Below are 69719 nucleotides of genomic sequence, written 5' to 3'. Positions count from 1 at the left end.
CTCGGAGTCTACACTTGTCTACACTTGTCTACACTTGCCGGCCGCTCATTGGCCAGGAGTCTACACTCTCCTCCGAAGTGTAGACAATGGAGGCCTCCCATTGGCGCGGAGTCTACAGTTCCCTAGAGCCCTCCCCCTCCCCGACGTTCGCACCTCGGGGAGGGGGAGGGCGATGGAAAAAGGTAAAAAGTCACCACCGTTTCATCGCCGATGGAAAAAGTTAAAAAGTCACCACCGTTTCACCCGGTAAGAGTCGCATTCCTACTAATATTACTAACTAATATGTTCGGCTTGTGCTTCTCGTTCCCACCGAGTGCTTTTCATTCATCATATCTGTCGTACCTAGCTTATTAATGTATTTTTAATAAGCTAAATAATTAATTTGGTTTATTAAATGACTTTTTCCGTGAATGAACTTGTTTATCTTTGGGTTTATTCATATGTTAATGTGCTGCCGACGGCCATTCGGCCTCATTTACATAGCCAAACTCCGAGTCCGCCAGCGAGCGGAGTTTGGCCTACTCTCGAGACATTTTGCTTAGTTACTGTTACAAAGTATATCTATAAATGTAGGTTGAAAGTGTCCCCGTTAATGTACTACTATCGTATATTGATTCAACGTTACGGTCGATTCGCAAATCAGTGCCCCGACGCCGGCCAACCGTGTCTGTTCCAATTTGACCCATATTTGTCATTCATTTCTCTTATAAAGCTATCATACCTACCTTGACTTAAACTTGCCAATATTACATCAATATGTAGCCCACTCGTATATTTATGAATCAGAAGTCGACATAGCCATAGCAGCCCTCAAAAAAAGGCCAAGAAAAAACACTACAGTCCCCCTAGTGTTGTTGTTGTTGTTGCGCCAATGAATGTAAAGAAAAACATGGGCTACATTTTGACGTTGATATTTTGTTTCTATGAACTTTAATAGGCAACACATTATTATTTGAGGATGGATTCCGAATCAGCGACCCATTCAGCAGGTTAGTTTATAACATGCATGTTTTGTCGGTATGGTTATAACATGCATACTTCCATTGTCTATACGTTATCTATAGCCAGCAGAATAAACTGCCCAGTGCGTGACAACACTTGTTATGTTATTATGTCATCATTTACAAATATAGTATGAAATGAATGCCTGGGGAAAAAGTCCCAAAACACTTTAAACACTTTGGTGAATATTTGTTCAGGTACAGCCAGCAGCAGCAGACCGTCTGCGGACCCATTGCTGCCCGTGCTGCCCATTCTGGACCCCACTGTGCCCCTGGACAGGCAGCAATGGGTCCTGAAGGCAACCAAAGAGGCCAGGGCCTGTCACAGGCCCAAAGGCTTCCAAGCCAGCGCCGGTCCCAAGGACCTTCAGACGGCTTGTGATGAAGGTAATAACTCTGAATTATTATCCCAGTAGCACGATGGGCATATGAACCATACATATCACTTTACACCTGACCTGACCTGTGTGCTAGAGCTTATAAACTGAATTAGTTAAGAATAACCATTCCAATGTCTTACTCTTCAGCAAAAAGGAGATGCCGGCTTGTCACTACTACCAGGCCCTCAAAGAAGCTCTACCTTGGCCAGCTGGTTATTCCCTTTGGGAAATATGCTGGCCAAAGCTTCATGTGGCTGGTAGCCAATGATGTGGGCTACTTAAAATAGTGAGTATATTTCACTACAGAGAATCCCATTAAGTCGTTATTTCTTACTTTAACGTCATGTTCTGTGTGTTTCAGTCTGCTTGACCGCCATATTGCGGAGAGCCAGGACCCGGGCAGGACAGGAGGAACCAGGGAGAATGACTGGGTGAAGGACTGTCTCCTCCGTTATGTGGAGTTTTTCCCCTCAGTCTCCTGCCACCTGGAGAAAAATGTGGACAGGGCCATTTATGGACAGGGTCGCTTCAAGTCCTTCACCTTTCAGGAGATGTGGCATTTGTACAGCCTGCACAAGTGCCTTAATGCCGACCCTCAAGCTGGCAGTGCCCAAGAGAGGAAGATGGCAGAGGAGGCTTTCTCTTCTGTTCGCCAGTGGCTTGGAATGAAGGAGGAGGACATCAGCTCCAAGTCACTGAAGCGCTTCAGGAGATTTATTCTCGACAAAGAGAAACAGGTAGGTTGAGGTGTTACTCAAAAGCAGAATGCAGTTCATAAGACAAAACTACTTCACTGTACTTTAACTGTAATTTGTGAAACTCTCCTCAGAAAGCCCCTACTGCAGCTGTACCATCTTCGTCCTTGTCTGGTCCGGTCCCATCTGAAACAGTGGTTCCTCCATCAGCGTCAGCGTCTGCTTCAGTGGCCCCTCCGACAGCAACATCCCTGTCACCTTGGCAGGATGATACATTGCTTTCAGAGGCTCTCGCCACTTTTGAAGCCACTTTTGAAGGACAAGGTAAATCGTTTTTTTATTTTATCGATGGCATTCACAGATCAACATTAAGCTCATATAACTGTACATATATTGAATATAAAACTTTAAATCAGTTTAAAATAAAACAGGTTAAAAGGCACACTTTTCAGGATTATTCTTTATTTCTGTTTCAACCCAATATGATCCTTGTGGCTTCCTAAGCTTTTGTCCTCATCTTCTTCCAGCTGACACTGCCATGGCCCCTCCACCAGACCCTCCACAGCAGCCACAGACAGACCCCGTTCCACCATCGCAGGTACAGACATAGTTAGGTCACACTAACAAACAGGTTTATAGTTATACACTTACTCACTTCCATATATGTTTATACTAATACACTTACTTTTTTGAAGGAACCTCCATCTGGTCCTCGTAAGAGGACGTCAAAGTCTGCGGCACTGCCACAGCCACAGCCAATAGAAGCCACTGTCACGCAGCCTGAGGTAATACATGTACAATACAGCTAAATACTGTTTAATATGTTAATGCAGCAGGAACAGCGTTACAGTCAGAGCACTCAGTGACTGGTACATGACGGTTTTGTCTTTGTTCTTCCACCAGGTGTCATTTGAGGGCTGGCACAAACAGTGGGAGTCCGGCCCTCAAGGTCTCCCCAGTGCTGACGTGAAGTGGCTGAAGGAGGACGCTGACAGGGGGCTCTTTAAGAACCTCCCCATCGCTCGCAGGAAAATTCTGAAGGATGATCGCATGTGGTTCCATCCACCAGAAATTCCTGGAGTGGTGGTATCATGCACTCACTTCCTCTTTCCATCTCCATGGTGTCCTCCTGCTGAGTTACACACTGACACATGTCCATCACCTGTCCTCACATTTCATTAGTACAGCTCATATCCACAGTTTGTCTACAGGAACAATGCAGTATCTTAATCACAGCCTATCAAAACACACGATCACATAGAGAGAGGTGACTATACCAGAATCTAACGATATGTGTCAGTGGAACAATTTGTTTATGATTTGACATTGAGAGGGGGGTGCACCGGTCCTGGAGGTACTGCAATACCAGGTCTATGCGTGGAGTGGACGGAGCAAGCCCCTGTTCCATCTCCCAGTTCCAAAAATCAATTTAATATATGGTCCCCGGGTAGGAGACGTATCAGATATTAAACTGATAAGAACAGATACTACACTTGATCTTAGCCAAAAGGCCGAGAAGCGATACCAGAATTGAACAGGAGGTCACATACTGGTTCTCCTCACAGTCCCTCTCTGTGAGAGGTCTGAAGTCTGGACTCCACCCCCCCTCAGGACCACTTCCTGTTCCTGTGTTTACTGCTGGAGGGTGATTGACATCCTGACTGCTGCCACCTACTGTCCTGGAGTGTGAACAACACGTTTCGCAAACATACCATTACTGACAGTAACTTCTCAGTTCATAAGACACTGCTGCTCCTTCACCTCTATCAGACATGTTCTGATGTATTAATACTTTAAACACACTTTCCCGTCCTGTTACAAAGTGTTTCTTCTGATCTCTGGTGTAAATACTGTTATTTAGTGGATGTGTTCAGCGTCTGTTGCTCTTGTGTCAGTCCTGGGAGACGATCCTCTCACACGTGACTCTGGGCTTTCTACCTTATTTCCCTGTTCATGGAGTTCTGCTGGTTTTTCCTGTCTCTGGTCGAGGGTGAAGAACAGAAGTGAGTGAGTGTGAGTTGTGCTCAGACGAGAGGAGACAGGGAGTGAAGCAGCAGAAACGAATCTCAGTGGATGTGAAGTGTCTCCTAGTTCCTGAGCTGGTGCAGTGAGGAGTCTCTTCTCAGCTCCTCTCATGTGGAAGCTCTTCCTTGTTCTCTTTGACACTTTATCAGGGGAGAGCGCGAACGCAGTCCCCCACTACCACAAATTATGCAGTCGAGATTCCCACATTTGAGGAATTCGCAAGGGTCAGACAGCCGAAGTGCAATGGCTGAGCCTCGCCCTGGGTGAACCACCTTCTTGATCATGGTGTCTCCCCTGCCAGGTAAGTATGAGTTGTACACGTCACAGACAGGGAACTGACTCACACACAGACCATCATGACTGACGGTGCTGACTATCACTACGTCCACTGAAGCACCGGCTGCAGGGGAGTGGGACTCAGCAGCAGCGCCACACACACGATCCTGTTTAGTACAACACCGGACAGACATTATTTACTCTATCTGATGAACCGTGCTTACGTCTCCCATCATGCAGTGCGGTATTTACATATGAAAGGCTGAACTAAAACCGTCTGTTTTATCTCATTTAACTTCTAAAAACAGCTCAACTGTCAGTTCAAGTGAATCAAAGATGAATGAAACTGAAACAAATGAAGTTTGATCTACCTCTGAAATTCAGAAAAAAACTAAAAAACCTTAATCGCGCACTTTTCTCCTCTGAATGGAACCACTTCCGCTTTCTTTGTTTACTTGTAGTGAGTGACCGACATCCTGAGTGCTGCCGCCTACTGACCTGGAGTATGAACTACACTCTGTTCAACATGTGTACATCAATCGTCTGAAATAGAAAAGTCACTTCTCATCACATGTGTCCGTCACAGTCCTGGTGTGAGTCTGTGTTGTGTGTTGTCAGTGTGTCTGTCCGTCCTGGTGTGAGTCTGTGTACATCCGTTCAGTCACCATCAAACCGAAAATCACTGGACGATACTGTCACCTAGTGGTGATGATCGAGTGATGCCATATTTGATTTCAGAATATGAAGTACACGATCTATAGAAATAAAAGCACATATATTTCATTACATTTTAAAGGAATGTATCAGTAACTCAGACAAGTGAAAAAACTCTATGTTTAGTTTGAACTACGTTTATTTTGAATTTGTGTGTGTGTGTGTGTGTCCCTTGTGAAGCCACAGAGGTAGAGAGTGTGTGTGCACGGCTCCCCAACAGTACGAGTCCACATAAGCAGCCGCCCTCCAGGAGAAGTTGCTGGGAGCAAAACCCCTGATCTGAGTACCTGACAGAAACAGAGACACAACACAGACACACAAACATAGGACTGTAACTGAGTGAAAGGTTGTAACAGAGCTAAACTGATATTTGATGTGACCTCCACTTGGGAGGTGATGATGTCATCAGTGTGTGTTGGTCTGTTCTGACTCGTGTGTGGTCTGAACTCAGAGGAGAAGCAGTTACACAGACGTTAACAGCAGCCGAACTCAAACTGATCCAGTGTCATCAGCAGGTTGTGATTTACTGTGAGACACCAGGTGGAGGAGCTGGAACTCACCCGGCTCAGGTGAAGTGTCATGGCGGCTCTGAGCTCGAGCTGTGTCTGGTTTTCAGGAGACGAAACAGTTTGGATCCAGATTGAAGTTTCCAAACCGGTTTCAAAACAAACTACTTCCTGTCTAAAGCGAACTTCCTGTCTCTTCACGGGCCAATCCACAGCTCGGATTTTCCAGCTCTAGCAATGCATTCAAATGCAGCTCGTAACTTTGAACCCACTGACACGGAGTGCCTCAAAGTAGAGTATTTGTTATGTTTCTGTACATTTTAATGAACATTAACAAAACAAAACCCCAAAACTATATATAAAATAAAACAAGCAGACAAACCGAAAAACACAAGAAAAAGAACACCAAAAAACAGATCTTAACTCAACACTTACAACAAATAAACTCTATAACTTAATATCTGATATACTTAGACCAAAGTTCAATGGGTTGTATTATTATTGCTTTTTATACAATTATACAATTATTTCTGTTTGTAACATTGGAGCAAAATCTGAATATATATATATAAATACAATAAGAGAAGAAAAGTCCTGTTGGAGATGAAATACAGAGGAATCGGGCTCATCTGATCCGGGATCGTTAGAAACACGTGTGTTCCTGTGGAGGAGAAACTAAACGACGCTGCTCAGTTTATTGTGGAAAAATCAAACCTCGTTTGAAACTGTTGCTGGGATGTGCTGCTGTGCCGCGATGCATTCTGGGAGCCTCCCTGGTCCTCCCAACCATAACCTCACGGCCCCATCAAGCTCCGGTTTATTACGCTCCCTGACACCGGAACAGGAAATACGTGTCATCACAACAAAAGACTAAATTTTGCATCATAGGGGAAAATGAAACATTATGTTTAAAAAGAAACAACACACAAATACAAGTCTTCATAGAAATATTAGGTATCTGTAAACTTTTATCCAGCTTTACTTTACTTTACTACAGAACTTTACTTGATGTGTAAGAAGATACTGATTGACGTATACATTCGATATCCCTGTTTTTTTATTTGATTGTCTTAATGTTATTTTTTATTGCATTGCTGAGTATGTTATGATTGCTTGTAACAGTGAAACGTTTATTATTATTATGTAGGGTATAGACAGGTATGGTGTACAATATGTGTACATTGACTTTATTTCTGTTCACTCTGAATGATATAAGTGATATATTATGGAACTATTCTTTTTGAAAGCATACACACTCAACTATTTATGCCTTAAATGTATCACAGAACTTTATATCCTGAATTTTTTAGATTTCATGTCTCCAGGAACCGAGCGCTGTTGGTTTTAGTGTGAAGGTCTTCCTCGGAAGTCACTCCGGTGCTCGCCCCGGTGCGCTTCCCGAAGGTGGCAGCCTCTCTCATTCATTTCTCTCACACACACACAGTCGCATCCAGCAGCGAGCCCCCCCCTCCCGTTTCTCTCCGCCTGGAAAGATGGCTGCTCCGGCGGTGGTGAGGAGCTCCGGCCCGGCGCTGTGCCCGAGCTTCGCGGAGGTCTGCTCGTTCCTGGAGCGGTACGGAGCGACGCTGGATCTGCCCGAGATGACTTTCTCGCAGATGGAGCGGTATCTGCGGGACACGACGGCAGGTGAGGGGCCGGCGGTGGAGGCGGTGAAGAAGTGGTGGAAAAGCTGCGACACTTGAAGCAGAAGGGGGCCACCACCACCATCATGAGGAGGAGGAGGAGGAGGAGGAGGATGTGTGTGTGTGGCCCAGCAGCATCACACCGGGGCTGGAGTCACCGGGCTTCTTACACTTTCTCCCCGGCTGTGGGGGATTTTAACCCGGGTCACAGTCGTGTTTCTCCGTCGTGTTTAGCCCAAGTTCGCCCGGAAACAATCCAGGCAGAGGGGGCACGTAGTTGCTAACATGGAGCTAACCCCCTCTCCCCCGAACCCCGCTCACTTCGGCCCGTGTTTCCCTGCTGAAGCGGGGTTAAGCGGACCGAGACCGGGGCTCGGCGGTTAGCGGGGTACCCCGGGGTCGTAGCCGGAGTCGAGTGACGGTTCGTCTGTAACGTTGTCACGGCTGTTCTCGGAGCGGGAGCCGTGATGCCGCAGCAGCAGCACCGGGGCGACCACACACACACAGCCGGGCAGCGAGCTCCAGCCCCGGACTGTTGTCAGGTGTAATTTGTCACCGGCCTTGCCTCACTGGCCGCCGGGCTGAGAGGACGCCAGTGTCCGCTGTGTCTGGGGCTCGACTGTTCCACGGAAACGTCTTCTGCTCTGCGTTCGTGACGGAATTTAGAGATTTCATTTAGAAACTGTGACTGTTCATTTATTATTTATTTATATTTGTGGTAGAGTGGCTGTCATGTTTGCGCAGGCGCAGTAGGAAACTCCGGCTGCTAGCTACTTAGCATTAATCTTATCTGTCAACTTTTAATTAAAGAACAAAAACAAAGAACTTTGGTTGATTTAGAACTTTAATATTTATGGAAAAAAACATGTTTCTCACAGGAGCTGTTGTGTGTTGTTGGTATCTTGCTTATTAGTTTGTTAGATTCCATCACCGTCAGTTCTAATTGTAATTCTAATAACTGTTTCCTAAATACAATGAAGGAGAATCAGGTTAGTATTTAGAGTTTAATATTTAATCTACCTTATATTTGAGAAAAGATTAAATTCTGTTTAACGGCGCGTTCTCTGATGATGTGAAAACAATTACTGTGAAACTGGAATTTCCTTCACATTGAAGTGGTCCTTAAACGTCTCAAATTAGTCTGTTTTCTGTGGTTGTGTTTAAAGTCCGTCGGATTTTTGTGACTTGTTGAAAACAGAAAAGATTCACAACAGACAGAGGTTTATCAGTGACACATGGTTAACACTGCTTCAACCAAGCCCTGTAGTAAATCCTCCTTCATTTAGGTTATAGGTTACCTTATATATTATTATATTATATTAATAACGATAATATTATGTACACATCATGATGCAATCTTACACATGCAGATTGTGTTCAGGTTAATCAGAGACTCACTCTGACTTTGAGTGTGATTGTGAGAGGGAAGGTAGTTTGTCTCTGTGTGTTGGACTGTGATGCGCTGGCGATGCTTCCAGGCTGAACTCTGCCTCTCGCCCAAGTCCAACGTCAGCTGGTGTTGGCTCCAGCGCCCCCTGCGACTCTCACAGGATAAGCAGTATAGATAATGGAAGGATGAATAATGTTTTTAACAAAGCTCAAAGAAATTTTTCAGGGCTACATCTAAAATCAAATAAATATAAAATACACATCATAATCCCACATGGATATGTAGGGTAAATGCTGCTCTGAAAAGGGTTTTGAATAGTGGACAGTTCAGACAGTCTCTGGTTTGTTTGGGGAGAGTTCCAGATGGATGGGCAGCTGGTTTTTTTGTTCAATCTGTTAAACAGGTGTTGTTTCAACTGTGTGATCATGTTGGAGACTAGTTTGTGCTTCTGTTCATCTGTATTACATTACACGAAGAGGTGTGTCTGTTGAATAGCTCATTAATTTGAATGGTTTGGACAAAACAAAGGGACACCTGTCAACATGAACACGACACAACTCAATCGCACGACAGGCTGCATCCTGCAAAATGATCATGAAGTGAATCATCACCATTTGAACACAGTCTCAACAAAACCACAATATGAAAGCTGTGGAGAATTATGTTTTTTGCAGGGACAGTTTTATTAGACTGCATTAGTTTTAGCTTGTTGTTCCTAATAAACTGACTGCTGAGTGTAAATGGAGACCCCTCCTGATGTAAAGCATATGAAAATAAATGTGACAGCAGTAAGTACACAGGGTAGCGATATAAAACACCCTGTGTAGTGCACATCTGGTTGGTGCTCGTCAGGATGCATTTAAAATCTGGTAAATTCGCCCATAAGCCCCAGGAACAACCGGTTCAAGTCTGAATGAGTACTTGAAGTTGCATTTGAAAGTGATTACAGTATTATAAAATTTAAAAGTATTATGTTTCTAATCACCGTGTGTGTTCATGTTTGTGTTTTAGTCCCTAAACCGCTCGTGGAGCTTCACGTGAAGCTGCTCAGAAAACTTGGGAGGTCTGTAACGACAGACCGCTGGGAGAGGTACCTGGCTAAGGTGAGGCCTGTTTGTACTATGTGTGTCTCAATAACTTTACAGCCTCACCTTCTGATATGAGAAAATATTTAATTAGACAGAGAACTTGTTGAAACAGGCTTGTATATGGTGACAATATCTAATCATTGTTTCCTGTAGGTTTGCCAGGAGCTGAACAGTACTTGGGCGTGGGAGCTGGAACAGAAGGGCTACCAGGACCTGTCCATGGAGTGCAAGTCGAGCATCCTAAAAGTACGACATGACCAGTTTTTACTTAATAGCTTTTTACTCACGGTGTTGACACCTTTCAGAGGACGCGCTCTACACAGCCCATGAAGTAGTTTGTCTTTGTGGGGCCCTTAGACTCACAAGGCTGAACCGAAATGAAACCTGCTGGTCTACAGAGGATTTTCATAGAGGATTAGAGCCGTCATCTCTCTGGGGTGGAAGGATGCATTTGTTGGCTGCATGTGAAGAAGCCTTCGAAAGGGGAAACCCTCGTCACGCTGCTGCAACACAATTGGTCTTCTAATGCAGGCTCAGATTTAAGACCCAGTTAATGTATCTAGTGAGGGGGACACTTCTGCAACCACAGTCACCTTCTCTTTACTAACTCTTTCCTTCTTCTCTTCCCTCAGTTTCTGTGCGAGTGTCAGTTTGATGACAACCTGAAGTTCAAGATGGCGATTAATGAGGAGGAACCAGAGAAGATGCGTCTGCAGCCGATAGGTCGGGACCAACAGGGCCTGATGTACTGGCTTCAGTTTGACCACGAGCAGAACATCCGGCTGTACACGGAGGAGCAGGACGACCTGGACGGATCCACCTGGCAATGCATAGTCAGGTACAGTGCTGCTGTGGTCTCGACTGGTGGCACCAGTCTGAAGCTGTTATCTTTTCCCTGTTTGCAAAAAATATGCAAATGTGGGCACTCACATTGGCTTAGGGCGACATGAAAGTAGTCTCCTCTACACTTCTGAAAGGGAATTATCTGTCTGTGCAGGATGATACACTGCAGTGCCTTATCCGCTCACCTCATTCTGCTGTACATCTATTCCAATTCTTCTTCTTTGTTGTTCTCTATCTGGTTTGAGCCTCGTTCAATCTGTGTTGTCAGGAATCGTAACGATCTGGCTGAAGCTCTGGACCTGTTGAAGTCTCAGATCAGTCCAGGCCTGAATCCTGAACCAGACCAGAGCCAGGCTGGATCCAGGAGCAACAGCCCCACAGAGAAAGGTGCAGGTATGTTCAGCAGATCCAGGGCCTGTGAGAGTGTGTTATTGATCATTTCATACTGTATAATGCAGAGAAAATATGTCAAGAGGCTGTTCTGTTTTCAGCATCGTCTCCTTCATATCAGTCAAAATGTTTTTATGACCAAAGATAAAGCTAAGAGCCAAGAAATCTCAAAGTAAAAAGAATTAAAACATCTACAAATTTATAAAACTGACATTAAACAGTTATTGAAAAAGGCTTTTATTGTCCAATCTGATCTTAATTAAATTTAGCCAAGTCCCATAACTGTGCTGAACATAACTTTCAAAGAACTGCAGCTCAAAAAGCAGATTAAAAAAAAAAAAACTGGGACATTCTTTAAAGACCAGAAAGAAAAAATACAAACTGAAAAGTCCATTATCACACTTCACTTCCTACACTTCCTCTGTAGCCACAGTATCATCAGTAACCTTTGAAAAAATGTTCACCACATCACTGTTTCACTTGTGTGTGTTTGTCCTGATGGTCTAGGGGATGAGGTAATAGGAAGCACTGACCCCAAACCCTCCAAGACCACAGAGGAACCCGCTGAGAGAGAGACGCTTGACCCCACAAAGGAAGAGAAACCCCTCAGACCAGGTACAGGCATGGAATAAATAAACTGATAGGAAATTGTGGGAAGGGAAGCACAGCTGCTGTTAACACCAGGCAGTTTAGTTTTTTTTTTATCTTTTAAAATGCAAGTTTCAAAGTTCAATATCTTATTGCCATATTAGTGAAGCTGATGGAATTTTTCTTGGAAGGGAAAAAAATACAGCCAGATTCCAAATACACTGGTTGAAGGAATCAAATGATTAGATATGAAACCAGCACATACGGTGATAATCAGTAGCAACGAGCCACTAGATGAAGGGCACAGTGAGAAATGACTTCTAACGTCTAAACATCTAAACCTACTGTGTGTCCTGCAGTGCTATAGATCAAGAGTGACAGCTTTGGGATATGTTCTAATCTAGAAATCTGCTTGTTCTTGTCTTTACCCGTTTAATGTTCTTCTGACTCGGACCTCAAGAATCTCTGGGCCTTTCTTTAGTTTTTCTTTTGTGGTCTGTTTCCTCTCGCGGTGGCCAAACACACCTGCTGATTGCCAATGCCGTGCGCACCACCTTGTTCCACTGTCAGTTTGACGTGAGCAAACCGGTGCCTGCCAGACACAAGGAAAAGAGTTGTTAATCAGGTCAAGTGGCTCGGAGCAAACAAACATTATGCATTTTAATTTGATTCTCATATAAAACAAGTTTCCTCTATGCCAGCGGATCTTCTATTCTTCTGTCCCTGTCATGATTAGATTCTCTAGATGTTTGTTTATTTAGTCATTTTCTGTTTTGTAGAGCTAAAGGAGGAGCAGATGCAGTCAACAGAGGGGGAGAACACAGACGCTGAGGTAAAAGAAAAGAGGACGGACCACAAACCCCCTGTGTTCGATAATCGGGTCAGCACCATCACCACCATTGTCAAATCTGAATCCAGGGAAACCGACGCCCCCAAAAACGCTGTGTCGGTTGTAATGGCACCAGGCACGACTGTGATAAAACAGGAAGTTAACAAGGAAGAGGAGGCAGGGCGGGCCGTGGTCAGGAGCAGCCAGCAGGCAAAGATACCACTGAAGAAGAGAGAGCTGAAGCTGGCAGAGAGCTACCAGAGCAGCCACCTTAACAACAGCAGCAGCAGTATTATAGTTTGTAACCCCTCAGTGATCCAGAGCAAGGACAGTCACAGAAGAGAGGGGAAGTTACTGAACTCAGTAGCACCCCCTTGTGCTCCCTCGATGTCACAACAGCAGCAGTTAGTGGTCAGTGCAGCCAAGCAAGAACTGACGAATGGGAGAGCGTCGGTGCTCCTGCCTCACAAAGACGGACAGAATGGAGTCATAGGGGTCATAGGTCAAGTCGGTGTAATAGGTCATATAGGGGTTATCCGCAGTCCGTCCGAGCGTCACAGAGCCCCGGGCGCCGAACAACAGGAACCAAACGGGCCGAGTGTCGACCACTGGAGCACCAGAGGTGTGGAGGAGGAGCGGGAGGTGAGCCGGCAGTCCGTGCTGGTGAGGAAAGGACCTGTTGAAGGTGACACGTCGGCCTCAGCTGCCGCCGCTCTCCCTCCTCGTGTGGCAAAGGAGGCTCAGACACCCGGGAAGCTACTAATGACATCTTCAAAGTCTGATCAAGCTCCTAAAGCTGTAGAGAGAGAAGTGGAAGCTGTTTGCATTTCTTCACTGACTCAGGCCACAGAGGAACCCAAGAGACAGCCGACAGAAGACCTGTGCAAAAAAGCAACAGAGGAACCATCGGAGAAGAGGACAGAGAGTGGGCCCAGCAGTCGTCACCAGAAAGAGGATGACGTGGAAGAGAGGGAGGGGAGGAGACGAGAAGTGTCTGGGACAGAGGAAGGAAGTAAGGATAACAATGACCAGAGTAAGAGCACCTTGGGGAAGATGGAGGCAGAATCAGGGGGCGCCGCTCCTCCTCTAAAAGTTGAACAGAGAGATGAAAACGACCACCTGGACCACAAGGGAGATGGGGTCAATGATGAGCTGGCTGCCCAGGTCAGGGTTAAGGACACTGGGCTGCGGTCAGAGGGGAAGCAGGGTCCCCTGGAGGAGGCATCCTCCGAACTCCAGAAAGAAGGAATCAGGCTGAAGATTAAGATTCCTCCTCACAGGAGAAACAAGTTAAGGAAAGGTGGAAAAGAGGGGGAGAAGGAGAGGGAGCAGGAGGCCCAAGAGGACGGGAGGCAGCTGAGGAGATCAACCAGGATTTGCAGGTACGTTTGGAAGTTACTGAAAATAATTCTTTGCCCACATTAATGTCGGATACAGCTGGTTTGATTCGGACACCTTTTTCCTTGAAGATCATCTGCTTTGCCAACCTGCAGGCCGAGCTCGAAGGTGGCAGAGAGCCAGAGGAAGAAACCACAAAAAAAACAGGAACTGCCCTCCAGAACAAAGGAAGGAGAGGAGGAGGAGGAGGAGGATGATGAAGAAGAGGATGAAGAGGAGCAGGGCTCAGCTCCAAAGAAAGACATACAAGCAGAAGTGGCCGGGCAAATTAGAAAACAAAGGGTAATCACCTCTAAATGTCTCCTGTGAGAGTGAATGTAACTACTTGTGTTTTTGTGGTTGACAATTTCTCTTCCTCTGTTGAATTTTCAGGGCAAACGAAGGCACCGACGCCCCCGATGGTCCAACATGCGCTCGAAGAGACGTAAGCTGAATGAGGGGAGGGAGGCGGAGGACGGAGGGAGGAAACCAGAAGACGAGGAGAGCGAGGGAGGGAGCGACTCAGAAGAATCGTGTAAATCAGAGGAGATTCCCATTGAGGATGCCTGTAGTCACTGTGGCCTGCCCAACCACCCTGAACTGGTAACAACCCAGACTCCTACACATCTGAGCTCTGGTGTCATTTTCATGATTAATGACTTAATAAATCACTTATCAAATCTGTCATTTCTTCATATCTGTTGTTTAATAGTAGCACTTAAACGGCACTTACTTAAAGCACTTATGCAGTTTTGTAGAAATTGTTCTTTCTTGATTCTTGTTGTTCTTGGTTTGTAACCTCGGGGTTGATGCACTTGTTGTGAGTCGCTTTGGATAAAAGCATCAGCTGAATGAAATGTTAATGATGATTGATAAACTCCTTTCACAAATTTATTATGAAGGCTCAAGTAAATACATAATGAAGCAATGTTATGGCTTTATTATTTATGAGTTGTTTAACGCATTGTCATGTGGGTTTAAATTTCACAGCTGCCGTGTGTGTGTGTGTGTTTTCAGATCTTGCTGTGTGACTCTTGTGACAGTGGATACCACACGGCCTGTCTGCGTCCACCGCTCATGTTGATTCCAGATGGACAGTGGTTCTGTCCGCCCTGTCAACATGTAAGCTGTGTGTGTGTGTGTGTGTGTGTGTGTTTGTCTGTGTGTGTGACCTTATCAAACTGTAAAACTAGGATGTTTTGTAGGTTGAACACAGTCGTTATTTACGATTCATCTGGTTATTGTTTTTTTACCTTTATCCACTAATTTAATTAAGAATTATGAAAGTTTTCAGATGTTTTTGGTTTAAAATTGGACATAAATCCTGAAAGTTTCCCTTAATAAACAACATAAATTAAATTTGTCCAATGAGAACTGAAAATTCAGGGTTTCCAGTACGGACCACCGATGCACAATTGATAGTGAATCGGGAATCGAGTCAACCCTTGTGATTCAGAATCGAATCAGTGGCGATGGCCGACCTAATGAATTGTGGTGTTTGGTTTTTACCTTTCAGAAACTGTTGTGTGAGAAACTGGAGGAGCATCTGCTGAATCTGGACAGTGCCCTGAAGAAAAAAGACAGAGCAGAGAGGAGGTACACACACACACACACACATACACATAATACACACTCTCTCTCTCACTCACACACTAATAATAATGATAACCATAATGTGGATATTGACCCTCTTCTCTCCGTCTGTCCAGGAGGGAGCGTCTGGTCTATGTGGGAATCAGTGTGGAGAACATCATTCCTGTGAGTAAACGGTTTTTACCACATCACATGTAAACACAGCTTTATCATCATCATATTTATGTCACTTTAAACAGAATTAGCGGTAAATACATTATCACATAATTTAGCTTGTGTGCAGTTTATTGTTCCATCAGATTTTAGATATTTTCAGCGTTAAAGAAAGAGACACTCTGGTATGTGAAGTTGTTCTAAAGGTCAAAATGAAATGTGGTTTCACTCACGTTTTGTTTTCACTGTTGTAACTGAGACAGGAAATTAGTGGTTTCAAGCCTCATAAGACGGCTTGAGAAACAAATTGATTAGACAGATCTTTTTATTACAATCTCAGGAGGGGAACGAGGAGCCGGAAGAGAAGTCCACAAAGAAGAAAGATCCCAAAAAGAGCAAAAATCTGGGCCGAAGATCGACCAGGACCAGGAAGAACATCAGCTACAGGTGAGGGGGGGGGTCTGAGCTTCTCTCTGTCTGCTTCTGACACCAGCTTCACTTCCTCCTTCAAACAGTCATTGATCTCTATTCTTTTATTTCTATATTAAACCTTGTGGATTAATACTCAGAATGACATCTATTGATTGTCTATAGTTTGAAGGAGTCTTTGAACCTTGGGTTACAGTCTGAACTCATTTTAACATGTGTCTGATTAAGTTTAGATTTACTTCATGTAAATCAATAAACATAATTTTCATACCAGGCCCCGGATATGTCATGATGGAAACGTGGATCTCAGTGAATCTACATCTGTGTCACGTGTGTTTCAGGTTTGACGACTTTGACGATGCGATCGATGAGGCCATAGAGGAAGACATCACTGACCTCTGTGCTGGTGAGAGAACTGGAGCGCTCACTGGTTTCTCCTCGTCTCCTTTGTCCTCGTCTCCTTTGTCCTCGTCTCCTTCCTCAGATACAAACAGTTTGTCTTCTGTCTCTGTGACTTGTGTTCTTCTTTTACTTTGATGTCTTTTTTTAAATGATTGCTGTTTGATCCTTTGTGTTGTGGTTGATCAGGAATCACCCGGTTAAACACAGAGGTGAGGTTGTGTTAACTTGGATTTTTCTAAAGTAGGAACCGAGCGCAGCAAAAACATCACGCCCATCCTGCCAGGGGACAGGAAGGAGAGCCAGCGGCCAATCAGGAGCCAAGCTCACGCTGTCAGGAGCAGGAAGAAGAGGAGGCTGAACGATCTGGAGAGCGACAGCACAGCAGCCGAGAGTGAAGATGAGTTCCAGCTCAGCAACAGGTCTCACACACACTCACACTCTCTAACACACACACACACTCACACACAGAGAGTTCCATCTTTTTTTAATTTCACTTTATTCATTATCTTCCTCTTCCACTTCCAGCTCCGACGATGAAGATTTCGGTGCAACGGGGGCGGATGAGGATGAGGAGGAGGAGGCCGGCAGCGAGGTGGGCAGCTGGGACAGTGCGACCCGCCCCAAGCGGCCGCTGAGAGCGGCGCCCAAACAACGACCCAGCAAGACCCAACGCAGGGGGAGGAAACGACAGAGGCGGCGGCGGAGACACTCCTCCGAGGAAGAGGAGGAGGAAACTGAAGAGGAAATGGGTGAGTGCACGAGGAGGGGAGACCGCCAGGCTCAGGTTTTAAAACTGCAGAGTTCTCTGATTGAAGTTAAGTTTATTAAAAACATTTCATATGTTCTCAATATTGAAAAAGAATTATGATTGTGACTTGTTTTCAGTTCATAATATAAAACAAAGAAAAGAGCAAATCCTCACATGTGAGAACCTGAATCCAGAGAATGTCTTTCCTCTGTCTCCTGATGGATGTCCTCCGTCTCTGTCTCCTCGTCCTCTCTAGACTCTGATCAGTACAGTGACATGTCTGACAGTGAAGCTGATAAAAAGAGGCGGGGCCTGAGGCGCGGCCAGCGGCAGCAGGTCAACTACCGCGAGACGTCCGAGTCGTCGGACAACTCCAAGGCCTCGGCCGGCGAGAAGGTGGCAGCCGGCGGGCGGCCGCGCAGGGAGCGACTCTCCAGCGACTTCAGTGACGGTCAGTCAACACACACACACACACACACACACACACACACACACACACACACACACACACACACACACACACACACACACACAGTTCCCTCAGCACTCTTTATTTGAGGACAAAATACAAACTTCACATTTCCTTAAATATTCATGTCTCCGATTTTCAACCAATCGTTCTGAGCATCAAGAAGAACTTCAGTCACTTTCAGTCGATTGTTTCCATTCAGGTGTGAATCATGTGAAGGACGATTGGATTGATCAATCAACCATTAGAAAAAAATCATCTGAACAAACCATGAATAAATATGTAAATCCTGGACTTGAGATCTGAACTTTAATGCTGTGCAGTAATGATTGATTCCTCCCAGTTAATCCTTCCTCTCCTCCTCCAGTGTCACGTTCTTCCAGAGACTCCGTGGACGAGGAGGATTATGAAGACGAAGATGACCAGAGACGAAGAGTGAGCCGGAGTAGAAAGGAGGAGAAAGACCAGCTGAGGAGCAGGATGAAGGAAAAGCGGAGGAGACACCAAGAAGACGACAGAGAGAGAGGGAGTCGGCTGAAAAGGAAACTGCTGGAGAAGGAGGAGGACAAGCGGAGGAGATTAAAGAGGACACACAGAGAAGAGGAGGACATGGAGAAGATGGGCAGAGGGAAGAGGAGAGAGATTCTGTCCCAGCAGCGGCGCCGGCGACTCGCTCAGATGCTGAAGAAACGACGGCCTTCGACAGACGATGACGATGAGGAGGAGTCTGACTCGTCCGACTCTTCATCGGAGGAGGATCGTCCCGTCCGCAAAAGACTCAACCGCATCGACTCGGATGATGATGATGAGGAAAAAGAAGAGGAAGAGGAAGAGGAGGGAAGACAGAAGGTGACGACCAAGAAGTCTTCATCAGTAGAGAGGAGGTCGGACAGCGAGGCTCAGGAAAAGGGGAGGGGCCACAGCTTGTCTCCGTCAAACAGACACCGGATCTCCAGAGACCCAGTGAAGCCCGGGGGGGGAAGTCACACAGAACCCAGGGACAGTGAAGCTTCAGCCAGGCAGGGCAAGCTCAACGGCCCCTCCCATCCAGACCAGGAGGAAGAGGAGGAGGAGGAGGAGGAAGAGGAGGAGCAAGAGCAGGAGGAGGAGGAGGAGCAGCAAGAAGAGGAGGAGGAGGAGGAGGGGGAGGAGGGGGGCAAGACAGACTCATTAAACTCTGTCCAGAACAGTCCGCAGTCATGATGGCTGTTTGTGTGAATAACGCTCGCTTATTTCTTTCAGTTTCTTTTTTTACTGTCAGGCCTTTCACCCACAGCCCTTCTCTGAAACACCACCTCCCTCCACCTCCCTCCCCTCTGCTCCTCCCCTCTGCTCCTCCTCTTTGCTCCCCCGTCTCCTCCTCACTGTTGTGGTCGAGCGCTGTCCACCATCACGTGCTCTACCTCGCAACAGACACTCATGAGTCCACTCTCCTGCTCATCCTCACGTCCGGAGCGTCGCAGCCGGAGCGTCGCAGCCGGAGCGTCGATCAGCAGCCGGAGCGTCGATCAGCAGCCGGAGCGTCGATCAGCAGCCGGAGCGTCGATCAGCAGCCGGAGCGTCGATCAGCAGCCGGAGCGTCGATCAGCAGCCGGAGCGTCGCAGCCGGAGCGTCAGCAGCCGGAGCGTCGATCAGCAGCCGGAGCATCAGCAGCCGGAGCGTCGATCAGCAGCCGGAGCGAGCGAGGCCGCAGGTCGCTGTGACGGGCGACTTTCTGTTGGGTCCATGTGACGATGGTGGTTTCACCCGTTGGGGGAGAACGTGGTTTCCCTCCTTCTCAGCACTTCATCATTCTCATAGCACTTAATAACCAGAAGAGGGCCAGTGTCAAACTGAACACTTTGGGTCGGGAGGCGACACAACAACACACAACAGGGTTTTCACTGTTTCCTGAAGGTTCATGGTTCTAACAAGTCTGACATCATCAGTCCATCGTTTCAATGTTAACAGAAACATTAGTTTCAACATTCTGAGGTTTTATGGTTTTAATCAGAAAATGTTCACAAGAGAAACTGTCATTTGATTATTCGATCAAACGATCTGCCGTCAAAAATCCAATGAATCCTCAGTTGTGGCCCCGATGAATTCATATAATATAATATCAGACCTTTTCAAATCAAGTCTGACTGTAGCATCCACGTGTCCAAGAATGAGTTGTTAAATCCAGACTTTGGAGGATCCGGACATTTAAACTGATATGAAACCAAGTTGAGCTGAAACACTGGATCCACTTCAGATCCACTTCAGATCCACTTCAGATCCACTTCAGATCCACTTCAGATCCACATCAGATCCACTTCAGATCCACTTCAGATCCACTTCAGATCCCTTGTGGTCCAGCACGTTTCCTCCACCTGTCCCAGTGTTGGGTTTCAGACTGGTGGCTCGTGTTGGGACATGTTTGCTGTACATACTTTGCCTGTTCCTTGTAAGATAATAGATGTTCTGTTCTTAGTCCTCTTGTAAAATATAGTGTTATATTTTCTATATGAAGGAGAGGAGTTGAGATGCTGCTGTGGTGGATGGACGCTCGTCTTCATCAGAGTGTTGAGACTTTGTGCCGTCAGCGGTTTGAACAGAACAGAACCAGAATGTTTCCCGAGAGCCGAGCGCTGCTCTTCTTCAGCCTGTGTTGTACATGTTCAGAGGTTTTTAAACATTTCCTAACCCCGAGTTTTTAAAGAAGGAACAAAGCTTTATTTTTTTGATGGAGGCTCAGGGGAGGAAGATGAACGTCAGTCACCAAACAAACTGAAGCTTTTCATTGGTCGGCCGCTCCGACAGGGCGTCGCCGTCGAGGCTCTGAAAGAGTTTGATTCTGATGATTCCAGAAGTTTCTCTCTTCTCTCTGTCTAGACTCTGCTCCTTTATCAGACCTCCAAGATTTATTAATATGTGAGAAATAAAACATTTATTAACCAACGTGCTGCAACTTTACAGCAGAAACCGTCACATGATGACATCATCACTTCTCTTTAAACAATCCTCATTTTACCCACATTTGACTTTTTCTGCCAAAACTACAACCGTGTTAATCCAGTTATCGACAGTTTAAAGCTTTAATAAAACACGTTAATATGAGTGAAGGTGATTGGACAGAAGTGGTTTAACTTCCTGTTAAATACAAACAGACAAAACAAACTGACCTTCGAGGACGAATCTGTTTTTAAATTGAACTCTTCTTTGATATTTAAGAGAATTTAGATCTGAGATTTTTTTAATTAAAGGAAAATTTTCAGCTGAATCCAAACTTTCATTTATATTTTTATCAGAGTCCGGATTTGATCCCAGTGAAAACAGCCTTTAAACCAGTTTCAATCTGGTCCAACAGAAATCCTCCAAGAATAATGATTTCAATATCAACCTGATGGTTTTATTTGGTCACAGATTTTAAAGCTTTCAGGAGATGTTCACTGATTTTAAGAAAACAAACAAAAGTTCATTCCAGCTTCGATTCTTCAAACATCAACGTCAGAGGAATATTTTATTTTTATTTTGTACGTCACAAATCAGGAGACCGTAATGAATCTTTTATAAAAAAACAAGAAAATCATTTTGGTGTCAGATAGAAAAGTATTTTATTTCTATAACCTCATTTAACCTAAAACATCTGTCACTTGTCAGAGAAAATAAAACAAAATTCTCCTTTAGATTCACTTTAAAGTTCATTGTGTCGTGAATCTGTTTTTTGTTTCAGTCAAATTCTGTCATTTAGTTCCTAAAAAGATTAAAAACACAGAACGGATGAAAACCTGCTGCTTCCGTTTGGTTTTGGGAGTTTTTGTGTTTAAAAAAGTCCCAAAATGAGATTGAATTATTCATTTGATGATGAAGTTCTCGGGTTTAGTTCTTAACTCTGATGTGTCAGAGATTATGATGAAACCGATCCCAGAGTCACCGGCACTTGAATTTTTAAAAGTGGTTTCAGGTACTTTCCTCTCATAGTTCAGTTGAGACCAAAACAAAAGACCAACCGACTGTTGAACTTCCTCAAGTTACCGTTAGGATCTCACTACAGATACAAACAGAGCGAATCCTCTTGAAGTCGACCTCTCGATCGTCGCAGCAGTGATTTCACGTCCTTCATGAATAACTGTCTAATAATAATTTTAAAGACCCCAAATGAAAACTCGTTGAAAAAAAAAGATTTCAGCTCCTCTGCAAAGATCAGTATTTTTATAATGTTCGTTTTTTTACTCGGTTTATGATTTCTTTGTTCTTCCTCATGTTGATGGAGACGTTCTACGTCTGTGTTTTCCTCTGTGACCGATTCTGTTGGTTTTAAAATGTTCCGTAAAGTGAGATATGGATTCACTGAGAACAGGCGCCAGTGGACATGACTGCAGCTCCTTTCATTTCTCTGTTGTACTGTTGCTGTAGTTTCTCTGTAACATAAATGTTTTCTAAGTTATTAAACCAACATCCAGGCATCTCCTCAAACACACACACTCTGCTGTCGTGACCTTTTATTCCATCAGCTGAGAGAAGTTCGACTCTCGTCCTGAGCAGAGACGTGGATCGTTCAAAAACTGTTTCTCTGCTCAAACGATAAAATGTGAAGCACCAAGCGTGAGAAAGTTTGTTTAGGTCTCATTTTAACAGAAGGTTAACTTTTAACCAACAGAGGAACAGGAAAATAACCAGAAGTGCTTTACATACTGAATTTAATTGATTAAATCAAAGTTTTGTTGAGTAAATGAGAATATACTAAGTTTTTCTGTAGAAATAACAATACATCAAATATATCTTGTTATGCTGTTATTATTAATATCGTCCTCTGACACACTTGCTTTCTATTTGTGTGCACTAAGTGGTTTCCTAATTTCAATTGTCAGGACTCAACTTAAAATTATTGGTGTATTTTTGGTTGCGGTTTAAAAAAAGAAATTTTCTGGCTGAAAATGTTCAAAACAATCTGAAGAGTTGCTTGTTAACCTTTTTGTTAATTAAATATTCCATTAAATAATAATGAGTAATCGATTTGGTGATTTCTAGAATCACTTTAATGTAAAACGGCTTATTTTCTAAATTCATGAAAAACAAGAAATAAGGGCGTGCTGCTCTCTAGTGGCAATAGTGAGTAACTACAGCAACGCTCTGTAATCAAGCTAGACACAATGGCATACGAACTTCCGGTTAGGCTTTCAAAAGTAAACCATAAACAACTTAGATGTAGTTATATAGTATGGCCACCAGAGGGCAGTATACACCCATGGTTATTGCTACATTTATTTATTAAAATTCAGTCAGGACTTTATCTCTGCTGCTTTTTTCAATATATTTTTTAATATTTTATAAAATGTAAATTCTCGTAGGAGTGAAGACCAATTGGGATTATTTTCCAAATCATTTATTATTATTTATTGTTTCATCGCGCTGCTTTTTTTGTCCTTTTATAGGATTTGATTGGTTTGTTCCTTCATATTAGACTTTTATTGAGATAAATATTTATTTCAATAAAATAGGAAGAAATATGTTTAATAAATTAATAAACAAACTCGATTTAAGTTTAAAAAAAGACAAAATATCTTAATTTACAATTTTTTTTCCAAATTAGATACATTTGTAATTACACAATGCGGCCACATGAGGGCGTACAAATGTATCAAGGTGGTTAAATTAGCATACAAACACTTCCGGTAGGAATACGTGACAACAGACGTAAGCTCGTTGTGGTCACGTCACGCATTGAAGCATCTTGTCGCGATATTTCATCTTTGGCAGCTCGACGTTGAGGGTCCGTCCGGATTTCACGCGCCGCGCTTCAAGCTTTGATCCGAGAAGAAGCTGCAGAAACACCGCGTCCCGCCTCCAGTGGACCGGGTTAGTGCGAGTCTGTCCCGGGTTAGTGAGAACGTGTCCCGGCTTAGTGAGAACTTGTCCCTGGTTAGTGAGAGCTTGTCCCGGGCTAGTGGGAACTTATCCCGGGTTTAGGTCGCAGCCTCGTGGTTCTCCTCCTCCGCAGACACGATGGTTCTCCTGAAGAGCCTCCAGCCGCCCACCGGGGGCGTCCGGCTGCAACAGGCCGACACCGCGGCGGTTCTGGACGGGCAGCGGCTCGGCTGCGGGACGCTCTACGTCACTGAAGCGTGAGTGTTGGTTTGTCTCCGGGAACTTCCGGGTTCGTGTAAATTCATGATGTTACGTTTTTAACAAATAAACAAACAATGATTAAACAAACAAGCAAACAAATAGGAAAAACAAAGTAAACAAAAGGTCTGCTCTACGCCTCACGAGAAGCACTTCCGGAGTGGTCTCTTTCACAATAATAACCGGATATTGAATTGGTTGAGCTCATTTGCGGAGCTGCTAAAATTAATTAATCACTTTGTTGATCGATAGAACTTTTAAGGGGAATGATTTTATGATTTTATGAATGATATTAACAACTTGACCCAATCCACCAAAGATCAGACAAAAAGTCGAATCACCAAAATGCCTCTAAACAAACTGAATCAGACTGAAACATATATTATCAATTAACTTAACTGTTGATTTTCCTTTTAAAGTTAAATAAACGTTTCATTCCAGCCTCAGTTTCAATGAACTTTTCCATCTAAGCAGATATTTTAGTTCATCGTTTAAATAATAGAACATTCTGAGGACTTCTGGTTCCTCTCTTACATCCTGACACTGTCAACGATTCCATTAATAACTAAAACACATGTAGATCTGCTGTTTATTGACCTTTTTCACTGGTTCTGCAGCTCATATGCCAGCAAATCATTTATCTGTGTGTGTTTCTCAGGCGTCTGTCGTGGTTCGACGGCTCGGGGATGGGTTTCTCTCTGGAGTATCCCACCATCGGCCTGCACGCCATCTCCAGAGACGTCAGCACTTTCCCTCAGGAACATCTCTACGTCATGGTCAATGGCAAACTCAGCAGTGAGGAAACGTTGTTAAAATATCTCTTTACACATGAACCGTCATATGTTCACAATGTGATTTTCCCTTCTCTTTTATAGTCAAATATCCTCTTGTACCTTGGTTGTGCTATCGAGGGTATTTCTGAGTGTGTTTATATCTCAAGACACTAAGATAAGATCTGCACGTGTTGTCCGTCTCTGCTGGAACAAGTTTCACACGGTGACACCTTCGTCCCTCTCAGGTGAGAATGAGGCTGAAATGGCAGAGAAACCAGCTGAGGAAGATGAAGTGGAAGAAGAAAATGGCGGCGACAGCAGCAGTGGTGATGACGGCGAAGAAGGACCAATCACAGAGATCCGATTTGTTCCCGGCGACAAGGCGGCATGTGAGTGACACTGACTTCACTGATCTCCTGAGACTGAGGCTTTGCAAAGTCACAGCTCCACAAGTGCAAAGGATTTAAAAGCAAATATGAATGTTAAAGTAACAAGTCAAACCGTCCCTAGAAAATGTCTGAAAATTCTACGAGTACTTTTGAAAACACCAGGCTGTAGAACTGAACTTATTGAATATTAAGTGTTTCTCATAGAAAAGATGATCCTGCTTTAACAACAACAGAGCCTGTGAGCTGCTGCAGTTGTGTAGTGTTTTGATGTGCGTGTGTGTTACCTTCAGTGGAGCCCATGTTCTCTGCGATGTGCGAGTGCCAGGCGCTGCACCCCGACCCCGAAGACGAGGACTCCGACAACGACTTCGAAGGAGAAGAGTACGACGTGGAGGAAGCTGGTGAGGAAACACAAAAACACAAACACACACGTACAGAAAATCATCCATGCAAACTCACAATCACACACGTTCCAATGTTATCAGTCTGTTATAAATTGTTTTAGCATCATCGGCCTCTGATAATCCATATTGCTCCGGTTCTAGTTGTTGTCACGTGAAGAACTCCACCTGCTCCAGTTTAGTTTCTCTGATGTTATTGACTCTGTCTCTGTTTCTTCTCACTCTCTGGTTTTCTGGCTCTTTGGTTGCAGAGGCAGGTGAGAAGTCAAACATTCATCACTGCACATTTACACATAAATATTCAGCTTGCTCTGTTTCAGTGGCAGACACCTATCTGTACTGTTGTGTGGAGAATCGGTCACAGTCATCGTCTCTCTCCTCCTCCTCTTCCTCCTCTTCCTCCTCCTCTTCCTCCTCCTCTTCCTCTACCTCTTCCTCTACCCAGAGCACGGCCACGCCGACATCCCGACCTTCTTCACCTGTGACGAGGGTCTGTCCTCGCTCACGCAGGAGGGCCAGGCCACGCTGCAGCGGCTGGAGGGAATGTTGGCCCAGAGCGTTTCTCAGCAGTACCACATGGCCGGAGTCCGGACTGAGGAGAGCAAAGCTGAATTTGAAGGTTTGGGACTCAGACACACACACACACACACACACACAGAAACACACAGACAGAAACACACAGACTCACATCACTTGTTTGATTGTGTTGCTGCTGCTGACAGATGGTATGGAGGTGGATGCAGCAGCGCTGGAGCCCGGTCAGTTTGAGGACGCAGACGTTGAGCACTGGTGAGTGTAACACCTGAAGATACCTCACCAGGATCCACTGGTTTTGAATCTGTTTGACTTCTGAGTATCTTCTGCTCACGTGACACTTTTTGAAAAGTGCTCTGAATACATTTTACAATTGTGATGATTAAGAGTAAATTTCTAAAATTGGTTTCATCTCGTGTCACTTGGTAACTTCCCTGAATCTGTGTATTTTATTTTGAAGTTGAGGTTTTAAAAGTTTCCACTTGACACTTGAACTTCAGCACTGAAGCAACTTTGAGTGGTTTGTATGAACTAAACACCAGGAACTTTGTGTTTTCTGAAAATATTATGATTGACAACGCTCACTGTGTTGTTTACTGACCTGTCACAGGGAAACATTTTCAAACTCAACGTTCTACAAGTTCTGGTTTTCCATTTAATTTGAAGTAAAGATTTGACAAGTGGCTCAAAGCATCAACATAAAGAATAAAGATCATCAGAATCATATGTGATCATAATGTGACAGAACAACATCTGATTTGTTGTCTGACTCTCTCTGTAGATGGAGGTCGTCTCAGCAGCCAATCAAAGCACTGGAGTTGCATCATGGGATTGGCGAGGAGGACCGTGACCCCCCCCCCCCTTTCAGCTCCGTCAGCTCTTACTTCTACTTTCTCCCCATTTTCAACTCTGAACTTATTTTCCCCACTTGAAGACATCCCAGTAGTTCTTTGTAAGTTTGTCTTGGTGTCGTTCTGCACTTCTGTGAAACAGCCTCGAACTCTCACATCCTGTTGTTTCCTGTTAAACGACCAGTTTGTGTTGGTTTTGTCCCTAAAGACAAATATCATATCGTATTTTCCTGCTCAGGAAAGTTCATGTCTTTGTATCAAATGTCAATAAATGATTCGATTTTGTAGGAATTTCTTTGCCTTTTTTTAATACCTCAGTTAGGAGGTTATGTTTTCACCTGTGTCTGTTTATTTGTAAACAGGAAATCTACTACCACTGGTTTCGGGGGGGCTGAGAACAAAACCATAGTTTGATCCCAGATGCAGATTAAGAAACATTTGTAGGATTAAAATATAATAAATGCTTTGTTCAGTCTTATTTTTAACTGAACTGTTTCCATTGGGACATTTGTTGTTACTCCTCACATTTCTGAAACATGAATTTAAAAAAAAATAGATTTTCTCTCAATTTTCGAGTTCTTTAATTTCTGCCCGACTTCCAGTACGATTTACACACTGAAATAAACCAGTCGCTCAATCAGATTTCAACTGGTTATTCTGCCTTTCCAGCTTTTACAGAGAATTCAAAAGGCACCAGATTCATCTGTGCAGAACTGGAACCAGGTAACTGGTCACTTTAAGTATTAATACTATTAAATAGTAAGCACTTTGTTAAGAAAAGTTTATTTAGTGTATTAGTACCACATATCCATTATCACTTGTTCCATTATTCAGTGAATTAGCTTAAGTAGATATATTAAGAATTTGACTAGGCTCATTGTCGATTGGAGTTTGGCAAAATCAGAAATCAGGCAAGTAATTTTTTCATCATAGGATACCGACTATAAACAGGAAATGATGATCGACTTCCTCCCACGTTCAGAAACGAAGCCAAAAAACCTCTGAAACAATCGCTGCCATCTTGTGGAGCCAGAGTCTGTGCAGCAGTGACCAGGTGGTGGCGCTGCAGCATCAAGGTGCCGCTGATAAACTGGCTCAACCAATCAGGAGTCGCTCTCAGCTGTCAATCATTACGTTTCACTCTGTCTCATCAAATAACTAATTCAAACCAATCTGATGCGAAACACGACCAAACCCCAGTGTGATAGGAACTACCTGAAATGACAAACATTTATTTAATGTGTCATTTGTTTCATGCACTACTGTAAACATGGTGGAGGAGAAGTGTATGACCTGTACTGCAGCCGGCCACCAGGGGGCCATCAAGATGATCTGGCTTCCCTTTTGAGAAGCTCTCCCCTCGTCCATCTTTACTTACAAGTTACGAAACTCATGCAAACTTTAATTTCATCAAACTTAGTTATTAGACGTGACAGCTCTGTGACCAGTGATCACTCGACCTCCTGTGGTTCAGTCAAATCAGCAGATTTACTCCAGACTCTGGATCGTCTCTGTGGACCAACAAGAACCTTCAGGTTAAAGTGTCTTTTAAGAAAAGTGTGTGTCAGTGTCTAACGTGTGAAGACTGAGGTCAGCAGCCGGTGAACTGAGTCCCTCTGTGCTGCAGGAGTGAACCTGAGGCTCATGTCCTCTTCTTTGTCTCCACGGGACGAGGGACAGACGTCGGGTTCCTTGACAGCAGAGGACCGAGTTGATCAGACAGCAGCACCGAGCTCATCATACCTGGAGCCACACAAGTGTAAAGAAGAGGAGACAGAATGTGAGGTCAACATGTTGCAACGTGTTGATTTAAGAAGTCTCATGTCCTCCAGACTGTTCCTGGGGTCCGGGTCAGTGGTCTCACCCAGCAGGGGGCCCAGCCAGTAGACCACACAGTACTCCAGGAAGGAGTGTCCGCTGCAGGGGAACTGAGTGGAGAAGGCCAAGGCCGGATTGAACACAGCTCCTGTCGAGCTGCCGCCTGGACACACAAACACACAACTCAACTTAAAAAGGCCACTATCACTGCATTCTTTCACAACTCCTACATGAACAAGTGGGAAATGCTCTGAGATCAGTTTTTCTCAGTAGAAAAGTTAATTTCTTGCTCAATGTTTTATGAATAAATATCTGTGAAACATGTCATGAGACATCAAGAGTCACAGGTTGAGCTCAGTTGTGTTCACAGAGATGTTACAGCTGACATGAGCTGAGAGACTACATGGTTCTATATCTATATGCCACTTGTCTTGCAACATTAAATAACCATTGAGCTTTCTAGATTGAATGAATATTCTGTGTTGGTGAATGTATGAACTTATCATTTGTCTTCTAATGGTTTGTTTTGTATATGAATGCCTCTTACATTGTTTGGACCCCAATGCTTTTTTTATTTGTGTCAATGAAATAACTTCACTTGAGCCTCGAGACACTTCTGTGTGTTCACAGGGAAAAGGCACAAATGAAGTGGTGAGCAGTCGACCTGGATTTTAACATCATCTCCTGAAAGTTCCACAGATGTGTGAAGATTTGTATGAATTATGTTTAGTAGATAAATGAAGTGACACTGAGGAAGTGGTTTGAATCAGAGTGACTCTGGCTCCTTCAGGACTTGATGCTTCTCTTTATTTACTCTGCTGTTTTATTGATGTATTAGATCAAATGTTGTGCAGGTGAGTGGGACCCTGTCAGCAGGTTGACCTTTGACCTCACGTTATCATACCTGCATAAACCACTGATGCGATGACCGCAGCTATCGCGTGCACGCGGTATTTCTCATCCACCGATCGCGTGTGCGTGAGGGCAGTCTGCACCGCAAAGGCGCACGCGAGCTCCACGGCGGCGGCCTGGTGCAGAGGCGCGTGAACCGGGCTCACGCACCGGTAACCGAGCAGCTTGTGCTGCACGTGCAGCCTCGACAGCCCGAGTCCCCTCATCACCGGGACCGCGGCTCGTGCACCGGCGGCCGCGGCGAACTGGCACGCGATCCTCCGCAGGGCGCTGCCGCCCGGGATCCTCGCGCGGTACGCGTGCTCGAGAGTCCCGGTGGGGTTACCGATGGCGCCGCTGAAGGTGAGTCCGTGCACCACCGCGGCCAGGTAGGTCAGACTGAGCGCGACGCGTGGTTCGATCCCGCCCACTTCGGCCAGCAGTCTCAGCTCGTGCGTGCAGCAGCACAGCTGGAAGGTGGACACGAGCTCCACCGCGTACACGCACAGCGCCGTGCGCGCGAGGCTCCTGGTGATCAACCTGCGGGTCGCTTCGCTGAGCCCGACGATCCCCGCGAGCACGAGCAGAGTCACCGCAACGTCTGCACTCATTTCCCCGGGAGAACGGTGCTCTCTGGCGGGGACAGACTCCGGTGATGAGCGGAGCTTCTGGAGCCTCCTCCCCGGCCTCTGGTCTCTCTCTCCCCCTCTAGGTCACTGCCTCCGGCGGATGAAGCTTCAGCTCTGCTCGTGCTCTGCGGATCTTTCCGGGAGGATGCGGCATCGGGTCCGGAGCAAATGAGCATCATCAGGTCGCTCACATGGTGCGGAAGTGCCTGGGCTCCACAGTCCTCCTCATGGTCCTCCTCCTCCTCCTCCTTCTCCTCCTCTTCCTCCTCTTCCTCCTCCTTCTCCTCATGCTTCTCCTTCTCCTCCTTCTCCTCCTCTTCCTTCTTCTTCTCCTGCTTCTCCTTTTCCTCCTTCTCCTCCATCTCCTCCTTCTCCTCCTTCTCCTCCTCCCTCTCCTCCTCCTGCTAACGTTACTGCTCTTCTCTTCTTTCCATTTTCTTCCTTTTCCTTCCTCTGGCTCTTTTGTCCATTTTTCATCTCTCCTAAAGTTAATGAAATTAGGCCTTATCATTATAACAATATATATATATAAAGGTGAAATTGAAAGCAACTGATGGAAAAAATACATCTCAACATTCACCTGGAGTGAGTACCAGGGGTCAGAAGTCTAAGGACCAATATTATTAAGTTGGAATTCATTTCCCAAAGTTAGAGACATTTATAGTGATATTCCTCCATTGTTCCTTTGGAAGATTCACTCAAACTGAATTTTGTCTCCATCACTTTCATCAAATTGCTTCAAGATGTTTTATTATGGTCAGTGTGACAGTGATACTTGTGATACATATAATGTGATTATTGTATTAATGTGTAGACATACTTTAATATCTGGAAAATCAACATTAGACTCAGTATTGAAGCTGCACGTTGGAGAGGACAGAGCTGAAATGTCTGTATTTTATTCCCTTGTGCTCAGAAACTCTATTAGATTAAAGGAGAAACAGCCTTTTTTATATATTTATTTTCTGTCTCTAAAAGTTATCTTGCACTAAAGAATTCATGAAGCTCTTTATACCACTAGATGACGCTGTCTTCCTATACTGTTCATCATGTCGTGAAAATGTTTCTTTAATACATTTTTCCTTTAAAAAAACAATACACGGTCAATGAGTTCATTCATTTGATGAAATGGCAAGTTGGAATCTATCTTGAATCGATTTTTCATAAAGGACAAATTGTTCATGTAGGGTAAGTCTTTTACCCTAAATCTCACAGATAATTTGCTATGAATTTGAATTTTTTGATATTTAATAAACGAAAACATAATATACTAGAATGACTGGGAATCATCAGAAACATCTTCCTCTGCTCCTGCAGATTCTTTTCTTGCCTCCTTTAGATTTTCAAAGACCTGTGAGTGACAGTGTCACATTCCCCAGTACAAAAACAGGTTTTCACAAAGAGAAAACACCAGCACTGATTTTAAACATTTATTTTAAATAAATGTATGTTTTTAATCTATTTATGCCTCCGTTTCTGTGTTTTTATTTTGATTGGACTACATTGAGGCAATATTGCAGAATGATACGACTTTCTTTTTACTGTACAAAAGTTGATTTTGACCAAGAAAAGCTTTTTTCCACTATAGTGATTTACACATCCCATGAAAACAGCACTTGTATAATTTCTGTAAGATGAACTTCAACAAGGCTAATTGTAAAGGCAACATAAGACAATACAAAAAAGATAAGTCATTTGAAAAGAATTACAATGAGAGTAAGAATACATAACTACATTGGAACAAATAAGTTCATCTGCACATAATATTCATATATAGATATCCTTCTTCTCAACAACCGCAACAATAACATTAATTGTGTATAAGATGTGTATAAGATGATGCAAATTTGTCTTGACTTTACAGAGGAGTAATTATACATTTCTACTTCTTTCTTGTTCAGTTATATACTGACGGAGTTACACCTGAATGTAACACAGTTTGCAGGGGTCTGGAGGCAGCTGGAATGTCGGACCTTTCTCTGCATGTGAACGCACCACCGCTTTCTCTCACCCTCCGCCGGCGAGCTGGGACCCGCCCTGACATTTTAACGGACATCCGCGCCAGCCAATCAGCGACGGGCGAGGCTGGGCAATGACCAATGGTGTGTCGGGAGGGTCGCACAGAGGGGGCGGGAGCTAGTGGCTAACAATAGCCGGAGCTCAGTTTACTGTGGAAGAAGCAGGAGGGAGACAGAGCGGAGCGGAGCCGGCAGGAGAGCACTCTTCCCCGGATACATGAGACCGGCATTGACCCCCAACTCTCCGGTATCTTTCTCCAGCTCCGGAGCAGCGGTGAGTGTTTCCACTTGCTCTCTAATTCAGCCGGTTACCTCCACCTGTAATCAGCCGTTCACCCCCCCCCTCCTCCCTCCCGGTGAGGCGTGGAGACCAGAGGCTGGTTCTCTGAGGGGAGCTGGGCTTAATGGGAACTGCAGCCTGGGAACACACCAGTATTCTCCCAGTCTGCACCTCCACATCCATGTGTTGACGCCCCGGTCCCCACAGGCCCGTCAGGATGGTGGGATGGTTTCGGTTCACTGCACCGGTGTCCTCCCGGCTCGCCCCCGGGACAACACGGGAGTTTTCACCGGTGATTTAACGACAGGCCGAGTCTCACGTGAATGAAAGAGAATGAATGAATTTCAGAAAACGTGTTCCTCTAACGTGATTCATCAGAAAGTCCGAGCCATGCCCAGTTACTGGAGTCCACTGGAGAGCTCACCAATCAGATCTTATCTGTGATGATCATTTTAATGAAGATAATAGAATTAAATCTTTATTACATATTTGATCTATTGCTTTATTTTTATGGCACCTTTTAAAAACAAAGATCTTCACAGAGGATGAGATGAACTACAATAGCAAAAGTGAATAAACCGAACAAAGAAGAAGGAGAAGATGATAATAGAAACATAAGTAATGATGGAGAACCATTTGGTAAAAGCCTTTGGAGAGATGATTTAAAAAGAGAGAGGGAGCTCAGGTAAAGTGTCCCACAGGGTTTGGACCCAGCACCTTCGACCTTCAGTCCTGACTGAGGAGTACCACCAGGGTCTCATCAGAAGATCTGAGGCTACAGACTGGTCAGTAGCTTGGGGTCAAGCCGTGCCACTTGAAAGTCAATGTCAATACTTTAAAGTGAAGAACACACATTCAGCCAATGATGGGAAATGAATGTAGGGAGGATACGATCATGATGATTTTGTGACTTGGTAAAAACACCCTGAAGTAGAGCACTCGTGTTTCAGTGAAGACGTTAACGCAGCACTACAATGATCCAGTTGAGACTAAATGCATGCATCACTTAATGAGTGTCCGTTAAGTAATTAGACTAAGTTAGTCTTTTAACATTACACTTGAGAGTGAGGATCTGCTGACACCAAGGTTTTTAGCTGTGAATGGCACACACTGAGCTCTAACTTCTCTCTATTCAGCCAGATTGAGCGGCGAAGAAGCATAAATTCACTCTTATTTAGAAATTATCTGTTTAGAATACCTTCAATGTTCCTATAAGGAGGCCAATAAGTCTGTGGTACTCGGTACAGACTTCACTTTGACCTCATTGTGCTTCTTCCTGCAGTCTCACGTCAGCCTCTGTGTCTGTAGTTGCTGTAAACCTTGTAGTTTTCTATGATACATGCACAGTAATATGTGTGACATGCACTGAAGCTCCAGTTTCCACGTGGCTCAGCAGAAATCCCTGCACTTCCCTGGTCCCGGAGAGTTCAGTCGGTACTTACACAAAGTGCCAGTAGATTTTTTCAGGAGGAATGTGTGTGGCAATGGCCGATCGGACCGTGTGTGTGTGTGTGTCTGCTGCATCTTATTGATCACACACAGGCAGCTCTCATCTACAGTACCCTCCTCATTACTGCCCTCAGACCCTCAGCCTCACGTCTGAGTCAGCTGGATAAATACAGGCTTTCTCCTCCTGAGATGGGCTGACGTTGCACTTTGCTCCCGGTAGTTATAAAAAAAACATCCCGGGCCTCTCATCTGAGACTGACCAGTTTCCTGTGTAGTGAAAAGCTGTAAGTGTGTGTAGCTCATTTAAAAGCATCGGTGGTTTGAGATTTAAGTTCCTGTTCTACTCAGATTGGATTCACCTCAGTGTGAAATCCTCAGCTGTGTGAATTTGAGAGAAGCTTAGTTTAACTGTCAGGGCGGAAATTGATTCATATCCAAACCAGAACCTGATAACAGTGTGTATATAAGTTAATAAGTCTGTTCCTTATTCTATCAAACCATTCATGCTTCACAGGGAGAAGTTAATGATAATGATTATATTATAAACTTTACTGTCCAACATGAAAGATGAAAGTTAACATGTTGAATCTTCATTTTTATTTACTGTTAAAGAAACTGAAATCAAGAGTCAATTAATATATTAGTCCATAGGAAAATGTATTGATTACTTTTATATTTTTATTATTCTGATTAGATTTTCGCTGATATTATAAAGAATATTGTTGAGTCTCAGTCCATAGGTCAGACAAAATAGTTTTTTTATGATTGTTTTCCGACAGTTAATGTTTAATCTAGAAAGTGATCTGAAGAGTAGTATTTAAAAGGAGTTTTTTTTTATTTGAATTCACTGTAAATGAGCTTTTAAGTATCTTTTAAATGATGCAGAAAACTGTGTTTTATACACAAAAACCATACTGCATGTATATCGTTTTGCTTCTGATGGTAACATTTAATGCAACCCCATCTTTTATGACTGAACAATTACATATATTTTCAATGTACTTGCAATCATTTCATGCACATTAAAGAAAAGGAGAATTTTAGGGATCTCCACTTGAACATTAAACTGAACTTCCTGGTTTGTCTGAACCGAACCAGTGGATTTGATTTAAGGGCATTAGCAGCCCAGTGGCGGCCATGGAGACCTGGGTGAGGCTACAGGAGGGTTTTATGGCCCCGTGTGAAGCAGGAGGCCTCCCAGTTGTCGCCTTGACACCTCCACAGCATGAGAGGGACAGAGGGAGGCTGGGACCAGTTAATGACCCATTTGGCTCCTGTGGCTTCGGGCTTAGCGACTTCAGGAGACCGAGGAGCATGAAGCCGTTTTCAAACATGACCTGCGGGTAAAAGACGGGGCTACAGAGTTCACCTGCAGTTTGCCTTTCACAAATACACAACGCAGCTGCAGGTTCACTGCACAGATGATCACAATGATTCAGGAGAGAGGTGGAGCAGCCGGGGGCAGCAGGCCGAGGCAGGAAGTGACGTATTGACTCTGCTGCGGGGATCATGTGATCATGTTTACATCGCCCCACACCATCTTCAGCTACTGTCACCACAAACTCTCTTCACATCTTCGTCTGTGTCTCCTACTTGTATGACTCCGCCTTTCCACTGGGAGATATTTTCTTCTTATAGTTTTGGCATAGTACATTTGGAAGAATATATAAACTCACCTTCTTGCTGAGAGTTTAATGAAAATATGTACATGTATATTCAATCCTTTTATGGAGCAGACGTACAAAACATATCATGTTGGAATCCTGTGCAGCAGAACACCACCTGCGCCCCAGAAATGTCAAACTTGTCCTTTGAGTTGGTGGTGGCTGCAGCGTCTGCAGGGTTGGTAGCTTTCCTGGATTGTGTTGGTGAAGAGGGAGCAGAGTGAGGGATCATCAGCAAACCCCAGGAGGAGATGAAAGATGTCTCACTACAGTTCTGAACTTTCTTTCAAAAGTAATAAACTAATTTCTGAAAAACATAAAAATATCAAATGCAGCTATTAAGTTCGCAGTTTTAAACAAACAATGAACTAAATCACTTGTTGACATGGATGTTGTTTATGAGCAGTGTACACACATACAGTAGCAATATAAATAGTAATATTGGCTGTTGAGCAGCCAGAACCTACCAGCAGCTGAATAATGGATGTTCTGTCTGCCTGGAAGCTGCTGAGGCTGCTGAGCCTCGTCTAGACAAATTCAGACCGAGCAACACAACATGCTCTCTCCTCCTCTCTCCATGAAACAGACTGAGTGAGTCCAGAGGAAAGCTGTGACCCTGGATGTCTTTATGTTGAGTAATTTATCCACCTCATTGATGTGACTGCAGATGAAAGGTGATGGTGCATCTCTAAGCCATTAATAGAATGATTCAGGGTCAACAAAGATGGTCTTATACTGTAAGGACCATTAAACCCAGTGAGTTGAAATAATCTAATAATAAACCAGGCGTCAGAACTAACAGTGATAAGAGGATGCACCATGGAAAAGCTCCATTCACACTGATGTTGTTTAGAAGATTACACAAAAACTACTGGACCGATGTCCATGAAAATGAATGGAAGGATGTGGCATGGGTCAGGAAAGAACAAAAATAATATAATTATTAATAATAAATAGTTTCCACTCTCAGAAATCACCTGACAGCAGATTAACACAAAGAATCTGAACATGAAAATATCTGCACTGACCGCTGATAAGTAAAGGCTGAATCACAGCTTCTTGAGAGGTGACGTGTGTGTGTGTGTGTGTCTGTGTGTGCTGTGGACCTCAGAGACCATATGGTGGAGGAACCACCCACTCCTCGGGACCAACCACACCTTCCAGTAACACACACACTTCTTTACTGTACATCTGTCCCAGTGTGACATTCACACACATTCCAACACACAAGAAGCTAAAAATTTAAGAAATGGAGGAATAAATGAATCATAAATGAAAGAGTGAAAGTATGTTTAGGAAAAAGATGTGTCACATCTCAGTCCTGCAGTTAACTGTGTGTGTGTGTGTGTGTGTGTGTGTGTGTGTGTGTGTGTGTGTGTGTGTGTGTGTGTGTGTGTGTGTGTGTGTGTGTGTGTGTGTGTGTGTGTGTGTGTGTGTGTGTGTGTGTGTGTGTGTGTGTGTGTGTGTGTGTGTGTGTGTGTGTGTGTGAATAACTCCTGAATGTTTCTGTGCTGAAGTATTGCGTTCACACCCTGCAGCCTTGCATCCATAGGGAGGTACTGTGTGTGTCTTTGTTCGTACATTTTCCAGTATAAACTCCTTGTCAGGACCAGTAGACCTCATGGGGACCAAAGCCTGGTCCTATGGTTAAGGATAAGCTGTCCACAATGATTTGGAATAAGTCCCAACAAGGATAGTTGCACAAATCTGTGTGTGGGGGGAGTTGTGAGAAATTGTTTGTGTGTATGTGAGATTGTGTATTACGTCATGGTTTTTGTTGGATCTGTTTGGAGATGAACACAAGTGTGTGTGTTTTCAGCGCATGACTGAGGAGACTCACACACACACACGAACTGCATGAACTCATTCTGTGTGTGTGTGATAATCATTTGATGTAATTACACGTCTCTGTGTGTTGGCCTGGCCGAACAGACACAGCTTGCACAGCAGAAACTCTCAGTTCACATGCAGCAGTGATGAATGAGTGTAGAACTGGGTCATATAGAATGTTTCTCTCTCTCTGTACCTTTCTGTTCTTCTCCTGGCTGGAAGGAGGAGGAGGAGGAGTTCCACCTATCAAGATATTCTCAAATGCCAACATCATGATATCATTTTTAAGACATCCGCCCTGTTACAGTATCTCTAAATCATCTGCAGATTTCTACTCTGCCTCGCCTCATGTCTGTTTTATCTCTGCTGAGAGAGATGGAGAGAAAACACATCCTCCCCATCCCTCCTTCCTCTCGTTTCCTCTTTCTCTTTTTGGCATCCTCCTCTTGTCCTTTCTGACCTTTCTCTTCTTCCTCTCTGTGCGTATTTTCCTTCCTATCCTCTTACTCCTCAACCCTCTCTTCTTTATTTCCTTCTCCTCATCCCTTTCTTCGTCCACCCTGTCATACTTCCACTCTTCTTCCCCTCCTCTTCAATCTTCCCACCTCAATCCTCATTTTTCTTCCTCTCTGTCCTCCACATCTTGATTCTTGCTCTCCTCCTGTCCAGCCTCCTCTCTTCCTCTTCATCACCTCCTTTTCATCCCACATTCACTCCTCTCCTCCACTCTATCTGACGTAACCAGTGAAGCAACAATAATAATGTTATCTATAAATACCCCTTCATCTCTCCCCCTTTCAAACAGAGGAAGTCTCTCTTTTTCTCTCATCACCCACTTCCCTCTGTCGACTTGTTATATTTTCCTTCTCTCTTTCTTTCCTGCCAGAGGGATGCTCTCACTTTCTTTTTTTTATTCCCCCAGTTTCTGTCTCTTCAGTCTGAAAACAGATGGAAACATGTTTAAATCACAGGGAACAAAGCTGATCTCAGCGACTTTAAGACAAACATGAAGATCAGTCAGAAGCAGAGTGTGAAATACTGAAGTAACCCAAAATATAATATTTGGGATGTCTTAGAAGACATTGTTTGTGATCATGATGCTTTGGCTTCCCCTTTGGGAGAGTATGAAAATGTCTGAATAATATTTAATTAATATCCAGCCTTATGTAACCATAGTTATTAAGAGTTTTGACTACTGTCTTATATTCTGCATTATAAAAACAACAGTTTGGACAAGTTTAGCTCCAAATTATCTTTGTCTGTTTAAATCAAGTCCGAAGCATCAACACCACAAATATCAAGATCAGCCTGAAAATCCAACATGTTGCTTTCTAAACCTTTGTCCCCCCCCCCCCAGGGTGGGTCTTATCCACGAGGAGAAACACACACATACAATAAGTTGGACGACTTGTGCGTGTAATGTACTTGGCAGACAAATGTGAGAGTAATTGTGTGTCATGGCTGCGAGCCTCATTATTCCTGCTGAGCGTGGCGACAACTGATGAACGCTGACAAGCGGCTGGAGGAGACGCACACGAGAAGACATTTAGGATTCTCACACTAACAATTTGAAACTAAAATACTGTAAAGCATCAGTGGCCTTTATTGTATAAAAAAACTAAATCGGCTTAAATTAAAGAAGGTGATCAGTGTGAATTAGGGCTTCAACTAATAACAGTTTTAATTACCATTTAATCTGATTCAAATGTCCGATAATAGTGTAAAATTGATTTTGTCTAACAGCCTAAAACTAAATACATTTTAAGTAAATAATAATAATTAAACAATAATCTGTGTAATAATTATCTGCTGTGCGAATAACTTATTGCCTGGTTTTGGGAAAATACGCTTAAATCCAGTTCTCTGGTGTAAGTGAGATTATTTATTTTACGGCTGGAGAAGTCACAGTGTTATAAACTCTTTCCCTGAAACAACAGTAAGAAGTAAACACCTGTTGATATGAGAGAGTTCATGTAGAGGTCAAGTCAACGTGCTTGACTGGCCACATTTAATATGTGAGGGAGAGTGTTGCTGCTGTCTTCCTCTTGAAAAAAGAAAGAGGTGGGTACACAGAAAGAAACATCGCTCTGGGTAAGAGAGTCGATGGGAGGAAAGAGAGGACATGAGAGGAAGAAGATCAGGACAGAGGCTGAGAGGTAGAAAACCTTTACATTTTAATCATGAAGCATTAAAAACAAGATGGTCCTTGATATTCTTTATAACCATTCAGTTCTTTGACCATTAACTGTGAATTAAGATGAACGATATGACAGCTCCCTAAATTAGAGCCCCCTGGTGGCAGGCTGCAGTATAGTTCATAAACCCTGCCTCCTCCGTGTTAGCAGATGAGACACGGACCAAGCAAACTGAGATGAATTGACTATTGATTGGTCAAACGCTTGTTTCATGTGGAGCTCAATATTGATCCACAGCAGGAGCCCCACTGCAAAGTCTCACACAGACCCACACAAAGGAGTGGTCAGATGTATGTGTGTCACTTTGACAGACATTCAGAGAATCAGACATTTGTGAATGAATGTGTCAACAGTAGCCACTCTGGCGGGGGTGCATGAGCAACACGCTTTAAATAGAGCCTCACACAGATCCACAATGCAGCAATGGAGCAAAACCAACCACGTCAGATTGAGCTATGCGAAGTGTAAAACATTTTTATGGGATTCATTTACAAACTGTGGCAGGACAAAACAGATAATGGCCGCCACAGGCTTGATGATCAGTGGGAGACACTGGTGTCTTCTTCATGGACACAGCTGATATGATACCTGATCAGATGTGAGAGTTGGAGACCAGCAGCTCACCTGTAGCTTTAGTGAGTGGATGTACTGTACGTCTATGAATAGCACCGGCTCACACTGTGCCAACTGTCACCCTTAAGTGTCTATTTAAGCAACACGGGTGTACTGGCAACACGTGCACTTTAAGTTACACACACACAAACACACACACATACACACAGATGGTGGCACATTGTATCAGCCTGTGGTAATGAGAGACGAACAGCACCTTGATAAGCCATAATCAGCTACATGTTTCTGACCTTCTGGCTATGGACATTACTGTGTGTGTCTGTTTCAGTGTGTGTGTGTGTGTGTGTGTGTGTTCTCACAGTAGGGTGTGAATGTGTGGACAGCTGCTGGGCTAACACTCTCACCTCCTGGCCTCACCCCCTCTCGCTGAAGCCTTCATCTGTTCAACCTTGTCTGTGGCGCCTTTGACACCAACATGCTGTGAACATACAAACAGTTTGCACCTCACCAAGACGTTTGTTTGTGCGACTGCGATCTGAAAAATAAAAAACGACTACAATCTTTTATACAAACAAATCACAAGTGGGTCTCAGCTGTCCATCATGACATCGCACACACAACATTTTTATATTATCAAGTAACTAATTAAAACCAGAAACATTTGAGACCTCGATACCGCGGCTCCACAACATGATCCCTGCTGCGCTGACTCATCACAATATTCATGTTTCTCCACGCAAAACACAAACCGTGACACTACATGTCTTCTGAATCCAGGTGATATCTGGTCTGATTGGACACATTTGAAATGGAAAGCAGAAGAAACTCTTCATCAGTTGTGTGAAACTAATCTTTTTCTCTGTCATCGTCTCGCTCGTGTTTCAAAGTGACATTTAAACGGCGTCACCCTCGTGTTTCTCTCTCTCACTGTTAATGCAGAACTATAAAAATCTGATTTAGATTAAGGGCCATAAAATGCCAGCAGCTCACGAGGTACAGTTTGGCTCTTCTAGCTTCACAATAAATTAAAATCTGTTTGATATTTCACAGCACGTTTTTCTGTTCTCTCACACACAAAATAATCTGTGTGGCATCTGTAGGAATAATGAAGAACCGATCGGTATCCTGATGACCGGTGTAAAGTCTTCATGTCTCCTTTGATGAGAAGCTGTAGTGAAATCATTTGCTTGCAGTAGCTGAAGCAGAACTTGAACATGTGTCTCTGTCTCCAGGCTGCAGGTTCAATCTGTCCACCAGCCTTCCAGTGAGAGGACCGACCCAGAGACGACATAAACAGGTACGTCTCCCTGGTGGAACACAAATGACAGATGCACCCCACTTGTAATTATGAGCCTCATCAGGTGATTCTGTGCCTTGCTCTGAGGCCCTGAGGCAGTGAGAGACTGATTTCTTTACAGTAGCTGAGCTGCATGTCGTAATGGCTGAGAGAAGAGTTTGATATTATGTGATTAATGTGATATATGTTTTTTGGAATAACTGAGTGAAGAAGTTATTAACTGGGTTTATGTGGATGTATCATAGTGATTACTCAGATGTTCTGAATCTGGAAACACGTTGACTTTGGGCCAAAAACAGTGAACGTGAGGCTGTGAGACAAATTCATAACTCAGTGTATTATCTTAACAATCAAGGCTTTCATCTCATTTTACTCTGCGTTTACTTTAAAGAAACTTTCCTGTGTCCTTTACGTTGGTGTTGTTGTTATTCATGTCATCCAGTAGAGAGTAGAAGGCTCCGTCCATCTCTGTAAACGTACCTTAACGTTGAGCATAAATTAGGCTTTAGCCGTGGTGAAGGTATTTCATAGTTGAATATTTGTAATAATCTTTGTCCTCCTTCCAAGTCAGTGTGTCCGAATGTGGCAGCTGCTAAACTCTCCATGTCTCTGAGGCCAGCTTTGATAAGACGTTGAAAAAAGAAACTACTTACTGAGTCCTGCCGGTTTTCAACAAGCTACTGAGTGATTTATTTAACATGAGCACCATAGATATCCATATAAATATAAAGGCTTGATGTCTCGGCCACGAACGTCTGTACATGGCGGCCATCTTGCGTCAGGGGGCTCGCTCACCAATAACATTGTGATGTAATGGTACGTACTTTTTAAATAACCATAACTAGCTCAATTTTCAACCGATTTTTAAACGTTTTTTTTTTTTTATAAATGTCATCAAGAATTATTTTCTATTATTTCCTTTAAAAAGTACATGTACCACTACCAACACAATGTTATGGCTGAGCAAGCCCTCTGACGCAAGATGGTCGCCATGTGCGGACGTTCGACTCTGTCGGACGAGACATCTAGCCTTTATATATATATCTATGATGAGCACTCTCTGTCATTTCTAAAGCAGAGGCTTTAAGGGTTCATTTCCCCCGTGGTCGGGTCGTGGTTTTCATTTGTCACAATAAAGACATTTCAGGGGGAACGTGCAGCGGTGGACAGAGTCATGGTTCATTGAGGGAAACCACAGAGTTTCACTATTTGTTAGCCGGCTCTATAATGGGATTCCGCCTCTCTGGCCTCATGGCTCCCAGCATGCACTGCAGCCTCCATTATTTATGGGGTTGCCATAGTGACGGAGATGGGGAGGGGTGGAGTCTGGCAGCTGGTATATCAGGGATGGAGACAGACCCTCCCCCCAGCACACCTGTGTTTGTGTGTGTGTGTGTTTGTGTGTTTGTGTATTGCCATTGTTGTGAGAACTGGTCTGAGTTTTGCACAGTATCCTGGGAGCAGTTCTCACTTCTCACACAGCTTCAGAGGTGTGTGAGCCCCAGTACTCGGTTTGAGGGTGTGTGCGCACGTGAGTGTGTTCTTGTGTGTGTGTGTGTGTGTTAGAGAGTGGGGGTGGGGGGCGAATTTACCATGCACATGAGAACAGTAACTCTGAGAGTTTACATGTATTTTTTATGTACTGCATCATTGTGCATGCATCTGTATGAGCTCTCTCTGTCTGTGTCTGTGTGTGTGTGTGTGTGTGTGTGTGTGTGTGAGTGTGAGTGTGTGTGTGTGTGTGTGTGTGGTGAATATTGTCACATTATCTGAGTATTTGTGTTGTACATGTGTTGTAGGACTGGTTTGGATCAAATCCCAAGTTATGCTTAACTTAGATTTAGTAAATGTAATGTTCTCATCCTTGTCCCTGGGCTCACGGAGATCCAGGATTTCTATCGATGTCTTAAACATTGTGAAATTTGGTGTTTTTCAACATTTTCACAATTTTCTCAGAGAATAGATTATGTTTTTTGATTAACTTTGATTGATGCAGTTTTGACTGTTTGGCTTTGGCAGTTGTATGCACTGAACTGAATGCCACTCTAGTTTATAAGGTAGGTGAGAGATGGTTAATATGTAAAAAGGAAACGAGCCGTCTCTCTAGTCTCCTGTCAGTATGACTGATACTCGTATATCCCAGTGGACACTGTGAGCCCTGATCACGTGGTTGATTATCACAGTAGAATAATGTGTGTGTTGAGGCTGTGATGGGTAATGTGCATCGTGCTGCTCTCTGTCTCTGTCATTGACTGAATTCTCCTCTGGTTTGTTTTAATCTGGTCCAACTGTCTCTGGGTCCCGTTTTGGATCAAGTTTCTTTTGGTAAATCCACTTCTTGTTGTGGACATGTTGTTATCTGAGTGTGTAATGAAGACCTGTCCTATCTGTGTTAACCATTTGGGGGAAATCTCTCAAGCGGCTTTCAGAGTTTCCTGAAATATTCTTGAGGGGCTGAATGTGAGAAGGCAAGTGTCAGAGTCAGTTACTTTTTTGGAACCTTTCCTTCGAGCCCCCGAGTAAAATGTCTGACTATCATTGTAATTATATGAAATCACATATCTGCCTTATCCAGGTGGGAAAGCTGTGTGGTTGTAGTTTGGTGTGTGTGTGTGTGGCATGTGATGCTGATGGATTTTGTGTGTGTGTCTGTGTGTCTGTGTGTCTGTGTGTCAGAATGTGTCTTCAAGGCTGGGCTGCCCTCTGGGAATCACATTACACACACACACACACACACACAATCCATCAGTGTCATGTTGCACACACCTGCAAGCAGTCATACACCTGTCCCAAAGTTCAACACACACTGGAAGAGTGTTGATTTGGTTCAACTTAAATATGAGCACTGGTAATGAAACTATATAAACTATATATAAATATAATATATAAAAACACATGTTTTTAGTGTTTCAAAGTTGTCAGGAGCCTGAATGTACATTTAAATAGGTTCTGTTGCCGTAACCCTTGGACGTGAACAGGCTGATGGAGGGATGGAAGGAGGGGTAGAGACGAGGCTGATGGGGGGGGGGGGGGGGGGGGGGGGGGACTCACACAGTTTTTCTCTTGTGAAAAATGTTCTCGTCTAAATTCCAGTGAACTCGTGTTGCTACTCAGCTTCTTTCTATTCTTTGATCCCTTGCTCTTTATTTTACTGTGGCCCCCACTCACCCCCTTCTCTCTCTCTCTCTCCCTCTCCCTCTCGCTCTCTCTCTCTTATTTTCTGTTCTTTTACTATAGTCTCGCTCCCCCGGTTTTGCTCAGTCTCTGTTTTACTTCCCTCTTTTGTCTCGCTCTTCTTTTCTCGCTCCCTCTTGTTGGTTCCCAGACGGGAAAGACTCCTCTTTCTATTCTTCTTCTCTGCTTTTTTCTTTTTTAACTCAGACTTTCCTCCACTCAGACTCACATTTACATGTTAAATGGCTGTAAACAGAAAACCTTCCTGATAAATTAAACCGAGTGAGAGCTGTGAAGAGGCGAAGACAAAGAATAAAAGCAGGAAGAATGTCCTCCTGCTGTACATATAAGCGTTTATATGTACTTTGTATATTACTTTTTATCCTTTATATATCCTTTGCTTTAATGTTTTTATTTGCCGTCATAGTAGTCACATACAATGACCTTTTATTTTGAAGAAACAGGTAGTTTCCTTTCTTAAAAAAACAAAACAAACATATTTCCATCACATTTAACAAACTCCACTTGAATCAAAAGAAGTGGTCATCAAACCAGGACAAAGAAAAGTAACTGAGGTTTGATATTTTACTGTTGAACTTAATTTAACTTAATTTATTATAAATATATACAAATAAAAAGGAGACACAAATGCAACCAAATTATAGAACTTGAACTAAGAAAATAAAAATTGTAAAATATAGAAATAATTGTAAATTTTCACATCAGAGCGGATCAGCAAATCAGAAAACGAGACGTCTGTGAAAGACTCATTGACAGTTCCACACTTTTTTGAATTTTTTTATTCCAAACTTCAACGGTCTCTTCAACACTGCTCTGCTTTTGTTTACACTAATTAAAGTCTCTGACTGATTGTGGCTTCGACCTGTCGATGGTTCAGATGCTGCATCTGATCCGTGATTCAGCAGAAAGACGACGATGACAATGAGACAAAGAAGGAGACGAGTTTCTGTTCGAAGGCGTTTCTACTGTGAATAAAGACCAAAGACATATGAGGTCCGGTTGTAAACATGTGTACACCCTCCTGTATTACACACACAGACACACACATGCACGCAGACTCAAGCATGCAGAAGACACAGTCCTGCAGCTTTGTAAAGAAACTGTAAGAACCTTCTTCAACTCGGCTGCAATCTATTGGATACCACAACTGATCGATCTACATTGCAGTGTGTGTGTCTGTGAGGCGGTTTGTGTGTGTTGTATACTTAATGACACATCCATCAGGTTTATGGCTAACAATATGTTTTTTCATACCACATATGTAGATGTCAGTCATGGTACGGTGTAGAATGTGAACCGATGTCCCTGCCTTTATTTCAGATGTGTGATTTTGTGTGTCTGTGTGTGTGTGTGTGTGTGTGTGTGTGTGTGTGTGTGTGTGTTTGCTTTAAACCCATCAGCATCATAAGAAGGTGGACTCACCACTTAAAGCTCTGCAAAGCATCCTGGGATTGCACCGAGCACTTTGTGCTTGTGCTGGTAGTACACGTGTCTTTAGTGTTTCCCCTTCAGCTCCTCGTCTTTCACAGTCATCCTCTTTCTTATTCTCTCTGTTTTTCTTTTTGTATCTTTCCCTTTTTGTCACTTTTTCTCGATATCTCTCATTCTTCCTGCTCTGTGTTAATCAGGGTCAACTTAATGCATATTTGAATGGATCCATCGAAATAAGACCGATACAATTCCAAATCCTGTGTGTCGTCAGTTTGTGTGTCTTCACTCAGCCCAAGATCATTTGTGATAAGAACGTTCTGATTGTTTCTGCGACAACAAGTCACAACATGTGACTCTCAGTCATATGATAATATAATAAAGGCTCATTTAAGCCTGGTTTTGATCCATGACCTACATAACGTGGATCAAGTTATTTGCTTTATTTTTTCTTCTGCCCAGTTTCAATCTATATTATCCTCAGTTCCTCGTTCCCGTCCTCGGTGTGGTGATGTTTCCAGCTCTTCTAACTCCAGCGCCCCTTTTCCAGTAAAACCAATAAGGTTTACTTTGAACAACCAATCAATCTCAGGCAGTGAGTCACTTCTGACCAGTGACAGCCGCTTGTTCAGACCTTTGTTTTATGTCAGGGTCAGTCAGTGAGGCGTAGTTGATAAGGTTCCTTGTCTTCTTGTTATTACATTTATTAATAATGAAAATTAACTGATTATTGATTAATCATTACCATTTATAGACAGGATTGTTAAATTTCTGCTTTTATCACTGATGGCAAGCAGAACAGTTTGCTGATAATTTTGAGATTTACTTTTGTGTGCGTGCTCTTGCGTTCATTATCTACCTGGAGGACAGGTGCCTGGAGGACATGTGCCTGGAGGACAGGTGCCTGGAGGACAGGGGCCTGGAGGACAGGGGCCTGGAGGACAGGTGCCTGGAGGACAGGTGCCTGGAGGACAGGTGCCTGGAGGACAGGGGCCTGGAGGACAGGTGCAGGGAGGACAGGTGCAGGGAGGACAGGTGCAGGGAGGACAGGTGCCTGGAGAACAGGGGCCTGGAGGACAGGGGCCTGGAGGACAGGTGCCTGGAGGACAGGTGCCTGGAGGACAGGGGCCTGGAGGACAGGGGCCTGGAGGACAGGTGCCTGGAGGACAGGGGCCTGGAGGACAGGTGCATGGAGGACAGGGGCCTGGAGGACAGGGGCCTGGAGGACAGGGGCCTGGAGGACAGGTGCATGGAGGACAGGTGCCTGGAGGACAGGTGCCTGGAGGACAGGGACCTGGAGAACAGGGGCCTGGAGGACAGGTGCCTGGAGGACAGGTGCCACTTGGGCTTTATCTGACCTGCTAGTTCATGTCCGTATTGATTATGTGGAGCTTTAAGTGCGCTAAGTGTGTGCGCTAGCTCTTTATTGGATTCTGTTGTGTATGTGTGTGTTGTCACTCAGCGGGAGCCTCTCTGGAGTACATGTCATGTTGAACACACACACAATGTGTGATGAGGGGGGGGGGGGGGTCATTCAGCAGGATCACAGGTTCAGCTGCTTTCTGGTTTAGTAGATAGATGGAGAGACAGAGTGAGAGGAAACAGACATGAGCTGAATTTATCTTCACTCATAATGAATTGAATTAAACTGAATAGAAACAGTTCCCTCGGTGTGACACAAATCTTTTGTCTTAATTTATTAATAAGAATGTGGCATGTCTTTCCCTAAGACATAACTTTATATATTTAACATATCCAGACGTCTCTAATAATTTTTTGTAAATCAAAGTTACATCATCAAAATAAACATAAGAGAACTGGGACGAGCTGAGGCGGTGACAGCGAGTGCATCTGAGGTCGTCATGGAGAACCAGTTTGTCCAGTAGACTGGTGAAGCCTCTGCCCATCTCCTGTCACATCTACAGTCCGTCGGGTCAACCTCCAACAGTCCAGGTTCCACAAGGACCAGAATCAAGGGACTCAATGGGTTATCTCTGCAGACAGCTCAGACATCTATGACCTCCTTCTCCTCGTGCTTCAGAGGAGTGTGTCCTCCTCAGTTTCAGTCCTTCATGCTCTTCACAACTACACTTTCACTGCTTTAAACAACTGTTGGTGGCTGTGGCTGAGAGGTAGAGCGATCGTCCTCCAACCAGAAGGACGGCAGTTCGATCCCCAGTCTGCTTGTCGAAGTGTCCTTGGACAAGATGCTGAACCCCGAATTACCCCCCCCCCTCATAGAATAAACAAAGTGCTGCTAATAGATGCACTGTATGAATGTGTGTGTGTGAATGGCAAACTGTAATGTAAAGTGTACTGTAGCTACTACACACACACACTCACAGACACACACACACACACACACACACGGTGCCCTCGCTTTAGCCCCGAAGGCAACGTGCCAAGGCCGGGCCGGACAGATGGTTGTACGGAGCAGGTTGTCCCTGGGTGTGTGTTTAAGTGTGTGTGGGGAGGGAGGGATTCTGGGATGAGAGGCCATGCTTACAATAACCTGCATAATCAATGTGGTGCTCACACACAGACAGACGGACAGCAAGTTAATCATGTGTGTGTGTGTGGGGGGTGTGTGTGTGTGTGTGTGTGTGTGTGTTTGTGTTTCAAGACATATTCAATAATATTCAAATAAGATAATTTAAAAAAAAGGCAGCAAATCCTCACAACTGAGATTTTACAAACTGTTTGAGATTTAAATTGGACCTTACAGACACTGAGGTGAGACACATATTATCTTACTGCCCTGTGAGGACACAGAGACACAGAGACTCAAGACTTGAAAAGTTCTCTCTCAAGGACTCAAGCTCATCTGGAGTGAGGATGAAATCTGACACCTCAAACTTTTACCTGAAGGATTATGGGTAAATTGAGAAGGGATTTTGACATCGAACTCTATCTTCACCTCTGCAAAGTTCCCTCGAGCAAGGCACTGTGTGTGTGTGTGTGTGTGTGTGTGTGTGTGTGTGTGTGTGTGTGTGTGTGTGTGTGTGTGTGTGTGTGTGTGTGTGTGTGTGTGTGTGTGTGTGTGTGTGTGTGTGTGTGTGTGTGTGTGTGTGTGTGTGTGTCCCCTGCTAAGATACAGTCTGTTATTTGGACACACTCACTCTTTCTCTTCAGCCGCTCTTTCTTTCCCTGCTTCACTCTTTTGGTTTATTTTCTCGTCTGTCTCTCTCTCTCCACCATCCCCCTCTTCTCTTGTCTCACTCTCTTCTCTCCTTCCCCTCGTCTATCCTTTATTTAATGTTTGGCCACATCCTCCTCTTCAAAATTACCATCTGTGTCTCTACCACATGCGCACACACACACCCTCACACACACCCTCACACACACACACACAGATTGCCACCTAACAAAAGAATCTCAAGGGAATTTCTTTTTAGAGACTGTAAGACTGTAGATTAAAATGGCAGTGGGAGTCATGTTGAAGATTAAAAGTCATAATATTACAAGAAAAATTCTGAATTTGACTAAAATACAGTTGTAATTTAATGAGAATAAAGTCGATTTTAGACTAAGTACGAGTTTTCTTTCTTGTAAAGCGTCACATGACCACAGACATTATCACAAGGCTGGTCTCAGATTAAAAGGTTCAAGATGCTTCAGTGTAACAATAGTTCAATACAAAGAACAGGGATGATGATGTAAACCAGGGAATCTCCCGAGGTTACAACTTCAAAGACCCAAATTATACTGGGTGTGGTCGACAACTGTGTGTGTGTGTGTGCGTGAGATTGTGCATTTGAACTCGGAAATCTATTCTGTGTGACGTTGTGTGCTTGCTTGGTCTCCATACATGCATGTGTGTGCACACTGGATCAAGTGTGGTCTGTAAAATATGCTAAAATATACATTTGAAGTCTGGGCCTCTGGGTTTGTCACATTACTGTGGCAACATAATGAGGACATGTCTCCAGACAGACGAGACAATATCTGAGCCTTTGTCTTTATCTGTCAGACCTGTTCTGTCTCTGCTGTTACAGTGGAACCAGAGGCAGTTGACTCATTGTCTCCTCTTTTTATTCCTCTTATGTGCTTTTATTGTGTTTGTCTAATGTCTCCGTCTCTCTATGTGTCTTCCTGTTTGTGTGTCCCACCTCGTTCCCACCTCCCACACACAGTGGTTGTTATTGCCATGTGGGCGCTCATTGCTCTGTGTGTTGTAGGAGCGTCAGGAGCAGGTTCGGGCTCCATGGCCGCCGCATGCCCAGAAACACTGAGCTCTGCTGGTTTAACAGTGGGTTGGTCCCCCCCCCCCCCCCCCACTGGGTCTGTTAGCTCAGCTAAAGGCTCGGCAAGGAGGCGGTAATGCACCTTGGTTCCAGTTGGTTGACTCCTGCCAATAAACCAAACAAGAAGGAGAAGGAGGGAACCATCCTGTTTGGTGCAAGTCTCTGCATGTTCCAGCAAAAAGCACCAGACAAACACCACAATAAAACAATGTATTCGCAGAATTTAATAATATATTTTTTTTAAATATATTTCTCATAGGTCCAGAAATATTATAATGAAAACATCAAAAGATTTGTTTATCCATTACGGTTTCTCAGAGAGCCCAAAGTCGCCTGTTCCTCACCAACAGTCTAAAACCAAACGTCGGAACCTAAACCATCAAACATGGCACAAAATAATATATCAATAATCAGAATATTGGTAAATTAATGGTGGCAATTAATAAATTAATCTTAAATAATGTGAAATTACAGGAGGGAATCTGTCGTCCTGATGTTGAATGACTGAGTAGAACAGTCCTAACCAATATAATGATCATGTGACAAGCTTCTCAGATTTGATTTTCTTTCTAGTAAATTTTTGCTTCGACAGCCAGAGGCTCAATGCAAGAGGAGATAATGATGCTCTGTTTAAAGTGAAATGACATAAACTGTTGTGTGTGTATGTCAGAGTCTTTAATGTATGCAGAGGTGATTTGTGTGTGTGTGTGTGTCTGTGTGTGTGAGAGAGAGAGAGAGAGAGAGAGAGAGAGTGAACTCGTCTTCCAGTAAATGTGGCTGCTGAGGCTGACGAGGCGTTTCCAGGAAGTGCCGACACTTAATGGCAACTATCTCTTAAGATTTGTGTTTGTGTGTTTGATGTAAGTTTCTGAACACATGTACACATCTATATATATTTATATACTTTAAATATCCTCACAGTGTGATTTACACACGTAGTTTAGCTGCAGTAGTATAAAGAGGGATGCAGGTGAAGGGTGAGCGATGTTGATGGATGACAGAGAGATAGAGAAATAAATGGGTTTTATTGATCATGATTGACAGCTGAGACTGACTGGTGATTGGTCGAGCACATATTGATGGGACCTTGATACGTCTGGCTCCAAATGATGTCATCGTTGCAAGATGGCCACGTTTGTGTCCAAGATATTTTGGCCTCATTTCTGGAAAGTGGGAGGAAGTGGAGACGCAGTGTCGGTATTTATTTACAGTCTATGAGAATAATTCATGGATCTTAATCAACATCAGGGATATTTAGGTAGGTGACAGAAAGATCAAACAAATGCACGAATAAGGAGGAGTGTAGAAAACCTGCAGTTTCTTATCAGTAGCATCAAACTCTGGCTCAGACTCAGGTGTGAGATCTAAATGACAAATGGAACCGGAGCTGCAGGGAATCTCAGCTCATGAGGCTGGACAGTCGGAGTAATGTGGGTCAGAGCAGCTGATCAGACACGGTTCACTGTGGAGCTGAGGAGGAGGAGGAGGAGGAGGAGGAGGAGGAGGAGAAGAGGAGGAGACGGACAGAGGGAAAACACAGTTAAGACCAAACTAATATAAACTGAGCTTAGAACGTTTTAAATGTTAGAAAAATAGATTTATGAAGTAATAAAACCGTTAGAAATAAAAGATGAAAACCAGGAGAAGGAAAATGAGGAAGAACTCCGACAATGTGCGACTCATGTAGATGCACTGTAATTATTTTGTGTGTGTGTGTTTTAATTGTAGATCAGATAGTGTCTCTGACACTGTAATCTTCTTGCCACTCAGACAGTCACACACACGCACACACACACACACACACCTTGCACTGACACAAAACAGACACACTGAATCTCTACACACTAAACTCTCTGTGTGTTGTGAATTTGTTGATGCTGTTCTTCGTCTGATGGTTTTTGATGTTGATGATTTAGTTACAAACTGTTTCTTAACATGTTGAAGCTGAATTATTGTTGATGACGAAAATTTGAATTTGTGGATGATTCTTCCTTCACTTGGAGCATTTATGAAATATATACACAATAAAATATGAGCAATTCGGTGATTGAAAGAAAGAAAGAATAAAACAGATAAATATTATTACAAAACACAAACAAAGCCAATACAGAACAAGATTTGATAATTATATGGTATTTGATAATGATATCCGATCTGCCGATGGTCATTTTCATATATATATATATATATATGTGTTTATGATGGTTTCTGTCTGACTGAGAAAACTACTGGGACTTTTGTTAAACTCAAACTGTGTGTGTGTGTGGCGTGGTGTGTGTCTGTGTGTGTGTGTGACTCTGCTGACACTGACAGGACTGTCTGAAATATGAGACCTGCTGTCTCCTCCTCTGCTGTTAGAGATAGACAAAGATTTATAGATATATGGTCAGGTTCTTTTTAAAAGATGTATTCTAGGATTTATAGCTGTGTGTGTGTGTCTGTTTGTTTTAGATCAACAAACAACAAAGTGACCATCACTTCCCTCTAAACAGTGATGTATGTGTGAACGCTGTGAGCACACACCATCTCTTTACGATTGGGTGACATTTTGTGTTTGCGTGTGTGTGTGAGATCAAACACAATAAACAACTGTCTGTCTTTGTGTGTACAGAGATTGGTTTTAGTTTTCCTGTTTCCTTTTTGTGTGTGCAAGGATGAGTGTGTATTTGCAGTATCACTTCCTCATGTGACTCACCTGATAGCATCACACGTGACATCACGTCTGTGGGAGGGAGCGATGGTTAAAAGTCAGACGCAGCCTCTCGCTCTCACTCAGGTTTCTTCGACTCAGCAGATCCACGGTTTTCTTTTGGAGAGTTTTTCTGTGATCGTGGATCCACTAGAAGTTGTAAACATGTTGTTCAGGTAAGACGTAAGACGTTTAATATATAAAGGCTAAAAACTATGAGGGAAAGCTTTGGATTTAACTTAGATTTCTGGTTATTAGTCCATTTTGAGACTTATTTTGTGAAAGTTTCAAAAATAGTTTAGTATTAAAACCCTGACACCAAACTCTTATGAACCTTAAAAAAAAAAAAAAAACGTTGTACCTCTGCCAAGAAGTTCATGTTTTCACCTTTTATCGATTGTTTCTCTGCAAGATTCTGCAAAATTTGCAGGACAGATTTCTATGAAGCGTGGTGGAAGGATGCTGGAGGTGTCAGGGAAGTGCTGATCACATGTCAGTGCAGCTCCAGGATATTTGTTTCTTAAACATGGCGAGATGGAGCTTTTTTCAAAATTTTCAGTGTTTTTCCAACGGAATGTTTCATGGATCTTGATGAAAAAACATCTGCATTATTAAGTGGCCTGATGCTAATGAATGTGTGAAATGTGGTGCAGCTTAATTGAATCTAAGGGATTGTTCGATCTTGGCGGGGGGGGGGGGGGGGTTGAGCTCTGAGTGACACTCTATGTTTGTGAAGACATTTTGGTAAAAGAGTGCAACACTGTCACAGTCCTGCAAAGTCCTCCTGATCTAAACTGAGCCACTGAAATACTATGGACACTAATTTGACACGTGCACATCAGTGTGTTGATGAGTGTAAAACAGTTGTGTGATCCCTCTGTAGCTCTGGAGGAGCTTGTCAAGTCTTGAGAATCACCCTGAAGATGTTGTCGGACTTTATCTCAGCTTGTAAAGAAAGATGCTGTTGAGTTGCATTGAGAACTGTTGATCCTTTGCTTTTGGAAATTGACGTAAACAGAGACTACAGCGATAACTGGAGCCAATACATCTTGTTTGCATTGATGTAAATGAGTGGATGAGGATGAAAGCTCCTCTCTGCCCAAAATATCATGAAGACATCACTTCTGTTATCATCTGTTAAATTCATGCATCAGTGTCTCAGCACTCAAATCCATTCATCACAGACAGAACCAGCTTGTAACTGGGTCGGATCTCGTTCCCACCGCAGCCACAAGCTGCTCCACACTCTGTCTGTGGCTGTAAAGACCTAAAAGCTCTGATTCCACTGGCTCCACCACGCAGGCCTGAAAACACGCTCAGTCTCAGCTGCTTGATTTTAAGTGACTCAGGTAAATCACAAAAAACTGCTGCTAGTCCCTTTATTTATTGTATATGTGTGTTTGACCAGGCAGAAAGGGATTATTTCCCATTTCACAGTTTCATGTCTGAGTCACCACACACACACACACACACACACACACACACACACACACACACACACACTGACTAAGCCAAACACCACAGCTGAGTCAGCATAGTGTTTATAGATCAAACGGACGAGTGAGGAAATGGAAACTTTCTTTCTTTCTTTCTTTCTTTCTTTGTTTCTTTCTATTATTCCACAGATTTTGGTTTTACCTGGAAATTCATCGTTGCACTCAAACAAACCAAATCTTTCTTACTCTAGATCGTTTCCAGCTAAATGAATCAATGAGTGATTATATCTTTGTAAATTGATCTTTGTAGATTTTATTTTACCACTGATGGTGCAAATTAAATATTTACCATTTACCATCGTTTAGTTATTGTCGTAATCCCTGTGCCGCCTGCGATTGGTTGATTTTCCTGCTGCTCAACCTTCCTTCTCTCTGATTGGTGCGTGTTCCTACAGGAGCGGTCGGCTGCAGCTGAGCTGAAGATGTCCGATAATGGGGAGGTTGAGGACAAGCCCCCTGCTCCGCCCATGAGGAACACCAGCACCATGATTGGTTCCTGCAACAAGGACCCCGCCCCCCTCAACCACAGCTCCAAGCCCCTCCCACCGAACCCGGAAGACAAGAAGAAGAAAGATCGCTCGATCCGATTCATCCTGACCGGAGGAGGCGATAAGAGTGAGTACTGAGAAATCTATGAGAACTGGGACTGTAAATAAAGATGCACAACATGACCCCATGAAGTGGAGCCCCCTGGTGGCTGGCTGCAGTGGCACTTTCTGTAAGTGAGATTTGCTTATCAGACCCCCTATTAGCAGGGCTCCCAGCATCTCCTCTAATGGTGGAGCTGAACAGTATTTTCCTTATCTGACTTCAGAGACTATAAGAGTAGTTACAGTGAACTTTGCATCAGAGCGTCTGATAGCAGCTTTGACACAATAAGGCCAGACGGATGTAAACTCCACACTGCTACACAGAGGGAGGCTGTAAAATAGAAACAGACACTGAGGAGGTTTGAGACGTGTTCACTGATCGAGCTGCAACTGATAATAAAAACCTCCCAGCCGGAGGATTTCTCAGCTGCTGGTAGGATTTACATAACACCTTTACTGCTTTCCCTGAAAAATGAAAGTTTGTAAGTGCCAGTAATTCCACTGACATATATCAAAAAGATCTTCTTCTATTTTGATTGTGGAAACACAATTTGAAGTTATTGCCAAATGCATTGGGCGGTTATTTACAAAAAGTACTGATACCCACTTATAATTAATTAAACACCAAGTGATGCTAATAGTATTAATTATAAATGCACACACACACACACACACACACACACACACACACACACACACACACAACTCTCCTGTTTTCCAGTTGGATTCACTGGTAATAATTAACAGATCATTAGACGGTGAGTTCTTGTCAAATCCCTAATGGAGGCTGACCTTTGGCGCTGACCTTTGACCCGATCCTGTCGTTGTTCAAACAGGAACAGACGACACTCAAGCATCAAAACACCTTGCAGGAAAATTACAGTATACATAATAATGTATGTGTCAGATTCTCCAAAAATACACTTTAAAACTTAAGGGTTTGTGTGACTGAGGGTTTTAAGATGAAAACGTTTTGAACAAAGTTAACTTTTTTATTTTAACTCTTCTTTCTGCGTCTATGGGAACAATTTATTGAAAAACACTTTTAGTAAAAGTCCTGAATACTGACAGAAACTTTGCTTAAACGCGAAACCAGACAATAACTAATGACCAATAAGAAAAAATACCATAAATACAACATTTGAGTCATCGCTGCTTCCACTGACGACAACACACACTCTGAAATAAAGGAGCCAGTTGTGTCTCCGATCACACGGCTGGCCTACTTTACACAATACATACATGCCCGTTCTCACGCACACAAATACACAGGATCCGCTTTGATAATAGTGTTCAGACAAACCATGGTTCAGCCAGAACACTGCTGAAACTCAGAGGGACATTTTTTTATCAATATTAATTGGCTGATATTTCATTTCACAAATAATTTCCAAAGGTCTTTTATTACAAGTGCAGTTAACATTTAAAACCAATATATTTCCATGATTTTTCCTCCAAAAATATTATTTGTGTTTCGTGCTTTGTATGTAATAGTTTGCCGTTTTGGAAATTATGCTATATATCTTTTGAGTTAAAAGAGATGATCAATACCATTGCCAACAATATGAAGCTACATGCTGTACATAGTTAGCTTAGCATAAAGACTGTAAACCTTTGGAAACAGCTAGCCTGGCTCTGTCCAGCTGTAATAGAATCTGCCTCCAGCTTCTCTAAAGGTCACTGGTGAACACTCTGTGTCTTGTTTGTTTAATCTGAACAAAACCTCAAATGTGAAAACAGTAGTTCACTGCTTCATAGAGAGGTTATGGTGTATTCAGGTTATAGAATAGAAAAGTGTTTCTGTCTAACTCTCCTCCCAGCTGCTGCTTCTGGACTTACATATTCTTTTTACTGAAACAAGCTCCAGTTTGTCTCAAGAGGAACAAAACTTATTTTGATCTTTTGTTGGTCCACCTTATTCCCGGTGCACACACACAGGGGCAGATTACCCATGGTGCATGAAGCTGGTGGCCCTGCATCATTGTTAGTCGTCCCGGGGGCTCTGCTCTAATGATCTCCTCACATCAGTTCCAACATATGGTTTCTCCTCTTCTCTCACTCGTTCTTATGCTTTTCGTTCTGTTTCTTCTTTCATGCCTCGTTTCCTAAAATTCTCCCAGGTTTTCCTTGACCTTTCCCTTTTCTGTCTGTTTCTATTTTTATTCCTCTTTTTCCTTTACACTGTTTCTCTGTGGATCTTAGTGCCTCGTGTTCAGGGGAGTTTGTGACGGTTGCATTTAGGATTTTTCCGATTCCACTCATTTTAATTATTGTCTAGGTCCCAGTCAGCTGTCATGAATCCTTTTCTTTGTCACTCTTTCAACATGTATGTTAAAGAAACAGGTTTATTCTGGATTATAAACATTATGTCTGTTTCAGTTTCCTGACACAATCAGTTTTTTCTTTCAGCCTATAAGAAAAAGGAGCGTCCAGAGATTTCCCTGCCGTCAGATTTTGAACACACCATCCATGTGGGCTTCGATGCTGTCACCGGGGAGTTTACTGTAAGTGTCTGTGTGTGTGCTATTTGTGGTTTGTAGTGTGTGTCTGGTGTGTGTGCATCACTTTTTAATAGCTCACCAAAGGACCTGTGTTCAGTGTTGCGTGTTTGTGTGCATAAATGTGTGTGTCTGTGTGTTTAATACACACACACACACTTGACAGGTTTTAAAGTTGTCACATCAGACAAAGACGCCTTGTTCCTCTGACTCACTCGATCCGCCTGACCAGGCTCTTTTAGCTGGGAGTTAAAGTGTGTGTGTGTGTGTGTGTGTGTGTGTGTGTGTGTGTGTGTGTGTGTGTGTGTGTGTGTGTGTGTGTGTGTGTGTGTGTGTGTGTGTGTGTGTGTGTGTGTGTGTGTGTGTGTGTGTGTGTGTGTGTGTGTGTGTGTGTAACTCCTTTCTCTCCTATTATCTGGGACATAGTTCCTGCTCCATATGCACACATGCATTTGTCAGTTTACTTAAATAAGTGTAACCTCAATATAAGCAGTAGATGGACGGCCGGCTGAAAACATGGTTAAAGATTAAGGAAAGGAATCAGTGACTGAGGAATTCGTGTGATGGACTGAGCCCAACAGATGAGAAGAAAGAAAGCTGGAGAGAAAGAGACGTAACCCAGTTACATGACTGTCATGTCTGGACTCTTCACGATGTGTGTGTGTGTGTGTTGTAGGGCATGCCGGAGCAGTGGGCCCGGCTCTTGCAGACATCCAACATCACCAAGTTGGAGCAGAAGAAGAATCCTCAGGCCGTCCTCGACGTTTTAAAGTTCTACGACTCGAAGGAAACGGCCAATAGCCAGAAATACATGAGCTTCACAGGTACACACACATCCTCACACGTTACATACTCAGAACCACACAAAGTAAAGTGTGGACATTATAATTTCATCCATTACCTTTAGAAGGAGTCTATCTTAAATCAAGCTCTTGTAGGTTGTTCCAAGCATCTTGAAGAACAGTCCACAGTCGTTCTGTGGATTCAGTGTTTTCATGTGATCGCAGACTGGCTCCATGATGTGGAGATCAGACCATCGGTCTCAGGACTCTTGGTTCTTCTGGTCTCTGAAGACAGTTCTTCTTCATTGTCTCCCTGGTGGAACTGAGGGATGGATTTCAATCTGAACATCTAAAGAAACTAAATCCTTTGCACTCTGTCGTCTCTCACTCCTTCTTCTTATCGGACATTTTCCATTACTTTTTCCTTTCAGATAAAAATGCAGATGCGTACAGTTCCTCCACAACAACGGTAAGACCACTACATACTATGTTATATATAATATAATAACTAAATATAAATAAAGGTATGATTATTACATACAGTCGCACAGGTCTCATGTCAAACACTCACAGACACACTGAGCAGCTCAGTCAGACCTTTTCATGAACATTTACAATCTCTGCAACCACCAGCCACTCCCAGTTTCCCTAATTAAGTGTCTGTAAAACCAAGATAAATTATTAACACAATTTTGCAACCTGCTGTCATAACTGAAAGAATTGAGCTGTGATGTAATATTTGAGTTTTGCTCAGGAGCTGGTGACTTAAAACTAAAAGTGAATGAAACAAAGGAGCTGAAATAAGCAAAACAGTAAATAATGTCCTGCACTCAGGAGCTTCATTATTTTTCATAAAGATTTTACATATTATTTTTAAGAAGTTTTAGGATAAACAGAAGTCAAACACTACATTGAAGAGATGTGGAGCCTGGCTGAGGTTTGTCAGGGAACAGAGGGAGAGCTACACTGTGAGAGACAATGAGGATATTAAAATGACAAGTGGAGGAAACATGGTTTAATGTACAGTTTGAGGGGAGAGAGAGGTGGGGGAGAGGGAGGGAGGGAGAGAGTCACTGATGGACTGAGAGGAGAGAGAAAGAGAGAAACAGAGGTGAGACAAGACTCTGGAAACAAACGCAGAAGATGAAGATCAAGACTCAAGTTCTGCCCACACACTTGGTTTTTCTCTCTCTCTCTCTGTCTCTCTCTAACTGTCTGTCTCTCTCTAACTGTCTGTCTGTCTCTCTCTCTCTCTCTCTCTCTCTCTCTCTCTCTCTCTCTCTCTGCATTGTGAATCAGCATCTTTTCTTCCTTTCACCCTGTCCCTGTCTCTGCAGCTTGGCCACCAGCCGAGAGTAAAGGGAAGAGAGATAGAGGAGAGAAGCGAGGGATGGAGAGGAGGAGGTTTGAATAGTGGCATCAGAAACCAGACATGGGTGAAGATGAGAGGAGGGAAACAGCAACAGGTGGAAAGAAGGGAGGGGAAAGAAGGGAGGTTAAAACGAGCAGAGAGGAAGACGAGTAGGCGGCGATGAGGCAGGGGAGGGAGTGACAGTGACACTCTTAGTATGACAGGTCTCGTATCGCTATTAGCCCATGTGACTATGATGTCACTGAGGCTCCGCCCTCTTTCCCTCTATGACATCAAGCAGAGCACCAAGGCCGTGTCAGAGACGCCCGCCATAGCAACCGTATCGGAGGACGAGGACGAAGCCGAGCCACCGCCGGTGATCGCCCCCCGACCAGAGCACACTAAATCAGTAAGGACACACACTCTCCCACAGTCTGGACACTTAGTGAGGACACTAAATCAGTGAGGACACACACACTCCCACAGTCTGGACACTTAGTGAGGACACTAAATCAGTGAGGACACACACACTCCCACAGTCTGGACACTTAGTGAGGACACTAAATCAGTAAGGACACACACTCTCCCACAGTCTGGACACCTAGTGAGCACACTAAATCAGTAAGGACACACACTCTCCCACAGTCTGGACACCTAGTGAGCACACTAAATCAGTAAGGACACACACTCTCCCACAGTCTGGACACTTAGTGAGGACACTAAGTTAGTGAGGACACACACACTCCCACAGTCTGGACACTTAGTGAGGACACTAAGTTAGTGAGGACACACACACTCCCACAGTCTGGACACTTAGTGAGGACACTAAGTTAGTGAGGACACACACACTCCCACAGTCTGGACACTTAGTGAGGACACTAAATCAGTGAGGACACACACACTCCCACAGTCTGGACACTTAGTGAGGACACTAAGTCAGTGAGGACACACACACTCCCACAGTCTGGACACTTAGTGAGGACACTAAATCAGTAAGGACACACACACTCCCACAGTCTGGACACTTAGTGAGGACACTAAGTCAGTGAGGACACACACTCTCCCACAGTCTGGACACTTAGTGAGGACACTAAGTCAGTGAGGACACACACACTCCCACAGTCTGGACACTTAGTGAGGACACTAAGTTAGTGAGGACACACACACTCCCACAGTCTGGACACTTAGTGAGGACACTAAGTTAGTGAGGACACACACACTCCCACAGTCTGGACACTTAGTGAGGACACTAAATCAGTGAGGACACACACACTCCCACAGTCTGGACACTTAGTGAGGACACTAAATCAGTAAGGACACACACACTCCCACAGTCTGGACACTTAGTGAGGACACTAAGTCAGTGAGGACACACACACTCCCACAGTCTGGACACTTAGTGAGGACTCGCCCCTTACCCTAACTTTTACTATATCAACTAAATGCCTACCCCTAACCAAGTCTTAACCCTTAAACAAGCCATTGAAAAAGTGAGGACCACCCAAAATGTCATCACTTTGCAGGACAATGCTTTAGGTGGTCCTCACAAAGATACAAGTACAAGAAACACACACATTTAGAAACACTTCAGCCACTTAGGTTTTTACTCTCGTCAGCTATGATCAATACAATTTTTCATTATGTTTAAACAACTTTCACAATCAAATATTTTGCCCCTCATTCATTAATATACATAGAAATATTAACTAAATATAAATGAAAAGATATTCAGAGATAAAGTGTGAGTGTAATGTGTGTTCAACCTGTAGATATTCACATCTGAGCCATGTTATCTGCTACAGTTAGAAGTGATGAACAACTTTCCGGAGATCTGCACAACAAACCAGTGAACACAGTTCAAACTTCTGTGTGTTACTCTCTCCTTGACGTCGTCACTGAGTGGCGGGGGGGGGGGGGGGGGGGGGCAGAGCAGCCTGTGATAACAGGAACAGTTGAACCTGTGAGACGCGGCTGAAGTTAGATCACAAGTGATAATGATCTGTTATGACACGTCACTCTGATGCTCTCTGAGTCCAAGAGGAAACTTTGTTTTTAGGATCATGGGTCCATGGATCTGTCTTGTTCTTGTGTGTCATCATTCAAACTGGTCATAGTTCTACACAGTTCATGACACAATAACGAGATCCGTCCATGCAGTGTCATTATGTTAACGTATTTGTGTTTTTTATTTTTTCAGATATACACTCGCTCAGTGATCGAGCCCCTCCCTCTTCTCCCTCCGACCAAAGATGCAGCGACCTCCCCCATCAACCCGCCAGCCGCGGAAGCCGCCGCCCCCCCCGCCCCGCCTGCAGAGGGAGCTCCCAGCAGCCCCCCCACTGCGAGCCCTGCCCCCGGACCTTCCCTGTCCCGCCCCCAGGACAAAACCAGGAAGAAGAAGATGTCAGACGAGGAGATTCTGGAGAAACTACGTAAGGATCGGTCATACACTCACATACACACATGAAAAACTCTTTATCGATATTTAAAAAGTAATATAACCAGTAATCAGATTACATACATGCACTAAGCAAAGGAACTACACAGACCAAAGTGATGTGGACACAACATGTCCTACTTTCGTCTTTCATGTGGGGCTGTGATGTTTCAGCTGCAGCACAGTGGCGACTGGAAAGTGAATTATGTTTATTCTGCTATTAAAGAAAAAGAAAATCTTCCACATACTGAAACATGATGTTGTGTTTGTAACCATGAATAAAGCCTCAATGTTTTTTAAACCATGCAACACGCCTGTCCAGATGTGCTCAGGTCTCCCTCTGCTGGTAAGACCAGGATCCTGTCTGTCAATCAGTCTGATTGACAGACCTGATATTCACTTTCCCCACCCCCTCTGTCCAGTCCTCACGTTTGATTGGTCGTCGTCTCTCTTTCCATCGTCAAGTCTCCTGCGGCTCTGGAGTGACTCCGACTTTTGTCCCGATCACTTTCCCACTGTGGATTCTGAAAACGGAAGATGGATATGTCTGTCTCTCTGTCTCTCTGTCTCTCTGTCTCTCTCTCTCTCTGTCTCTCTGTCTCTCTGTCTGTCTCTCTGTCTCTCTCTCTCTCTGTCTCTCTGTCTCTCTCTCTGTCTGTCTCTCTGTCTTTCTGTCTCTCTGTCTCTCTGTCTCTCTGTCTGTCTGTCTCTCTCTCTCTTTGTCTCTCTGTCTCTCTGTCTCTCTGTCTGTCTCTCTCTCTCTCTGTCTCTCTGTCTCTCTGCCTCTCTGTCTCTCTGTCTCTCTGTCTCTCTGTCTGTCTGTCTGTCTCTCTGTCTCTCTGTCTCTCTGTCTGTCTGTCTCTCTGTCTCTCTCCTATCTGTCTTCATCTCAACCCTCAATCTCTCTCCCTCTCTTTCTCTCTCTCTCTCTCTCTCTCAAGTTTAGTTGTATTAGTATTAGTATCGTTCCTTCTCTCTGTCTTCTCCTTTGTCTGTCGCTTCTCTCTCTCTCTCTCTCTCTCTCTCTCTCTCGCTCTCTCTCTCTCTCTCTCTCTCTCTCTTCCAGTCAGCATGCTGCATTGACCTGAGTGTGATGAACGTATAGTAGAGTCAGGATGGATAGAAAGACACGATCCGTCTTCTATCCATCTACAGCCAGTGAGCGTCTGCTGTGGACACAGGGCCTGGTTCTCCTTCTCTTGTCCTCCCACAGATCCCTGTTGGTTTACCGTCTGTTTCCATAAATAATCAATAATCAAGTTTTTTCTTCTTTCTCTGTTTCTGTTACTCAGGGACGATTGTAAGTGTTGGAGACCCCAAGAAGAAGTATACACGGTTTGAGAAGATCGGACAGGGGTAAGTCATAAATGTGAATAGTTCACATCATAACTATAACTTGTGATTGGATGAAAACCTTGTAAATGATGCTGCTATAAATATTGTTTCTGAAAAGTTGTCACTTCTCGTTTCATAGCTGCCACCTCACAGTGAGACACCTGCACATGTTCTCTGTTGTTAACCTTCAAGAGACGTAGAAATTAAAGAAGTGTTCCTCTAACAAGTACAGGCTGACTCACGGCTTCATGTTGTGTCTGCAGGGCGTCTGGGACGGTGTACACGGCCATCGACATCGCCACGGGGCAGGAGGTTGGTACTGATGTGTATTTTCATCTCCTTCCTACAATCAGTTGTTCTCCATCCTCCTTCAGCGTATAGCTGTACGTTCACAACGCTAATACTAACAGTCCTAGAAGGAATATAGAATAACTGGAGAATAGAGACAAGACATGGAAATCCATCTTAATTCTGACAGGACTAAAACGCTGACTGACATGCACGCTAAAAGTCCCACAGGAAGAAAGATTTAATAAAGATCCGGATTCAAAGATGCAGCTTCCGATGCTTCTTAACATTCATGATGTATTGAGCCGTATAGGAGAGCATGCGTTTCTGTTATTTTACTTGAGCACTAGAGGATTGACTGGATAGAGAAACTACATTAAAGCTCCCACGTCATAAAAAGACACTGTCATGGTTTAAGGAGGAATTTATTTAACTTGGTGAAAGACTTAATCCTCAAAGACAGGGAAGTGAAATCAAGTTCAACCACGATGCTGAACTGAGTTAAAGTGAATTTCCCAGACTGAAGCTGATCTCAGACCTGCACTGAACTCTGCATATTCTTTATGTGAGAATGCAAACGTCAGAGTCAGTTGTTCCGGACAGTCACTGTTCCTGCCGCCCCCTAGTGAAAAACATGAGAATTCAACATTTCTAACATGCGTCAGATGCAAACCTGAAAAAAAGAAAAGAAAAGACATGTCAGGATGAAGAAGAGGAGCCGAACACGCAGAAGACAAAGATCCTCCTCCTTCACTCTCTGAGGATTAGTCTCACTTCTTAATGGCTGCCTAACAACCTTTCACTGGCGTTGGATTTAAATGTATTTACCGTCCTTGCTGTCTCGACTGTCTGACTGCCTGTCACTCATTTGTCTTCTCTTTCCTTTTCATCCTCTTGTTTTCTTTTATTCAATGTCAAGATGTTTGTCTTAATAAAACTGTCCCTCTTTCTTTTCTTGTCTCCTCCCCCACGTTCTGCAACGTCTCAGTTTCTTTTCACTTCTACTTTGTGTATTTTATTAAAAAACGAATCCTAACTCTAGTCATCAGTGCTTTTTATATATTTTATATATATATATATGTGTTACACTGTGTTTCTCTTCTTCTCTCGCAGGTCGCCATCAAACAGATGAACCTGCAGCAGCAGCCGAAGAAAGAACTGATCATCAATGAGATTCTGGTGATGAGGGAAAATAAAAACCCAAACATTGTCAACTACCTGGACAGGTTAGACACACACAGACACACACAGACACACACACACAGACACACACAGACAGGCAGACAGACAGACAGACAGACAGACACACAGACACACACACACACAGACAGACACACAAACACAGACACACACATGTTTTTTATGTTTTTATTCTGACATCCATCTTCAATATTTTTCCCGAATTATCTTTGTCATCTTTTTTAATAGTTTCTCAGACATCGATCATTGGATGAACTGTTTGTAGTTGTTTGAGATTATTTTTAGACTTTCAGTTCTTCAGTTTTTGTAAATCTAACCCTAACTGAAGAAAACCACAATAAAGTGTTTTATTTATCTCAATAACATTAAATGTAATAAACAGCAGATATGGATCAGCTCTACACATGTACACTTGTGTAAAGTATTTAAAAAAGACAGATTTTAACTGTAAGGTACGTGTGGTTTTCAGGTTCAGTGTCGTGATGGCAACCCCCGGACACCCCCCCCCCCCCCCCCCCCCCCATTAGAGGCTGGGGGGAGGGTGTCTGGTTGCCGTAGTTACCCGTGTGTCTTGGTAGACATGATGCTCATGCCGGTGATAACCTTGTCATCGTCATGGAAACAACATTTTTGGCTGTCACTGATTTATTGTGGGATTTCTAAAGACGGACTGAAGAAGAGCTTCTCCTGTTTTCTACCATCAGAGTCACGTCCGTGCACTTCTTCATTCATTCAACCTTTATTTACACAATGTGAGACAACGTTTCACAAACGAACACCGGACGAAAAATAGACAATTTCTCAGTTTTAAGAGAAACAGAAAACTTATAAACTGCAGATCAGAGATCAGGATAAATCAGGAAAAGAACTGTGTCAACAATCATATTATTTTTATTAATATTTGATGTCGTCTCTTGCTGCTTGGTCCCAGTTACCTGGTGGGTGACGAGCTGTGGGTGGTGATGGAGTACCTGGCCGGAGGTTCGTTGACTGACGTGGTCACAGAGACCTGCATGGATGAAGCCCAGATAGCTGCCGTGTGCAGAGAGGTGAGAGAGGAGCAGCAGGTTTTAACAAGTGGATAAAAATAATCGACAACAATAGAATTCTCTCTTTCTCTCTGGAGCTGGATTGTTTCCCAACGTTTGACTGTCGACTTCTGAAGAAGCTGCTTCCTGTTTAAGCTTCCATAGTTTTTCACTTTTTAGTTTCAAACCAATTCATCTGGTTTTCTCTCTCTCTCTCTTCAGTGTCTGCAGGCGTTGGAGTTCCTCCACTTCAACCAGGTCATCCATCGAGACATCAAGAGCGACAACATCCTGCTCGGCATGGACGGCTCCGTCAAACTCAGTCAGTCCTCAGCTTCTCCTCGATTCAATCATTCATTCTGTGTATTTTGTATTCCCTTATCGATATCGTTATGTGGCTTCGTGGGTTGTACAACAGGGAGGATGGTTGTTGTAGTTTCTTATTTTAACCAGCAGGGGAGGCTCCGGTTCTATATTGATGAGACACAAGAATAATAAATGTTTTATTATTCATTTGCAATCGTCTACATTTAATCTGAAATATAATCTATAACTCATTTTGTCGTCTCCCCTCCTCCCAGCTGACTTCGGGTTCTGCGCTCAGATCACCCCCGAGCAGAGCAAACGCAGCACCATGGTGGGGACTCCGTACTGGATGGCTCCCGAGGTCGTGACCCGTAAAGCCTACGGCCCCAAAGTGGACATCTGGTCGCTGGGCATCATGGCCATAGAGATGGTGGAGGGAGAGCCGCCCTACCTGAATGAAAACCCACTCAGGGTGAGTCTGTGTTCGATTTGAACTTAGACTGAAGAAGTTGTGTCTGCACAGGAAACATCTTTAAACAGGAGGAGAAGTTGTCTGAGAGTCAGGGTGAGCGGCGTTTCTCCTGGTGTCATTCTTCAAACCACCACTGGAGGGCACAAGAGTTCCACATGTTGATGTCCCCCTCAGACTCTGAAAGTCACAGAGCTCCTCCATCTGTTTAGAGAACATGAATTTACTTGGGATTGAATCTTCAAACATAAATGTAAAATCCTCTGTCCAAAAAATTACAGGTCAAAATATATTTAATCGGGACTTTTAGCCTCATCATCTCTGGGCTGATGAGTGGAAAATTATTTTATTTCATTTGAACGATTTGTCATTTACAATATAAATACATACAGACTATGTGTTTGCATTCTCTATCATTATAGAGCAACATGTTGTGTGACTTGTGTGTCCCAGGCGCTGTATCTCATCGCAACCAACGGAACGCCAGAGCTGCAGAACCCCGAGAAACTGTCCACGATATTCAGAGACTTCCTGAACCGATGTCTGGAGATGGACGTGGAGAAGAGAGGGTCGGCTAAAGAGCTGCTGCAGGTACGTGTGTGTGTGTGTGTGTGTGTGTGTGTGTTTGTGTGTGTGTGCATGTTTTTTATTTTTAAATCAGATATAACAGTTTTCTCCTTCTGTGACCAGTGAACTGATTTTTTTTCTCTGTTCCCTTCCCTCCCTCTTTTATTTCTCCTCTCCTCTCTCAGCATCAGTTTCTGAAGATGGCGAAGCCTCTCTCCAGTCTGACTCCTCTCATTCTGGCTGCCAAGGAAGCTGCCAAGAACAACCGCTAGCGAGCCCTGCACTCATTCATTTGTCTGTCTCTCTCTCTCTACATCCCTCCTTCCTTTCTCTTCTTTCTTCTCCTCCTGTTTTTCGGGAGGTGGTGATGGCTGCTGGGTTACATAACCAGCCTTCTCCCCCCCCCCCCCCCCCCGACCCCCTGCTCCCCTCACAAGGAGAACAAACCTCAGTTGCTTTTGTCCTGTAACTTCTTTTTTCAACACTCCGACTCGGACAGGAAGTTACGAGCAAGTAACTGAGTGACATCATCGGTTGGACTTTGATCATGTGATGTCATTGCATCGCTGACATCACCGCCCCCCCCCCCTCAGTGGGTACGAACGACCTCATACGGGAGAGAGATTGTTTCAACAGAGCCCAAAGACTCATGGGACTTTTCTTCTGTTTTTTTTTTTTTATCAGTGTTTTGGGCTTTTTTTTTTCTACCTTGTCTTTAAAAGCCACGGAGCACAACAGCCAACCAGCGCCCCCTGCTGCCGACTGAGTGTGTGTGTGTGTGTGTGTTAGCACATGCATGCATGTGTGCGTACATGTGTGTGTGTGTGACATCATCCTGTCATTCATCCGTGGGTTTCAGTGGGACGGATTTTTATCATCCTCTAAAAGTGCATTTGCTGACTTTCATTTCATAGTCTTTTTTTAAATCAACCTTTCTTTGTGTGTGTGCGTGTATGTGTGTGTGTTTGTGTGTGTGTGTGTTTGTGTGTTTGTGTCACTTGGGGATGCCTTGCTATAAGTTGACTGTCACCTTGTGTAGTGTTGGACTCGGAGCAGAGGAGGTTTGGTTCTGTGTCGTGTCTGTCATGAGATTTGTGAGGTACAGAATATTAATATTCATATTAATATTCATATTAATGAGGAAACACTGGTACGACCGGAGCCATCGATGAACTGAGTTTGGACACAAGAGGCAAAGATTCGACTCGGTCGTGTTTCTTCAGTCGATCCATCGAACCACAAACATCTTGTTTGCCTCCAAACATTTATACTTTTTTTTTTTAGCATGAATTTAATAATTTACAGTTACTTTTCTATTGAGTGGAATTAAAACTGGAAATTCTTTTACTGAAGAAAAACAACTATCACTGAACTTATCTCAACCAGCTGAGGTTAGATGGAGAAACTGACACACACGTAAAGATACTTCATTTTCATAATGAACTACTCTACCCAGAATCCTCTCTGCCAAACTCGCTCCATCTGCAGCTCGCCCTCGAGACTGAGCGAGAGAATGTGCATGTCAAGCTTTTTTAATACGGTACGTTAAAAATAGAGAAATAAGTCAAATGAGTTGTGATGAAGTGTCGATACATGAAGGATGCTTGTGTACAATGGAGAAGATCATATCTTTATCCTGTTGTCAGAAGAAGGAGACAAACAAATACTACGATGGTACTTTTGAGTTCAGACTCGAGGTACCTGTGAACAGATGGTGTATATTTCATGTGTAAAAAAAAAATAGAAAATGATTCAACTTTTTGCTTCATGGACTTTTTGAATCGATCAATGTTAGAAAACGAGCTCACTTCTTTTTTCTTTTCAATGTTATTTTCAAACTGAGTTTTTCTACTAGCTGTTTACTGACAGGTCAAAGGTCAAAGGTTCTTCGCTCAGCACAAGAGCGTCGGATATAGAAAAAATCATGTGATGTAAATATCTGACTGAGACCTGTCACCTTCATTTCTGTTCTTAGGTTTGTATAGTTTTTTTATAGTAGTGTTTATGTATCTGGCCTTAAACTGTTTAAATGGTGCAGGAATGACATCAATACAACAGACAACAGTGAATATTGTCGTCATCGCTTCACGGCTCCAACTAATGATTATTTTGATAATCGGTTATTAATCTGCTCCTAGTTTTCTCTGTCAAGTTTCTGAAATATCAAAAAATACTAAATATGTGTTCTTCAGTTTCCCAGAATCCAAGACAACGTCATTGTTTGTGCAACCGACAGTTCAGAGCTCAAAGATTTTCACTTTCCGGTGATGACGAACAATAAAATCAGAAAAAACTCAATTATCAATATGTCTGCAGATTCATTTCCTGATCAACTAAGTGCTGCAGAGAGGAAACTGAATCTGTGTACTGTGTGTGCGTGTGTTTCCTGTGTGTGTCTGTTTGTGTGTCCCATCTGCTTACATGGAGGAGGCGCTGTCATCCATCTTTATTTAGTGTTGATTTCAGTTACATGAGAAACACATTTTAAAGACTCTGCAGAATTGAATTACCTCTGAATAAACTTCAGGCTCAAGTTGTATCTCGAACATCTACGGCAACATTACAGTTCCTGGTTACATCCCCAAAGCATCATG

At 43.6% G+C, this 69719-nt stretch overlaps 5 protein-coding genes, 1 long non-coding RNA gene and 2 other non-coding genes across 13 annotated transcripts; 4 read left to right on the top strand and 4 right to left on the bottom strand.

Moving 5' to 3' along the window:
* The first annotated feature begins 195 nt into the window (after nt 1-195).
* On the top strand, nt 196-4299 carry LOC128440877 (uncharacterized). Its single transcript, XM_053423721.1, has 9 exons — nt 196-246; nt 938-989; nt 1200-1388; nt 1529-1667; nt 1743-2118; nt 2211-2400; nt 2604-2674; nt 2772-2861; nt 2980-4299. Exons 1-9 carry the CDS (start codon nt 211-213, stop codon nt 3256-3258), a joined length of 1422 nt encoding a protein of 473 aa, XP_053279696.1. The 5' UTR covers nt 196-210; the 3' UTR covers nt 3259-4299.
* Nucleotides 3409-3599, bottom strand: LOC128440991 (U2 spliceosomal RNA). Its single transcript, XR_008338690.1, has one exon. It is a non-coding gene; the product is annotated as a U2 spliceosomal RNA (small nuclear RNA).
* On the bottom strand, nt 4243-5894 carry LOC128440878 (uncharacterized). Its single transcript, XR_008338593.1, has 2 exons — nt 5652-5894; nt 4243-5378 (listed from the first exon to the last, which is right to left on the bottom strand). It is a non-coding gene; the product is annotated as an uncharacterized LOC128440878 (long non-coding RNA).
* Nucleotides 4248-4410, bottom strand: LOC128440987 (U1 spliceosomal RNA). Its single transcript, XR_008338686.1, has one exon. It is a non-coding gene; the product is annotated as a U1 spliceosomal RNA (small nuclear RNA).
* A 1181-nt stretch (nt 5895-7075) lies between the features above and the next one.
* Nucleotides 7076-19004, top strand: rsf1a (remodeling and spacing factor 1a). 5 transcript variants are annotated; one of them, XM_053423575.1, is made up of 18 exons: nt 7076-7244; nt 9642-9733; nt 9872-9964; nt 10351-10556; nt 10830-10948; nt 11459-11566; nt 12319-13750; nt 13838-14048; nt 14139-14348; nt 14763-14867; nt 15262-15341; nt 15455-15503; nt 15832-15938; nt 16262-16326; nt 16564-16741; nt 16848-17071; nt 17327-17521; nt 17907-19004. In XM_053423575.1, the coding sequence occupies exons 1-18, from the start codon at nt 7091-7093 to the stop codon at nt 18740-18742; spliced, it is 4464 nt and encodes a 1487-aa protein (XP_053279550.1). In that variant the 5' UTR covers nt 7076-7090; the 3' UTR covers nt 18743-19004. The 5 variants fall into 5 exon arrangements, with proteins under 5 accessions (XP_053279550.1, XP_053279552.1, XP_053279551.1 ...); XM_053423577.1 differs by having other exon boundaries at nt 10830-10954; nt 13862-14048; nt 16567-16741; XM_053423576.1 differs by having other exon boundaries at nt 10830-10954; nt 13862-14048.
* Nucleotides 19005-23191: 4187 nt separating this feature from the next.
* On the top strand, nt 23192-26863 carry clns1a (chloride channel, nucleotide-sensitive, 1A). 2 transcript variants are annotated; one of them, XM_053423190.1, is made up of 7 exons: nt 23194-23629; nt 24289-24425; nt 24649-24792; nt 25083-25193; nt 25639-25812; nt 25916-25982; nt 26509-26863. In XM_053423190.1, coding segments are annotated over exons 1-7 (753 nt in total). In that variant the 5' UTR covers nt 23194-23510; the 3' UTR covers nt 26510-26863. The 2 variants fall into 2 exon arrangements, with proteins under 2 accessions (XP_053279164.1, XP_053279165.1); XM_053423189.1 differs by lacking the exon at nt 26509-26863 and having other exon boundaries at nt 23192-23629; nt 25916-25986.
* Nucleotides 26864-27374: 511 nt separating this feature from the next.
* On the bottom strand, nt 27375-30070 carry aqp11 (aquaporin 11). The gene is given in 4 exon segments (XM_053423668.1): nt 27375-28321; nt 28443-28559; nt 29301-30022; nt 30024-30070. Coding segments are annotated over 4 exon segments (987 nt in total). The 3' UTR covers nt 27375-28220.
* Nucleotides 30071-32079: 2009 nt separating this feature from the next.
* On the top strand, nt 32080-67513 carry pak1 (p21 protein (Cdc42/Rac)-activated kinase 1). The gene is made up of 16 exons (XM_053423667.1): nt 32080-32208; nt 41158-41222; nt 54670-54889; nt 57274-57368; nt 58039-58186; nt 58576-58613; nt 59797-59904; nt 61693-61927; nt 63225-63288; nt 63531-63579; nt 64669-64781; nt 65687-65804; nt 66006-66105; nt 66365-66561; nt 67012-67149; nt 67311-67513. The coding sequence occupies exons 3-16, from the start codon at nt 54697-54699 to the stop codon at nt 67395-67397; spliced, it is 1683 nt and encodes a 560-aa protein (XP_053279642.1). The 5' UTR covers nt 32080-32208; nt 41158-41222; nt 54670-54696; the 3' UTR covers nt 67398-67513.
* The last annotated feature ends 2206 nt before the right edge of the window (nt 67514-69719 follow it).

The sequence above is a fragment of the Pleuronectes platessa genome, chromosome 5, assembly GCF_947347685.1.
Source record: "Pleuronectes platessa chromosome 5, fPlePla1.1, whole genome shotgun sequence".
Taxonomy (NCBI): domain Eukaryota; kingdom Metazoa; phylum Chordata; class Actinopteri; order Pleuronectiformes; family Pleuronectidae; genus Pleuronectes; species Pleuronectes platessa.
Note: the sequence above shows the minus strand (reverse complement) of the source record. Positions and strands in the feature narration are given on the sequence as shown.

What these genes read in the sequence shown, in the direction of transcription:
- LOC128440877 (XM_053423721.1), top strand. Translation starts at nt 211, where the DNA reads ATGGAAAAAGTTAAAAAGTCACCACCGTTTCACCCG. An exon ending in GATGTGGGCTACTTAAAATA is followed by an intron (nt 1,668 to 1,742) that starts GTGAGTATATTT and finishes TGTGTGTTTCAG; the next exon opens with TCTGCTTGACCGCCATATTG. An exon ending in TTCTCGACAAAGAGAAACAG is followed by an intron (nt 2,119 to 2,210) that starts GTAGGTTGAGGT and finishes AACTCTCCTCAG; the next exon opens with AAAGCCCCTACTGCAGCTGT.
- rsf1a (XM_053423573.1), top strand. Translation starts at nt 7,091, where the DNA reads ATGGCTGCTCCGGCGGTGGTGAGGAGCTCCGGCCCGGCGCTGTGCCCG. An exon ending in AGATCAACCAGGATTTGCAG is followed by an intron (nt 13,751 to 13,837) that starts GTACGTTTGGAA and finishes TTTTCCTTGAAG; the next exon opens with ATCATCTGCTTTGCCAACCT. An exon ending in AAAGACAGAGCAGAGAGGAG is followed by an intron (nt 15,342 to 15,454) that starts GTACACACACAC and finishes CCGTCTGTCCAG; the next exon opens with GAGGGAGCGTCTGGTCTATG.
- clns1a (XM_053423189.1), top strand. Translation starts at nt 23,511, where the DNA reads ATGGTTCTCCTGAAGAGCCTCCAGCCGCCCACCGGGGGCGTCCGGCTG. An exon ending in ACGCTCTACGTCACTGAAGC is followed by an intron (nt 23,630 to 24,288) that starts GTGAGTGTTGGT and finishes TGTGTTTCTCAG; the next exon opens with GCGTCTGTCGTGGTTCGACG. An exon ending in GGTCAATGGCAAACTCAGCA is followed by an intron (nt 24,426 to 24,648) that starts GTGAGGAAACGT and finishes CGTCCCTCTCAG; the next exon opens with GTGAGAATGAGGCTGAAATG.
- pak1 (XM_053423667.1), top strand. Translation starts at nt 54,697, where the DNA reads ATGTCCGATAATGGGGAGGTTGAGGACAAGCCCCCTGCTCCGCCCATG. An exon ending in GACCAGAGCACACTAAATCA is followed by an intron (nt 59,905 to 61,692) that starts GTAAGGACACAC and finishes TTATTTTTTCAG; the next exon opens with ATATACACTCGCTCAGTGAT. An exon ending in ATTGTCAACTACCTGGACAG is followed by an intron (nt 64,782 to 65,686) that starts GTTAGACACACA and finishes GCTTGGTCCCAG; the next exon opens with TTACCTGGTGGGTGACGAGC.